General features: G+C 38.6%; 2 protein-coding genes and 1 pseudogene across 2 annotated transcripts; 2 read left to right on the forward strand and 1 right to left on the reverse strand.

Moving 5' to 3' along the window:
• Positions 1–17,696: 17,696 nt before the first annotated feature.
• Positions 17,697–29,353, forward strand: PES1 (Esterase/lipase/thioesterase family protein). Its single transcript, XM_078588883.1, has 13 exons — positions 17,697–18,913; positions 21,185–21,236; positions 22,564–22,619; positions 22,860–23,018; positions 23,111–23,215; positions 24,240–24,346; positions 25,235–25,356; positions 25,521–25,629; positions 26,362–26,495; positions 26,908–27,274; positions 28,115–28,228; positions 28,533–28,618; positions 28,770–29,353. Exons 1-13 carry the CDS (start codon positions 18,532–18,534, stop codon positions 29,062–29,064), a joined length of 2,088 nt encoding a protein of 695 aa, XP_078445009.1. The 5' UTR covers positions 17,697–18,531; the 3' UTR covers positions 29,065–29,353.
• Positions 29,354–44,245: 14,892 nt separating this feature from the next.
• On the reverse strand, positions 44,246–53,419 carry LOC144714409 (protein TRANSPORT INHIBITOR RESPONSE 1-like). The gene is made up of 3 exons (XM_078589144.1): positions 52,870–53,419; positions 45,204–45,696; positions 44,246–45,131 (listed from the first exon to the last, which is right to left on the reverse strand). The coding sequence occupies exons 1-3, from the start codon at positions 53,325–53,327 to the stop codon at positions 44,349–44,351; spliced, it is 1,734 nt and encodes a 577-aa protein (XP_078445270.1). The 5' UTR covers positions 53,328–53,419; the 3' UTR covers positions 44,246–44,348.
• Positions 53,420–63,463: 10,044 nt separating this feature from the next.
• LOC144714648 (serine/threonine protein phosphatase 2A 57 kDa regulatory subunit B' theta isoform pseudogene) lies at positions 63,464–68,076 on the forward strand (annotated as a pseudogene).
• The last annotated feature ends 4,013 nt before the right edge of the window (positions 68,077–72,089 follow it).

Raw genomic sequence — 72,089 nt, forward strand, 5'->3', positions numbered from 1 at the left:
TGATGAACCCAAAATGAGGCATCAAATTTGATGGAGGACCATCTGGAAGACCAGGCCCGAGTTCGTGAGCCGCCGCGCCGTCGAGCCTGAGCCAACGCGAGGAGCCCGAATTTCAAGTATCATGCTAGATGACAGGTCTCCGGGGTTTGTTTTATTCTATGCACGTTGTTTTTATTGATTTTATAGAGGCCCCCTGTGTTTTGGGCTCCCTAAGTTTTATTCATGTTTTTAGGTTTTATTTGCGCCATTAGGGGAATGTCCATGTCACTTTGGACGTTTCTCCTACTTTGGCTCATTGGGGCAATCCTCCCTACCCTATATAATGGAAGGTATGCCCAAAGAGATTCTGGGAATTCCAAATAAGAAATTGAAAATTTGAGTTGTTCTTCTCTCTTTGGGGATCCCACCCTTCTCCTCCATGGCTACCTACCTTGTTGCCTTGTAGAGCAACCATGAGGAAGACGGTTGCCGAACGATTCGCCACCGTCACCGCCACCAAAGTAGTTCCCATCATTGAAAGAACAGCCGCTGCCACTTGCCGCTCTCTTCCCTCCTCGTATAACACTGGTGCAGCCGCCGTCGACGTGATCGAGGTGCGGACGTGCACTCCACGTGCGTGGGCGCTTCGAATGCTACGTGCCTGCATGCACCATGAGTGTGCCCATGCGCTCAGCACTCCTACATGCCTCTCCGCGTGCTCCATGCACTCCACGCGCTCCGCATGTGCAGGACCCAGATGGTGCACTTCGCGCGACCTATTGCTACTGCCTATAGCTACCCATCGGGCCTCTGCATCTCCAACCGACAAGAACCCACGTCTCTCACGAGCATCCGTGCCCTAGCCCACAGGTCACACCGTCCCTTCCCTACATTCAGTATTATTACTTTCTTGAGTGCCGTCCTTTCTTGCTCCTTTGCAGGGAAATTTTGAGTCGTAGGTTTAGCCATCGAATCAAGAGATACAAAATTTTCATTCCTGGTGTTGGATATATGTCGCTCTTGACGACGGTCTTGGACACTTGTGGATAGTGATTATCCTCCACGCGTCGGCCTTCGAGCTGATCATTCGGGTAATTGGGAGCATGCCCGCTTCCCTAGACCCCACATGTCTCATATCTGGTCGTTTCGCTCTAGGTTAGCAGTGTTGCTACAAACTTCATCACTGAATTTACCTCGTTTGCATCATCCTGCATCGCTGCATCTTTTATTATTCCCCCTCTCCTTCTGGTGTAACACGAGCCGTTCGATCCCGACCCCGTCGTGTTACATCAAAATTCTACATATTTTAATTTCATTTGGGCATCATTTTACTCAAATTATCTTGATTTTGATATGAATTCTCATTTCATGGATTAAAAGGGTTATTTGCTTAAAATAACCCATTTTAATGTACTTTTTTCATAACTTATAAATATATTCACTGTGATTGGAAATATGTTTAAACCTATATTAATTATGATCAGCTTAACTCTTTTCTCTAGTATGTTATTTTATACTTTGTAGGGTTTAAGTCTGATAAAAAAATAAAAAAATAAAAAATAGAAAGAGAGAAGAAGGATAAAAAAATTGTTTGCGGTGAAGCATTGGGGTTGAGCTAAGTGACCACGCAATCAAGCCAGCTTCAAGTGGTTGAGCATAGGGTATTTAAGCCTACCCATAGGCAGAAAAGTGCTGACGTCAAGAAACAGCGCCATACACAAGCACCACTCGGTCGACACGACGCACGGAGCCCACAAGATGAACCACATAGAGCCCAAACACATGAGGCCCAACAGGTAGACAGTGATGCCCGCACACACACAGGGAAGTCAATAAATAATTTATTGAAGATAAAAAATGGAACTTATATAGATCCCAAATTTCTAATATTGGATTAACTATTGTCTTTTTTGAAAACTATAGGTGGGACGGACAGAAAAAGATGATAGAAGGATTGTGAGCCTAACGGGACACTGTCTTATGAAAAATAGAAAGGCACTATGACCGGGCTTCAAGCTAACCCAGCTCAAAGCCTGCATCATAACAGGCTTCTTTTAATTATTTGAAAATAATCTCAGTGATAACACCCTAATTTTGGTCTTTATTTCATGTTATTAGCATGATTCATGCATTTAAAAGGCTTAAAATTGGGTTGTTATCATATATTTACACGAAAATAATGCTTCCAAGTAATTTCTGATTTTTTCCTAATTTTCTGTTAATTATATGAATTTGTAAGGATTTATTGAAGCTAGAAATAATTATTTTTGGATGAAAATGGCACATTAAAAAGTTTATTTCGACATTTATCAACATGGGAATTAATCAGGGAATTTTCTAGAATTTTCTAGAATTTTTTACGAATTTTTAGGAATTTTCTGGGATTTATTTCAAGAAGAAATGCATTTATTCTATTAAAAAAGGGCATATTTATAAGAGAAAAAAAATGTATTTATGCAATTTCTAGACTTTTCGGGGCCTTTTTGCAACGTTTCGTTGCAAAAGACCCTGAAAACAGCTCTCGGTCGCCACGGCAGGCGTAAAGATCCTATTTAAAATCATTCAGGGTTTTATTGCAATTCCATTATTAATTGCTTTAATATTTTAGAGAAAATCGGAGGAGAGAGAAGGCGAAAACGATATATGTATAAATACATTTGAGCGGCGTTTATTTGCAAAAGAATGATTTGTAAGGGGTTTCGCGCAAAAAAAGTCAGAAAGAAGCTTGGCAGGGGCGACGTGGCGCATCGGTGGCCGTCGGATGTGGATCGAATGGATTTTTAAGAAAGAGAGGGTGCGGACGGTAAGATCACCGCCCGTGCGGCACATGCGAAGCGCTCGCACGGGGGGTGACGTGGCGACTTCTCAGTGGGTCTCCCTGCGACCAGACGCACGCAAAGGCGCACAGCAACACGTATGCATTTTTCGCACTTTCGATTTTTCTTATGTTTTCTTTTTTTTCGCAGGGGGTACGTGGCGCCACGAGAGAGCATCCGCCAAAAGAATTTAAAACGTCGCAGCCAATGGGCTGTCGACACGTCATGGCGTGTATTATTAAATAAATCAAACTTTAATCCAATGGATTAAATTGGTTTAAAATTGATTTATTAATAACTTTTGATCCTGAAGTCCGATTGAGATGATTTTTTATGGATTTGCTCGTCTTGATCCCTTCTTTCTATCTGTATGATTGGATCACTCAGATCTAGCCTACATTGATAGATAAAAATTAATTACTAAATGGGGGTAAAATGGTGATTTTTACCATGTGACCTAGGTATAAAAGCTGAATTTCGAGAGGAGGGGCTCATTCTGGAGGGTGCTTCATCACAGCTGCAAGACAGAGAGGAGTCCCAGCCTGGATCAACAATTTTGGTATTTTTTTCTTTCATTGTATTCAAACTTTTGTGCATTTTGAATGAAATAGGTTAAGTTGTTTGTTTCTTCATCTCCATTCTAGTCTGAACTTCTAAATCGCTTGGCTTGAGCGGCATGTACAAGCCCTGATTAGGATTGAGAGGAGAAATTGAGGAATTTTACCTGGGCATTCAATTGCATTACAAAATAAAATTATAAAAAAAAAAATTAGTTTTAATTCTTAGAATTCTCAATTTCCCCCATTTTAGTTCTGAATTATCAATCTGCAAAAATCAACCCAACTCATTTTAAGAACCCTCTTTCAACCTCTCTAAATGATTTCTTGGATCCTTTAATTAGGATCAAAGAAGGAAATTTAGAGCCCTTAATTCTTCTAGTCTTCCCATCTCTTCTATCCCCCTCTCTAAATTCTCACCTAATTAGGGTGACTTGATCCTCATTGAAGATCAAATTCACTCTATTTAGGATCTAAAACACCAAAAATAAAATCAAATTGAAATTCCTACTTGCCTCCCTTGGACGACACTCATACTTATCACTATACGTCTTAAGTGGAGTTCTTATAAATTTTATTGCATAAGCCAAAATCCACAACGACAAGGGCTAAAAATTGCATAGTTTTTACCCCTATTTTCGGCTCATCACTCAGTCATTCAATATTCTTAAGAAATATTGGAAGATGAAATCTTCTCGTGGTTATTAATTTATTTTTCTATTGTAGGCTTCTAATTGGCTGTAGCCACTAACATGGACAACTTGCCCACAAGAGTCGGCAAATCAAGAAGAAGGCAGCTGGCATGATTTTTTGACAAGGACAAGTGATGTGTCCAGTGGGTGGACTACTTAATTAAAACTGTTGCAATTTAATTGCAACCGTTGGTCCAACTCTTAAGGATATTAGATGGCAAGAGGCAGATTTATTGGTCCTTACTAGGCTTTATAAGCAATCTACGCCACCCAATGTCATCTCTTGATCTAGATCCAAGGCAGAGATGGAAGACCCTTCCAGTAGTGGGACAAGGCAAGGGAGAGGCCTGACACCTCCCTTATGGCTTCAAATGCCCAGGACAGCATTTGAGAGGGTGTAGGCCAGTGAAAATCTGCGCCAACACGGAGTAGAAGAGAATGAAAAATTGCAAAATTGATGTTTGGGGGCAGCAATCGGCACCCTCACCCCTTCAAATCAAAGCATATCTGGTATTTCTCCTAACTTAATATGGTTGAACAACAGTTTATGATCATCCTTGATCTAATAATTTTCAGTCCAAAGATATATAGGATTTCATCAGAACTTAATATTGCAGCCTCATTAAAGCCTTTTCACAAATGCCTACTGGGCGTCAATTGTTTCCCCAAATTTTCCACTGTTTTGTTTCAATTTTATTTTATACAAAAATATTTTAAAATAATTATTAAACATATTTACTTATATAAGCCTTATTTCTATTATTATAAGATATACATTGACACAAAATAATATAAAAACATTCTTACAATCCTCCTATCTTATTTCTTTTATTAATCATCATAATCCTTCTATCTTCTCTCAACCTATCTCTCTATCTAGTTAATTAAACTATTTTATATATTAAAACATATCCTATCTATCTAGTTACTTAATTCTTATAAATTTTGACAATGCCTATTTTCTCATCTATCTATCTTAAGCTTGTATCATATATAAATCTTTCTTACCTCATTACTCTGTATAAAACTAAACAAACACTCATTAATACATCTATTTCCTAACTTTCTCATTATCTACTATTAACTAAAATAATTACCTACATATGTTATATTAAGAATAGTATATTATTGCTCTCTCTCTAGCTTATTAATCTTATATAACTCTTCCGCAACCCATCTTAACACATCCTCTCATTACAATACTAAAAAGTAATTTCCTTCTTCCACTTATTCACTATCTCCAATATCTATAAAATATATTAAACCTACTAATGATATAAATATCATTTATTATAACAATAATACATCTCTCTTTTCTAGTTCTCCCTAACACTATTTCACTATTACTTACAATTACATATCACCTTAAGTTCTATCTTCCTCTAATTACTTTCTTCCACTCACTACTTATCTTCTATCTCATTACCATCATATCACTACTATTAATTAAACACAGCTTTTATTTTATACTTAATTCCTCTTATTGATTACATATTCATCTGCTCTTCCCTTACCCTAACTCAAGTATTAGCCTACCCTCTAAAGTCTAGTCCCAATGGAGATAACCTCAGTCCTATACATATTTTGATGAATTTTCTTTTCTTAAAAATTTATTTTATTAGGGAAGATTGAATTTACAGTGACAGAAAAATTACATCGGAATTTGCCTTCATCACTCAGATGCAGCAACCTTTGGTACTATAGGAGATCGACTATATGAAGATGATGTATCTAAATCCCTGGTCAGGTTAGTAGACATGTTAGAGAATTTTTTCTCTAATGATTTTGTCATCCATCAATAATTATCATAATACCAATTAGGATTTCAGGATAGACCATACCCTAAATCATTCGAGAGTCTCACAAGGATGAGGGATTATGCATACACATTACACCAATGATGGTAAAGGTTCCATTAGAGATTTGGTATACTCTTTTATATATTCTAGGAAAAAAGGTGTTGCTTGGCAGCCTACACGCTAATGACTTAACTAGTTGATTAAATGAAAAAGGTCCTTCATTAATAAGTGATATAGTAAATTAATCTTTATGTGATATAATTAATTAATAATTTTGGCCTGATAAAGATTACTGGGCCATTGAAGTAATTGACTATACTGATAGATGGTCCTCGAGGTCACGTGCACAAGGTTTTAGATGTAGTGGATGTACTCAAAGTTTGGGGACTTTTATTAATTGTTCCTAGAGATGTGGAAATTTTAGAAATTTTCCCAAGGACTTTTATGAAAAATGTTCCCATATAGTATAAAAAGAGGGGGGCACCCTCATTTGATACCATGGGAGTCAGTTTGAGCCCACCCCTCTTAATTATCATATTCTTCCTTGAGTGTTTTGTCCAATGGAGACTAGAGGTTTCCAAAACCAGAGTTTGTAAAAAGAATAGGAGATACAACACTCTGAAGATCGCATGGATATTTATAGAGGATGAACATATTAATGGCATAAAGATTCTCACTTGAAGAACTAACAAATCATATATCTAATTCATGCAAGGGTATTGTTTTGGTTTTTCTACGTAATTGGTTTTTTATCTTTTTTATTTAATATTCCTCTACACAATTGAGGTTGGTCTTTACCAATAAAACCCCCAATTCCCTAAAAAACATGATGCCATAATAAACTAATTACTTTATGTTAATGCATAGGAGCATGTGGCATGATGAAAAAAATTTATATTAAAATTGCAATGAATAAAATTTGAAAGCCTACGAAAGTGATAAGTTGAGAAATTCCTCATCTGCTTGAGGCTCCTTGGACGAGTTAAGAATCAAACCTTAAAAAAGTCATTTGAGTTAGCACTGATGCATTGGGAAATCATGGTAGAAACTGTTCTCTGATATTCTACTACATTGGAGAAGGACTTCATGGCATCGTCTTCCTTGAGTTATCTCCCCTTATACTGGTTGGGTTCTTGGGCTTTGATTTAGTACCAAAAAACACTTTTTCAAGTAGCATAAGATGTAAAAAACTTAATAACTGATCTATAAAATAACATATAATCAAATTACCTTGTGGGGAGCTGATTCTGACCTTGACTTTATTTTTGGGAGAGTTTCTTCTTAAAACCATTCATAAGTCTAAACTATGCACATAACCACACGATCGATGTGATAAAGGATTTCCTCCTATTCATCTCCAAATCTTTTTGAGGATCTAGTTGATCCTCTCACCATCAAGTCTCACTAATGGAGTGAGTGTAATTAGAAGATGGGAAGAAATGTGAGTGTTTGGATCTGGTTGGCATGCACACCTGAAATGAGTGGTCCCTCTATTTATACTTATTTAGATAATTTTTTTAAAATCCTTACAACTTCATGTATATCTGCCAATATTCATTGTGTGATCCTCTGGGCCTATGTATCAGTCTAATTCATAACATAAATGACACACTAATATTTGTTGGCCAACCTAATTAACTATGTTGACATGTAGATTATAATAATGAATCAGTTTAACCCAATTGCTTGGTTAAAAATCCCAGCCGGTGGGGTCCTAAACTACACTTGGTCTCTAATTGAGAAGATTGAATGTATTAATTAAACTTTCTCATGAAACCTTTTCCATCATCGGTTACTATATATGCATAACACATTTGAATGTCTTATGGTATAGTCAACCGTCAAAACCTAATATGCCATTCCAGTTAGGACTAATGCATAAAGGGGGTCATTAGAGAACCCATAATTGAATATCTCTAGTACTAGGGGCAGGGATTCAATGTGTCTTATTCCTTGAAGCAATCTCAAATTGATCACTCAATCACTTTCGTGTACATCTTGGTATATTCGAGCTAATAAACATTTGAATCATCTGATTAGAGACTACTATGTCCTAGCCAAAACATAAATGTCCATGCACTATATGTCTCAATCAACATACCACTTATACGACTAGGGCATGAGTCAACATGATTGATGTTTAGGTATGATACGATTTAGGGATTCACATGGATCAATTGGGTGAACTCTTTCCCTAAAGTGAACCCACTGTATGTCCTTAGTGTCTCCATAATAATGATATTATCTTATTGTATTAAATAGAATCAGTAGTGATATTATTTTAGGATAATTTGATGTCCATCAAATAAGAATATTTAGAATATTTGTTTAAAATGAGTGATCACTGCATTGATATCATCATAATTCATTAAGTCACTGCATTTATTCACATACTTCATTATAAACATCACATCAGAATAATAATGAATAAATATTTGTTTGAATAAAATTAAAATAGCATATAAGTGTGATTGTCCTGACGACCACATAACAGCCATTAATATTTAGACATGACAAATCCCATCTTGACCGCTCAATAATTTTTGACCTTCTTAATATACCTGAGCTAACAATATTTAAAATTCCAAAATTAGGAACGACTAGGTCATAGTTAAAGTGCAACTGTTCATCTACAATACCTCTCTGGTGTCTCAATTCTAAGGACCAATTACACAACCATGATGCGAATCAACTTGATTGACAGTTTAGTACAATACCATTTAGGGATTGATATAGATCCATTTAGTGAACTTTTTTCTACTAAAGAGGACCCACTTTGTCCTTAGTATCTCCACACTAATGGCTGTGGGATCGGCCATACCCATTATATGGGTGGGACAAGATAGTGTTTTTCATCCATATATTTTGAGGTCCTTCTCAACTACCATTCAAATAGGGATATTTAGAGCACATGCTTAAAGATTAATGATATCTACATATTATGATCTGATCCTAAGTCACTAAATTGGATTATGTATTCGTTAACTTCATTATAAGCATCACACATGCATGATAGTGAATATATTGACAAGTTATGGAACATGTGATTGGCTTGGCAGCCACATATATTTCCATCACTTGAAGTGTCTGCTTTGTCCTTGGCATTCACTTTGACTCCCACCAGTAGGCTTCACAAAATCCCTTGTTCCTCATTTCCCAATCCAGCATTCATCTCAAATTTCCTTCTATCCTTGTCACCATCATGACTCTTCTAATTATGCATTCTCATTCTTAGTGAAAACATCACTAGATGTCATATATGTCGAGTTTATCCAATTCACCTCTGGGAGGATGATGGAGGACCATCCAGTCGAGCCCATCCAGACTGGTCACCAGCCACTTTGCAAAGCCCGAGCCAACGTGAACAACCCACATTTCCACTACCAGGTTTGAGAAGCTGCATTCGCGTCGTCTTGGTACGTGTCGTGTCCCTTTGTGTTCTTTTCTTTTGACGGCTCGCTCCTCGTGTAAGGGTCCATCTCTGGATGTTTAAGTTCCTTCTCGCCGTCTCTGGATTGTAGGGAGGCCCCTCCTGTGTGAGTACAGGCCTCCCCTTGTATGTGTTTGTTGTTTAGTGCTCTAATTGTACCTTCCAAGGGGGGGGGGAAAGAGAGTCCATGTTGACTTCTCTTTTCCCCCTAAAAGACCCTTTTAAGGGAAGCCCAATAAGCTTCCTCTTAAAAGGGCTCATTAGCCACCCCTAACTGCCACTTCCCTACTATAGGTAAATGGGGCAGGGGTGGACATGGGAGTTATGCTATGTTTGCTGGAAGAACCAGATCTGAAGTTGTTGAATGCAGTTGTTTTTTGACAAAAATAGAGAGTTTATTCAGTGTACCCTAGGCTTCCCGTTCTCCCGTCATTGGGAGTATTTGGGCATCACCGTGTTCAGTGTGTGGAACCTTCGTCGACCTACGAAGATCTCAGGTACTCTGCTCTTCACCTGGGGACCGCCACGATCGTTGTTGGCCGGTCGTCTTTCCCATCGTTCGATGAAGTTCGTGTATCTCACGGTCGACGCTCGGAACTACCCGGTTAATGAAGCCAAAGTTTCACTGCCACTAATCGGGACCCCACCCTAGCATTTTCGGCCGGCCATCTCCTCTTGGATTGACGATCATCGGTCCATATTCTTCTCCGCCTGCATCTGACTCAAATCTGTCCTGAGAGACATCACAGATTTTTGTGGACGCGATTCCATCCCTCTCGATCACATGGGCCAAGTTACACCCCAAACCAAGGATATTCTTAGAGCCTGATGCATGCTGTGGAACCCTACCTTTGTACATAGCGAGATGGCCTATGCAATCTACGATCTTTCCTGATCAAGATAGTGAAGGGTAACGGAATTCACAAGTGCAAGCCGACCCCGCTTAGTTTTAATTTCTGTGACGCTATTGTCCGTCAACGCACTAGTAACTACAACAAATCCATTCAGTTGCCGTGCGGGAATTCTCGTCCTCAATACTCTCACCTGGAAGATTGCTAAATTGATCGTATTAATCCGGAGATGTCCGGCTGGATCTTGGTAGGGGACCACCATGGGCGACTCCAGTCCAAGCTGCCTCGTGTTGCACCAACGCCCAGGCTATCTGCCTACAAGTCAGAGCCCTCCCCCCTTGTTTTTGCAGTAATATTACATCCCTCAGTGCTATCTTATTCGTCTACTCTACTGCCTCGAGATTTTGATACATGACATACATTTAGCCACCGTCTTTGAGTTAGGAACTTTCTTCGTCGGTGTCGGATTACGTTTTTTCATGGGGACGGAGGAGGACACTTACAGACAGTGATTGTCCCCTACTCCGTAGGCCGTTCAAATTGAACACGTAGATCATTAAGAGCTTGATCGTGCCTAGATCATTCTCCGTGCTGTTAACTGATCTCGTCTCATATCATCCGGTCCCTTGCGTGTTTCTTAGTTAAATTTGAAAATATATGCATCATATTATATCATCACATCACATTGCACATTAATGCCCCTATGGTGTAACACGAGCCGCTCGATCTCGGCACGTCATGTTACATCATACTCTTATGGAGTCAAGCTACGAATCTTCATGAGACAATTTTTGACTCAAAATTATTTGCTTCTTGACTAAGAATATTTCAACTCAAATAAGAGACTATTCCCAATTCAAATCATTGACTCCCTCAATTAACACAAAAAGTCAAAGGTTGATTCCTAGTTGTTAGTCTTTATCCAATATAAAGTAATATATTTACATTTATATTTTGATGAATATAAATGTAAGTAGTTGAAATTTCACCATTGTAATTAAGGCCATTAAGCTCTTTTAAAAATCAAACACCTCTGCATAGCAGTCTCTCACAAGCTTACAAAAGAACCTCTTTTGTAAGGCCAATAATATTTAGGAAGAGATTTTCATGTATATTTGAGGTCTTTGTGATCATGATGTTTTCAAGCTGAGATCAAAATATGGAGCAAACGTTTTCTACACTTCAAAGTGAATTCATGGATATCAAGATTAGATCCATCTCACCTCTTAGATGAACTAAACTCTCATTTGAAGTTGGAGGTGGGAAATCCACTACAATCGAGCAAATGATATGTATCATGTGATCAAATGACTAGGATTTTCATCATATAATCTTGATAAGACATTATACATATAAATATATGTTAATAATGGCAATCTTGATAACATTGAACAAAAGGTTATCATAATCTTAAGATCTGAAATCAAAACTAGGCAAGCTATTCATTAATTTTATTATGAAATGCGTTTGACATTTTCTAAAAAAAATTATCGAATTATTTTTTCTCAAAAAAATTGATGAAAATTATTTCTAAAATATTTCATAGAAACTTTTAATGAAAATTTTCAAGGAAATATTTAATAAAAACATTTTTAGTATAGATTTTTTGTTCATAAATTTATAAAGAAGCTTATTATGAATTTAATAATGAAAATATAGGTTTAACATGGGATTAAAAAATTTCCTTGAGAGTTTAAAGGAGTTTAAAGGAGATAATTATTCACATTGCATGTTATTTAATGTCATGTATTGGTTTTATGATATGTTTGTTTTTTAAGTTTATTTTAATTGTATTTTATGGGTTTTTGAATAATCTCACTTGCCCTTAGATTCAATAAAATATCATCTTTTATTTTCATTAGATTTGATAAACATTTTCCAAGGCTTTCATTCCATAAAAATCCAAGGCTTTATGTGTGAATGACTTGGGTAAATTCCTGATGGCGCACGCCATCAAGGTTCATCAACGACGTCGTCCGCGCCGCCCGCCATCGTCATCGACAGCCGGGTGAGAGTGCTTGATTATCGTAGTTTGATTTCATCATTTTTTCCTTTGTTGTGTTTTTGTGTTTTTCCGCTCTCGTCGTCCTGTTTTCGTTACCCTGCGATGAGTCCTTTGCCCATGTTTTCACCATCATGGGAAGGGGTCCTTAGTCATTTGGACCCCCTCCCTTATCCCCTTGGTCTTTTCTTTATTTATTTTAATTTCCCCCTTTATTTTGTAATGAGGGGGGCCATTATATAAGGGCCCCCTAATGGACCCTATTCCCCCCCCCTTGTTGACCCACTTAAGGGCCCATCTCCTCCCCCCTATATAAAGGAAGAGGGGGGTGCCCTAAGAGGCAGAAAAGGAAGAAGAATTATATCGTATTGTTGTTCTCTCTGGTCTCCCTCCCTCGTTCAGAGAAGAATACAGAGGAGGGAGGAGTTGAAGGAGAACGAGGAGGACTGGAGAAAGGGATCAACCTGCTTGCAAGCCTCTCCCGCCTCCTAATCGCTGCGTGAGTGTTTGATTTCTGTTGGGGATTCCAGCTCCGGTAATTCGAGGACATTCGGTGGTTCAGGAAGGAACTCCCGACTCGCCCAATTGAGTTTCCGTTGCAGCTGTACAGCCGGACGACCATCGGCACTGCTGAACGATCCCCTTGTCCAATCTCACGGCAGGCGTTCTGCCCAGCTACTTCCGTGAGAGGATCAAAGGACTTACTCCACAGTGACTGCTTAATTCGTGGCTCACGACCTGGCAGAACGCCCCAAGTGGACAGGCAATTGGTCGTTTGTAAAGGGAATTTGGATTCCTCGCCAGGTGGCCTAGGCTCACTGACCTTGGCCGCTGGCGCAGGTAAATTGTGAGAAGAAGACTCAGATGCCAAGGTGCTCGTCAATTGGAAGCTAGGCTCCTCGCAGGCCAATCAAGCACGCGGACCCCGATCACTGGCGCTGATAACTTGCGAGAGCAAGGGATGCAAGTGCCAGCTGTTGTTCAATCCGTGGGACTGTTGGGCGACCTCATCCCAACCCCACGGTCTGCGCCATTCACCTCTCCTACTGACACAGGTGGCATGACACTCCCGGGGCCTCCGAATCAGTGTCGCCCGTCCCTTGGACAGCGGTGTACGAACTCCTGGCCATTGAAGCTCGTCACTCGTGACACTTCCCCGCCAGGTGCTCGACCTACGTCACCACTGAGTTGAGACACCCCTAACTGACTCACACTACGCCGGTTAGCCCACTGCTATTGAGGCGAACCTCCCGGAGTACAGTGAGTCTGATCGACCGACCATACTACCCTGACAGTCGTTCTGCGACCGGTCGGGTATCTTGCTTAGAAGGTGGATCCGCCCATTGCCGCCTGCTCGCCAAAGTTTCCATCTTCGTCGACAGTGTGCAACCTCTAGGTTACGCCCACTAAGACCTTTGGCTGGGTGGAGCCATGACCACTGCCTCGCTCGTCTCCTCGACTCCTTCAACCTTTACCTATAGCTCCAGCATCATCCTTCGCTCGTCGAGCTTCTGTTCGCTCTCCGACGCCTCTCCGCCCCAACCGCTTTGACCATTGCCAACCGTTAACAAACTCTGCACCACAAGCCACGCCGACGAGGTACGCCATCTTCTCCTGTCGCTCGTTTAGTTATCTCTTGCAGTAAATTTTTGTCTTGACTCCATCGCGCTCGGGCTAGGTAGGTGAGACAGGTTTTGTGAGAAACTATGACATATTTGAGTGTCTTACCGGTACAGACGAGACAGTCTGTTGCGTGCGAGCCCTACGGATTGACTCAGTTCGGCCGTAGATGCCTTCGTCGCTCCGACGAGGTTCAAGAGGCCACCGTTGCCGACACCCGATGACCCTGTCCAAGCTTGGAGCTCGGCGCCTCCCTCAAGTCGGAGCCTGCACGTACAACGTAGGACATTCATTCATTACATTGTAGTCACATCAACCCGTTAGGGTTTACCCGTCAAACGATGACACTGTCAATGTTTGATACCACTACCCTTTATCGGTACCGAGCCATCATACTCAGTGCCGACCGGATGACGTCCTCGAGGATGTCTGACATCAATTTCAGAAAGTCTTAAGTGTATAATGTGATGAATAATTTGAATGAATGCACTTCTGATTTGGTCATAGGATTTAGGAGGATCACGTGGACTTCTTTGTGGATCAAGAATTTAGGATAATCCCATGGATAATTTGGGTCCCTGGTTTTCTGAAGAATGACGTAATGGATGCCTGGCTTTACAGATTATCCCATCCATAGATTATCAAAATGAACTTAAAATGAAAATCCCAAGGACATCATGGAAATGCACCTCATCTGCCATGGGACCAATCTAAATGTATGCAATTGCTCGAAAACCTAGGAGAATAAGATAAAATAAAGATGATGGCCAGATGAATACTTGTTTCTATTAAATTTTGGGTTCTACGAATCTCACTTTATTGTTTTTTCTCAGATATCTCCCATCAATCTTATCAGTACCTAGCGGCGCCTGTCTCAAGAGAAAGCCTCTCCATTAGTCTGTTATTTATTCTCTTCAATTTGAATGATATACAAATAAGATATGGTTTATCTTCTTGAGAGAGTGAAGCCTTTGAATGATAGAATTAAGTGAAGCTTCACCTAACAAACAAATAATTTGAAGAGCTTAATATGAATCAGAGTCAATAATTTTTTACCTCTTTCAACTTTAGATCATTCATTGTTCGTCGTTATGCTCTACATATTTTAAAATTATTGAAGATTTATAATATATGCAAATGTTGTAATATATGCACTATCCAATCATATTATCCACATTTTTGCCTCAAATTGGGGTTTCTCAAAATTCATTCCTCTTGGACTCTCTATCTCAAAACCTCTTATACTTCTCTAGTCTTACCAATTTTCATCCTCTTAAATGCAAATGTTAATCAAATATGGCTCATCTTTATATGATGAGCCGGAACACCACTTATAATAATAATTGAATGCATAATTAGTAGTTATAAATATTTTTATTAATTTATTAACTATATTTACAAAAATATAATAAGCTAGATAATATTACTTTTGTCATACGGACTCCTAGATGTATATAAAAATCTAGAAAGTATAAAATATTTTATCATTAGATATCATCACATCACATCACATCCATCCCTTTTTTATAATTATTGGACATGAATCAACTAAATTCATCGTGCCTTATGGACTGAACCTCACCCAATAGAAATTTAATGTGAATATTATGTAAAATTGGATCATTATCCCAACTTTTACCAAAAAACTTACACCTATTATCAACACATAAGAATTGAAAATCCTAGAGACAATTAAGGTCCCAAACGAGAACTCATGATTAATCAAAATTGATTGATTCAAAGAAGAAAAAAATCACTCTACCAATAATGCACTTTAAATAAATAAGTTAAATCCATCCTTCATAGAAATATTAATAATGGTAGAAAAGGTGAACATCATCATTGAACTACAACCGAAGTGCAACAACCCGTGAAGAAGCTTGTGTGGGTAATGCCAATGCAGAAAATGTAACAAAAGTTTGGCCTTAGAGGACTTGTGTATATTACTGATTAGGCTTAGGTCTCAAGGAAAATTATACTATCAGGTCTAGTAGACGAATAAGGAAAATAGTATGGAATTTGGATTTGGGGGGGGGGGGAAGAGAAAGTTGATGGAAAGAATACAAAACTGAGATGATAACAATTAATGGGGAGAAGAATATGGAAAGCATTTTAAAAGCTGTTGCCTTCTTATCCTTCCCTCATCATAATAGACATACATATTGAATAAAGCATTGACCAATATTACCTTGAACATCATATTTAAAAATTATTTATGATACCATGGAGCACAAATGCCTAGATTCCGTATAAAACAGATTCAATATAAGTTAAAACTAAACTCATCCCCTTATTAGGCATCACTTTCTACTTGCATCAACCATTACATATTTTCAATCTTCGTAGTCATATCTGATAAATTAAAATAAATACTAACATGACCCTTGATACAAAAAAGAGTATGGGTCACTGAAGGACCAATTTTTTTACCCCAATCTAAGCTCCAAAGTGTAGCATGGGTTCTGTATAGCTATGTGCACAAATATTCTAATACAGGATACAAAAGACATACAAGGCATTACACATCAAATAACTATTAAGCATTAGAAAATGTACCAAGCAAACAACAGAGTACAAAAGATATGCAAGGTGTTACACATCAAATAACTATTAATCATCAGAGAATTTACCTACTAAACAACGGAATACAAAAAATATACAGGGAGTTATACATCAAATAACTAGTAATCATCAGAGAATTGACATAGAGATAACATAATACAAAAAGTATACAAGTTATACATCAAATAACTACTAATTTTTAGAGAATTGACTTAGGTCACAACATAATAAAAAATCTACAAGGAGTTATACATCAAATACCTATAATGCATCATAGAATGTACCTAGTGAATAACAAAATACTATTTGTCATCAGAGGATTGACATAGTAAACAGCAAGATACCACACACATAAAAGGGGTTATATATCGAATAACTATTAATCAACAGAGAATTTACTTTGTACATAATATAATACAGAAAATATACAATGCGTAATACATCAAATAACTATTAATCATCAGATAATTTACTTAGTTAACAACAAACCACAAAAAATATATAAGGATTATACATCAAATGACTATCAGTGATCATAGAATGGACCTAGAGAATAACATAATACAACCAATATTTAAGGCGTTACACATTGAATTACTATTAATCATCAGAGAGTTGACCTAGTAAACAACAGGAAACCACAAACATAAAAGGGGGTATGCATCAAATAACTATTAATCAACAGAGAATTAAAATAGTAAACAACATAATACAAAAAATATACAAAGAGTTATTCATCATAAATCTATTATTCATCATAGAATGTACCTACTGAATAACAGAATACAAAAAATATCCAAGGTATTACACATCAAATAAGTAGTAATCATCAGAGAATTGACCTAGTAGACAACAGGGAATCACAAACATTATACATCAAATAACTATTAATCAACAGAGAATTTACTTAGTGAATAACATAATACAAAAAATATAATGCATAATACATCAAATAACTGTTAATAATCAGATAATTAACTTAGTGGCCAACATAATACAAAAAAAATATATAATGCGTAATACATCAAATAAATGTTAATCATCAGATAATTTACTTAGTCAACAACAGACAACAAAAAAATATGCAATGCTTTATACATCAAATAACTGTTAATCATCAGAGAATTGACCAAACAAACAAACCAGAAAAAAAAACTGGTCAAATCGGTGCCAAAATAAAAGGCATAGAGCCCTTCACATGGCCATGAGCTGACCAGTCGAGTAGCCGTTCATTTCTTTAACACAATAATTATGGATCCCCTTGGGCCACATGAAATAAGTGAAAATTGCTGTTGAAAGGTTAACCAGAGCAATTTTATACAACTACTAAATGAAGAATCCTTGGAAAAAGAGCTGTTCTTCTCCATCTCACTACCCATCACATGTTTTCTTGGAATTCCAATTCTCTCTCCCTGACAATGGTGGCCAGTAGCGGCGTTGTCTTCTTCTGTTCTCTCTCCTTCCAGTTTGCTGGTGCCTGTTTCTCCACGGTAGAAGAAACTCCTCCAGAGAGACATAAATTAGCTCTCTAAAGTGGGATATTCGTGGCTTTCTCTCAGCCTGCAAGCAACCGAGAAGAGCAAATCTCTTCTAGCTGGGTTTCGAGCAGAGTCGGAGAAGAGCAAATCGCAGCTTTCTCTGAGTTTGCAAGCGACCCAGAAGAGCAAAATCTCTTCTTGCTGGGTTTTGAGCAGAGTCAGTGGAGAGCAAATCGCGGTTTTCTTTGAGTTTGATTGCAACCCTGAAGAACAAATCCTAATCTTGCTGGGTTTCGAGCAGAATCAGAGGAGAGCAAATCGCAGTTTTCTCTGAGATTGCAAGCAACCCAGAAGAGCAGAATCTCTTCTTGCTGGGTTTCGAGCAGAATCAGAGGAGAGCAAATCGCGGTTTTCTCTGAGATTGAAAGCAACCCAGAAGAGCAGAATCTCTTATTGCTGTGTTTCGAGCAGACCCAGAAGAGCAAATCCTCTTTTTGCTGGGTTTCGAGCCGACCCAGAAGCGCAGAACCTCTTCTTGCTGGATTTTCTTACAACCCAGAAGAGCAAATCCTCTTTTTACTGGGTTTCGAGCAGACCCAGAAGACCAAACTCTCTTCTTGCTGGAATTGCTTGCAACCCAGAAGAGCAAATCCTCTTTTTACTGGGTTTCGAGCAGACCCAGAAGACCAAACTCTCTTCTGGCCGGATTTCGAGCTGACCCAGAAGCAGAATTGGGCTTCCAACAATGGCGGCCACCGTCTCATTGCCCTTCGGAGGAGCCGCCTCGACATTCCCAAGTAGAAAAGCAAGGAAATTCACGGCGAAGATGGCCATGGAGAGGTTTTCTACGCAGTCCTTGTCTTCTACAGAGGTGGGGATAGTCGTAAACGGCGTGGAGAAGAGAGTGGAGGGCGACGGAGTTGTGAAGGGGGCTGTTTCCGGAGAAGAAAGAAGAAGAGAGAATCTCAGAGCGTTGTACGAGGATGGGTTTGGGCAGGCGAGCGTGAAGGATTATTTGGAATGGGCTCGGGATATTATCAAGCCAGACGGCGGAGGGCCTCGCTGGTTCTGTCCTTTGGAGTGCGGTGCACCTCTCGAAGGCTCTCCGTTGCTCCTCTTCTTGCCTGGTATCTCTCTCTCTCTCTCTCTCTCTCTCTCTCTCTCTCTCTCTCTCTCTCTCTCTCTCTCTCTCTCTCTTTAGCTCTCTCTGTCTCTGTCTCTCTGTCTCTCTCTCTCTCTTTCTCTCTAGCTCTCTCTGTCTCTCTCCATTTTTCTCTATCTTTCTCCCAAACTCTCTCTCGATGTCTCTCTTCTCTCTCTCTAGATGTCTCTCCTCTTCTTTCTCTTTCTCTCTCTCTCCCTCCAGCTCTCTCTACCTATCTCACAAACTCTCTCTCTCTAGATGTCTCTCCTCTTATCTCTCTTTCTCTCTCTGTCTCCAGCTCTCCTTCTCTATCTATATCTCTACCTATCTCACCAACTCTCTCTCTCTCTAGATGTCTCTCCTCTTCTCTCTCTTTCTCTCTCTATCTCTCTATTCATCTCACAAACTCTCTCTCTCTCTCTAGATGTCTCTCCTCTTAGTTCTCTTTCTCTCTCTGTCTCCAGCTCTCTCTCTCTATCTATCTCTCTACCTATCTCACAAACTCTCTCTCTCTAGATGTCTCTCCTCTTATCTCTCTTTCTCTCTCTGTCTCCAGCTCTCCTTCTCTATCTATATCTCTACCTATCTCACCAACTCTCTCTCTCTAGATGTCTCTCCTCTTCTCTCTCTTTCTCTCTCTATCTCTCTATTCATCTCACAAACTCTCTCTCTCTCTCTAGATGTCTCTCCTCTTAGTTCTCTTTCTCTCTCTGTCTCCAGCTCTCTCTCTCTATCTATCTCTCTACCTATCTCACAAACTCTCTCTCTCTAGATGTCTCTCCTCTTATCTCTCTTTCTCTCTCTGTCTCCAGCTCTCCTTCTCTATCTATATCTCTACCTATCTCACCAACTCTCTCTCTCTAGATGTCTCTCCTCTTCTCTCTCTTTCTCTCTCTATCTCTCTATTCATCTCACAAACTCTCTCTCTCTCTCTAGATGTCTCTCCTCTTAGTTCTCTTTCTCTCTCTGTCTCCAGCTCTCTCTCTCTATCTATCTCTCTACCTATCTCACACACTCTCTCTCTATATGTCTCTCTCCTCTTCTCTCTCTTTCTCTCTCTGTCTCCAGCTCTCCTTCTCTATCTATATCTCTACCTATCTCACCAACTCTCTCTCTCTAGATGTCTCTCCTCTTCTCTCTCTTTCTCTCTCTATCTCTCTATTCATCTCACAAACTCTCTCTCTCTAGATGTCTCTCCTCTTAGTTCTCTTTCTCTCTCTGTCTCCAGCTCTCTCTCTATCTATCTCTCTACCTATCTCACAAACTCTCTCTCTCTAGATGTCTCTCCTCTTATCTCTCTTTCTCTCTCTGTCTCCAGCTCTCCTTCTCTATCTATCTCTCTACCTATCTCACAAACTTTCTCTCGATGTCTCTCCTCTTCTCCCTCTCTTTCTAGCTCTCTTTCGCACAAACTCTCTCTCGATGTCTCCCTTCTCTCTCTTTCTCTAGCTACCTCCAGCTCTCTCTCAATGTCTCTCTTCTCTCTCTTTTTCTCCTCTTCTCCTTCTCTTCTTTTTCTGCTCTTTTCTGTCTCTCTTTTTCAGAAATTCTCTCCTCTCTCTTTCTCTCCTCTTCTCTTCTTTTTTTACTCCTCTCTCTCTCTCTGTCTTCTCTCCTCTCTTTCTCATAGACTCTCTAGATGTCTTTCTACTCTTATCTCTCTTCCTTTCTCAGAAACTCTCTCGATGTCTCTCTTCTCTCTCTTTCTCTCATCTTCTCTTTCTACTCTTCTCTCTCTCTCTTTCTCAGAAACTATCTCTCGATGTCTCTCTTCTCTCTCTTTCTCTCCTCTTCTCTTTCTACTCTTCTCTCTCTCTCTTTCTCAGAAACTATCTCTTGATGTCTCTCTTCTCTCTCTTTCTCTCCTCTTCTCTTTCTACTCTTCTCTCTCTTTCTCAGAAACTCTCTCGCTTTCTCTCCTCATCTCCCTCTCCTCTTCTCTTTCTACTCTTCTCTCTCTCTCTTTCTCACAAACTCTCTCTCAATGTCTCTCTTCTCCCTCTTTCTCTTCTCTTCTCTCTATATCTTCATTTTCATCTCTGTCTCGCTCTTTCCCTCTTCCTCTCTCTCTCTCTCTCTCTCTCTCTCTCTCTCTCTCTCTCTCTCTTGCTTGTGCTATCTTTATTTGCAGAAGTGCCCATGTCTCCCCCAGCGACTTCAACTCTCTCTCTCTCACAATCTCTGTATAGGGAAAAATTATGAGAAATGAGATGAGATACAATGACTAAATATGTTCTTTTGTGTCCCTGTGCAGGCGCTGATGGGGTTGGTCTAGGACTGATTCTCCACCACAGATCTCTTGGAAAGTAAGGCCCCCTTATATTAGAACATTAAGAAATCTTACGTCTTTTTCATGTTCTTGGCTATTAGGGGATTTTTTTTTTATAATTTTAGCCTTTTCTTCAATTATGTCCGAGCAAGAAAATTTACGCTGCGAGCTGTGTATGATCATTCGACGCAGATTGAATTTCCATGAAAAAATTGGCCTAGATCCTTCAACAATTAAAAGCAAGATCAATTCCAACGATTAAAATCATGTTTTTGTAATCATCCCAGAATCCATGCAAATATAAATATTTTTACGTCGTCTTTTTCTTGATAAGGATTTTGAGGTTCGATTGCGTTTCCATGAAAAGATTTCCAAGATCTTCTGACTTTTAAAATGAAGTTCAAAATTCAAGCCCTTTTCTCTCTGTTTCTCTGAAGAATGGTTTTTATTCTCATCCCTGAAGCAAAGCAATGCTATGTAGATATGAATATTTTAAAGTATGTTCCTAAGTTGTCTTTTTGTAACAGGGTTTTCGAGGTCAAACCATATTTCCATGAAATATTTTTCCCAAATCTTTAGAGCATTCAAAAAAGTTCGAGTTTGTCAGGGCTCCGCCGGATCACAGAGTCGTAACCCCGATATGGACAATATTACAACAGATCTGCTAATTCAAGAATCCACGCATTCAAAGAAATCACTGATTTCACTCAACAATAGAGAATACCAGTTCAAGAGTCGAAAGAATAAAAGTGAAGAGAGGTAGATGTCAATGGCCGATTTGATCTTGACCACTGCTTGGAAACGCGATGACGACTGCCGAATCGGAAGACGCCGGGCGCTGGAGGATCTCCAAAGTGAACTTCAAGATTCCAAATTCCCGAAGCCCTCCTGCTGCTCTCCTTTATTTATACTCTTCACAGCTTCCTATGCATAACTGATTTTCCCGCCTTATTTTTCAAATTCTCCCCACGTGTGGGTTACTCCGCTCGTGCTACATCTTGGACCATCGCTTTTCTCTTTTTTGCTTGATAGGTCCTTAGAAGACGCCTATCTGAGCTTCAAGCCCATTTTTCTCTCTTTGTTTCATCAATGAATGGTTTTGTTATCATGCCAGAATCAAAGGAAATACCACGCACATATGAATAATTTAAAGTATTTTCTTAGTTTGCCTTTTTCCTTGGATTGGGTTTTTGGGGTCACATTGTATTTCCCCATGACCCAGATCTCTTAACACATCAAATTAAGTTCAAATTTAAGGCCCATTTTATCCCTTTATTTGTTCAATGAATGTTTTTATAATAATCATGTCATGCACGTGTGAGTATTTTAAAATATTTTCTTGATTTGTCGTTTTCTTTGAACAGGGTTTTCGAGGTCAGATGCCTACACCTCCCAGTTTATGACCGCACACCATATGAAGGTTTTACCTCCCTACCACATTATCCCCCCATTTACCCATTTACTTTATCTCTGCTTCTTTATTTCTAAAATCATTTTGGACGGGTATTTATTTCGTTTATCCTCTTTCCTCAAATTATTTTTTCGTATATGTTAGATGATTATCAGGTATCTTTCTTCTCGTTATGGTTAATTGCAATTTTTTCTTTCTATTACATCCAGATATTGATTTTTGGTTATGGTTTTGGCTTTCTTTACGTAGGTCTATTGAAATTTGTGGAAGACACTGTTAGGATGGAGCATGCCAGCTCACCAAGCAGGCCGATTTTCATCGTTGGTGATTCTTTTGGAGGGTGCTTAGCTCTTTCTGTTGCTGCTCGTAATCTGACCATTGATCTTTCTTTGGTACTATGCAATCCTGGTGAGAATAGGATCTTGAATTTTATTTTTTGGAAAATTATCTTTGATTTCTGTCGATGAACCTGACATTTGATCTATATCTTTTATTTCTAGCAACTTCTTTTGGCAGGTCCCAATTGCAACCCGTGATCCCAGTCCTGGAAAGCATTCCTAATGAGTTGCATTTCGCTGTTCCTTACCTTCTTAGCTTCATAATGGGTGCGCTGTGTTCATATTTTACTTATTTATCATTTTTTTTGTATTGATTTGATTACATGTTTTTCAAACCTATCATGTTACAAATACATACTTTCTGCGATCATATTATGATATCCTTATATTCCAGTAATGATGCATTGCAAGAAGGGTGAGCAGATCATGACAGATTACGCATTGTCATCCTTAAGTCTCGTCATTGTCATCCATGGGTGGCTTGGAAAAATGAAGAATCTTGGAAACCAGATCGACAATTTCGATGACAATGTTATCGTCCACCAGCGAGCAATGACCAATTCATCATTTCCATCATTATCCCCAAATCTCACCATCATCCACGTTTGCGCATGGACAAATGTTTAAGAAAAAGGCAAACGCATGGGAATGGATGATGATAGAGATGATTCATGATCAACAAATAAATGGCAATGATGCCGATGATTTCTCATTCATCATCACTATTGGCTCTTCTTCATAAAAAATTATCTCTGTTGACGGCCAACAAGATTTTGGGAATGATGCCAAATTCATCATCATTGTAATCCCCAAATCTCATCATTGTCATTGTCATCATCATCCATGTTTGGCCATGAACGTATGCTGATGACAATGATGACTCATGATCAACCGATGGATGATGAGGTGGATGGTATGCCACCATCATTGTTGATGCCAAACAGGGATTAGGGGACGATGCTGACTTCATCATCATCATCACCCATGTTTGGGCATGGAAAGATGATGATGACAGAGATGATTCATGATCAACCAATAGATGTTGATGATACAGACACTTCATCATCGTCATGGTCTCCCTGCCAGCGTCATGGTTGACTTGAAATCCTAGTCTCCAGAAAGGCTCTTATGTAGTTTTTTCTATGCAGTGACATCCCATAAGGTTGGGATATCCCTTCCTTGCATAAAAATTCTCTTGGTCTTCAAAGTGGACGTTGACTGAAATTTCTAACATGAAGACATAATTTTTTTCTATGATTTAATCTCTTTTCCATTCTTATTTCATGTCCAGGTGACCCTGTGAAGCTGGCAATGGCTAATCTACCAAGAGGGCTATCTCCGTCGGAGACAGTGGACCAGTTGTCTAACTCCCTCGTATCCATGTTGCCTGGTCTCTCTGTAAGCCGTTTTGTCCTGGGCTTTGTGCGTTGGTTGAATTCATGATCTATAGCAATTATTTACTTTAATTATTTAAGTAAAATGTTTTGTCCGGAAATATAAAATTTTGGTGTGCTTAACCCCTGCAGAACCAAATCAATCTATAATCCCCTCCAATTTTCAGATCAAAATATTTGTACTCCGATCTTGAATTACCCTGTTATGTAACACTTTACCTGCTTATGAAATTCAGAGCTACTGTTTGTTGTTCTCATTCTTTAATTCATCTATCTGGTGATTATAATTGAAGGATTTCACTTTTATCTCCTTTAACTTTTCATCAGTGAATCATACGAACGAAAAATACATCTAATAAACTCCTTTCTACTAGTTAGAATGTCATAATGGCCTTGTTATTAAAGCTTCTCACTTCTGTCGATCTTATATTTTATGTTTCGAATATTTTTATTTAATTTTCTACAGAAATAAAATGTGATGATCTGGGATAAACATGACAACGTTTGTTGTCCATTCTTTTTAAGACAACTTAAAAGCATTAAAAAGAGGAAAACTTGGTGTTGTGCAGTAAATTTTAAATTATTGCTTTCTTGTAACTTGGAATGTTATTTCTTTCAGTGTGGCTGTGAAATATAACTTAAAAGCTCAAAATAAATATCTAGGTGTCATGTTATCTATTCATTGTTTAGGTGAGACTATGATCCTGTCGCGTTCTTTTCTGGCTTAAATTACACCATGAAAATTTCTTAGAATTCTCCTTTTCCGTGACCCATGAATCATGGATGATTCATGATGCCATAAAACCCCAGTTGTCAAAATATTTTTCTATGATATTTTCCAAGGAGGGTGTGTCTATTTTTATTTTTTGTCTGAAAGAATAATGTTTTGCAGGATCTGTCTGACATTCTCCCGAAAGAAACTTTATCATGGAAGCTGAAACTTCTTCAAGATGGAGCAGCTTACACAAATTCTCGGTTACATGCTGTCAGAGCTGATGTTTTACTTCTCTGCAGGTTTTCTTCTTTTTCTTCCGAATCGTATTCAGTGAATCTGGCATTATTTTTCATGACTTTGTATGCTTTCTGAGACTAGAAAAGGATTTTGCATAATTTCCTAAAGATGTTGTTTGAATAATATTAATCAGAACTAACTTTTTTATTTTTATGCATTGACCTAGTGGCAAGGATTACATGTTGCCGAGTGCTGAGGAAGCAGCACGTCTTCGCTCTTCATTAAAATCCTGTAAAGTTCGCTACTTCAAGGACAATGGTCATACCCTACTATTGGTGAGAATCATTTTCTCTTACAGGATCCAAATTTTACGTCCATTGGTCTGTGAGATTTTCCAAAACATGCTGCGCATCCGATTTTTTTCATTCATTGGTATGTTTACATCGATTTAAGATGATCTTTTATAAGAAATTCACAAGTACGAATCATTACGAGCCTGGCCTCTTTGCAAATAGGGATCATACTTGGCCTCTTTTCAAGAATTGTAGAAAATTGAGTGTGAAGCAATAATTGACACAAGCAAATCAAACCTCAAGAATTATCCACAACAGTGACATGTGAGAATTTTTCTAAAAATAGACATATTCTCAGAAGTGTAAGGTCAAGAAGATTGTGGTCTTCTCAAGAGCACGATGTAGCAAGAATACATAGTGGGAATGAGATCAACCACCTCCCAATGCTGCTGAAGGCGAGCTGGATGAGGACTCCTCTACATTGCTGGCAATCTCCAACGTCCATCAACTGCTACAATATTGAAATGATCAATCAATTCCTTACAGCTCCTGCTTTATTTATAGAGAGAGGTTCCGCCCGGCCTTACTTGAAGGTGACTCATGCAGCTTCAGGTTGCATGTGCGGGATGTCGTCGTCTCTCTGTCTCAAGATAGGTTCTTGGAGGGACCTTTTCAGTCCTCTATGGAAATAAGTTTCGGTTGCATACGAGATTTGATAATCACATGATATGAAAACTCAAATTTTATTCTCATTCTGCTTCTTCGTTTGAACAGGAAGATGGCATAAACTTGCTTACTATTATAAAAGGTACAAATATGTACCGACGATCTCGGAAGCACGATAGTGTCTCTGACTTTCTACCGCCTTCAATGTCAGAATTCAAGGCCGCATTTGATAATGAGAAGTGGTGAGCCTTAAGTTTTGTTATTTTTTCATAAACTTTTATAAGTAAACCAATTATTTATCATTATCGTTATTTACCTGTCTGATCATGACGGATGATTATCTATCAAACAGTTCTATGATGATTGATCGTTCACTGCTCAATAGAAAATTTGAATATATCTTTCTTCAATATTAGAGAAAATTTAGATGAATCAGGATAGCTAGATCGTGATCTGATCAATTTTTTTGATTGATCATCCAACTGAAGATCACTATCTGCTCATCTGTTGATCTGATCTACAGACTAAACTTCCAATCGATTGGGGACCCCTATGGCTGGGTTTCTTCTCCTGCCCTGTTATCATCTATTCCTCTCTCTCTTTCTTCTGCACCCTACAAAATTGTGAACAATGTCTCTTTTTTTTTGTTATTAGGTTCAATGTGGCCACAAGTCCGGTGTTTTTTTCAACCCTGGAGAATGGAGATATTGTGAGAGGAATTTCTGGGGTACCAGACGAAGGGCCTGTCCTCCTAGTTGGATACCATATGCTCATGGGTCTTGAGCTCTCTCCGTTATATGAGGAGTTCTTGAGGGAGAAAAAGGTCGCCGTGCGTGGAATGGCTCATCCTCTTCTTTTTTCTTCAAAAATGGAGTCTTCCCTCCCTGAATTTTCCCGTAATGACCTGATGAAGGTCTTTGGTGCATTACGTGTGTCGCCTCTGAGTATGTACAGGCTCTTTTCTGAGAAGTCTTTTGTCCTTCTTTATCCTGGAGGTGCGCGTGAAGCTCTTCATCGCAAGGTGGGCTGCTTCTTCATTTCCTCTTCATATTCAAAATCATTTTTATCTTTTCTTACCTTTTCATACTATTAATTGCAATTCACATGCCACAAACTGAGATAGGACACATGGTTTTTTTGTAATGACGTTCATTTCTTTTCACCAATTTACTGTTTCGGGCTGCTTTCCCATATGAAGTATGAATGAAGGGTTACAAATTTTTTATTTTGGTTGGAGAAAAATACATATGCAGCATGAAATTATTAAATTGAATTTAAACATTTTTTGTCTCAGACTTTCCCTTATCCTTAATTGCTAATACCTGTGGCAAACAATGATAAATTGCAGAATTAATTTTCAAATGCTGACCATCTGTTTTGGTGAAGGTGATGCCATTACTGAATTATTTAGAGCTCAGCTATCCCAATTTAGAAATGAAGGGTTACGGTTTTTGTGTTTCAGAAAAAAAGACTCAGTTGTTTATTTACTATTTTTTTCTTAAATTTTCCCCTAACTTTGTTGTTACCAAAATTTAAGATTAATTCAATCATTTTGTTTTTCAAATGTCTTTAACTGCTCGGTTAAGCTGTTAGCAAAAGATTATTTAGTGACTTGGACTTGTGAATTCTGCCTTCATCAGTTGCATCAACTTTCTTAAATAATCTTGTATTCAAATTTTTCCCTATATAATCCCATCATCAGTCAATAGGTTAGGGTGGTTTCTGAAGAACTGAATTGGGACTAATATTTCTCAGTTGTCTCCATTGGGAATAAGCATCATTTTCATGAAATGAGTTCTCACCTTGAATTCTCTCTTCTGACATCTTTTATTTTCATCTTCTGGTGCGCCATGAACACCAGGGAGAAGAATATAAGCTATTTTGGCCAGATCAGCCGGAATTTGTTAGAATGGCCGCTCGATTTGGGGTCACCATTGTTCCTTTTGGGGTTATTGGAGAAGATGACGTTACAGAGGTAATCATGAATCCTAACTCAACTAGGAAGCGAGATCCAAGAAGAATGTTTTTTTTTATTGGCGGCTTCTCAGTTTTTTTAAGTGGTGTGAAAAAAGAAAGAAAACTAAAAGATATGAGAGCCCAAAAAGTAATTTCAGATTATCTTGATCTTTATCTACTCTGATATGATCTATCATATGTTAATCATGATGATGAACTAGGCCTCACTGAGCATGTGCCTTATTCATCTAAATAGTTATCTTTTGATATTATTGTTTTTTCTACTTTTAAACCAATGTTTAATAGAAACCAATTCCTTGCAGTTGGTCATCGACTATGACGATCTACAGAACATCCCTATTGTGAAAGGATGGATAGAAGAAGTGAATGATGGAGGTACCAGAGTTAGGTAATTTTTTCCTATTACTTTTACATTATATTTTTACTTGAAGTCAACAAAAGTTTGGTTCTATTTCATTTTAAAACGTTTAGGGTCATATTCCCTTGCAAACTTGAAAATTGAGAGTTTTTAGGTAATGAGTCTGGTTTGAAAAATGTAGGGATGATACGGATGGTGAGCTCAATCAGGACCTTCATTTTCCTGGCCTTCTACCAAAGATACCAGGCCGATTCTACTATCTGTTTGGAAAGCCCATTAAGATGGCAGGGAAGGAAGCCATTTTGAAGGACAGGGAAAATGCAAAAAAATTATACTTGCAAACGAAGGCCGAGGTTGAAAATATCATTGCCTACTTGAAGAGGAAGAGGGAGGAGGATCCATACCGAAGCATTCTTCAGAGGGCGTTCTATCAGGCGGCGAATGGCCCACGTGAGATCCCCACATTTGAAAACTGACCAATCAGAGGATGCCATTTACATTGAAGAATTATTCTTTCTCCCAGGGTTGACTTTCCTGGAAGAAGATCACCATTTTCCTATCTGATCAAAGTTTATTCTTGATGAATAATACGATCACGCTCATGTATGTTTGCCCATTCGTATAGAATTTGGACTCCAAATTTTTCCCCGCTTAGGAAACATAACTTTGTAAATTACTGTATTTATCTGGCTGAGTGATAAATTACTGGCCAACTTTGTTTACTTTCAGATCGTCAATGATAATTAAATACATTGTTTTCTGCTCTATCTATTCCTCTTGGTAAAAAACTATATATCTGCATGTTTGATTCATGAGATAAAAAATTTTAGGAGTTTTTATACCAATGGTAAGATATCTGATGGTGGAATTTCTCTTTGAATGTCTCCCCGGAATAACTCATATGGGGTGCCTTTTTCAGTTTTATTACACATTCTATATTTGATAATATTGGAACTTAGCTTCCAACGAGTAGTGGGCTGTAATGGAGTGGTTTCCAGATGTGTAATCTCTTTACCATTCTTGACATTATTTTCATAACATATCGTGGGAATTGGTGTTAATTTTTTGTTGCTGAAATTAACCAATGAAGATTTAACGAGTTCATCAAACCTGGACTGAAGAAGCTATTCCAAATGAAAAAGAGAATTTTCCGTAAAACAATTATTTATGGTGTTTTCATTACATGATTGAATCTTGATATTAGGGCTTGCCCTCACCATGATTGAGACCAAAATATCATTCCGAATGATTGATTGCTCTGATCAATATTTGATCAAATCATTAATCAGAGTTATTAAGTCCTCTGTCATCAAGAACCAGATCTGATCCTCATCACTGGGGTTGTTTAATCCTCGTCATCAATCGCAAGGGTTACCTAATCCTTCCTAGTCATATTTCTCTCTTTTAATTTCATTGTATTCATGCCTCTCGTTTATTCTCCTTTGTTTGGATGACATTATCATTGACATTAGGTTATGAAAATCAAGTCCATCTTTCTTATACATATAAAACCTTTACTCTAAAAATTGAAACCTTCGAACATTGAAAAATACTTTGTGCAAGAGCAAGTTCTAGCAGAACGTTATCTTTAGATAAAAACAAGTTATGAAATAAAGAAAGCACGAGTTCATGACCGGGCACAACTTTGAGATTGGGAGAAAGAAATCCATATGAATTTGATAGGAAGACAGTTAGATTAATATGAATGTTACGAAGTCATTTCAGATGAAGAAGAAGAAGAAGAAAGTCAAATAAATCCGGAAGGAACTGCCCAACCAATAACAGGATGATTGCCATACCAAAACTACAAGCAGTACTACACCTTTTATCGTGAAATATCGATTGCAAGTTGAATCCTGTGAATCACATGAAAGTAGGATACTCAAAGTTCGAGTGTCAAAGATTTTCATAAAATATTCTTGGTGTAAAAAAATGATGTCTCTCTCTAGAGAATATTCTTTGATGCCTAATAAACCTTTCACGTCGAGCATATTTCTCTACATCTCTATAACTATTTACTGGCTAACATCTATGATTCTAATATCCAACATATAAATTAGTTAATTAATTTTGGATAGATTTGACCCGACCTACTTGATACTGAACATCTCTGCGGTGTTTATCAGCATGCATCTTCATATATGCTTGTGACTTAGCCAGATGTGTTTAAAGTTTGTCCAATGTAATATCATGTTCCTGAAGCGTTTGGTCTAGTGAATCAATCGGTGATGGTTGAGACCCATAACGGATTAAGGTTGGTGGATCACGTCTCTAAATGACTTTAAAAGGTGAGATATTGATAGCAGTGTGGTGCGACGTGTTATAACTGTATTCCGCCCAAGGAAGCCGTGGATCACGTCTCTAAACCAAGGAAGTCATTTGACCCAAAGCTTTAGACACTCGGACGAGAAACATTGGAGGTAACACTCGAGGCTTCTATTAGTGACTTCTGTTAAGCAGTCAGTTTCTGGATGATATGACGAACTCAGCTTGATAGTGATGCCTTGCTGTTTATGAAGTTCACGCTAAAAAATAACTAGTGAATACACTGCCTCTGTCAGAGAGTATGGAGTTTGGAATTCCATGCAATCTGACTATTTCTTAATGTATTGACCTGCAACTGATTGAGCTGACTAAGGATGCTTGAGTGCAATCAAGTGACTACATTTTGACAGTATGTCTATGACCACCATAATTGAATTGTAACCAAGAGACATAGGTAATCCTTCAATAAAATCGAGTGAGACGTCTTCCCAAATTAAGTTGGGAGTCGGACGAGGTTGGAGTAGACCTACTGGACTCAAGTTGGAAGACTTGTTCTGTTGGCAAACCTGGCACTTGGAGATATATGATTTGATCTGTGTCTTCATTCCTTGCCAATACATTTATTGATTGATCCTCTTATAAGTTTTGAGAAAACCACCATGACCACCTATTTTGGTATCATGAAATTCATGTAAAATAAGTTGAATAAGAACGATTTGGGAAGTACAAGTTTCTTTTTATAGAAAAGGAGTTGGCCTTGAACGGAATAATGTTCATGATTTTCTTCATTGGAGTGGAGAGCTTCCTTGATTTTGGACAATTTTGGGTCTGCTGTGATCACGTCAATGAGGACTGCCTTATCAAGTCGATGGACTGTGGAAATGGAGAGATTCGAAATTCTCAACTGAGTCATAAATCTAGAGAGAGAATCAGCCACAGTATGTCTTTCGTTTCTTGTATTTAATCTCAAAGTCAAACCCAAGCAATTTGGCAACCCACTTATAATACTGTTGAGGAATTTCATTCTGATCATTCAGAAATTTTAGACTGAAGGGTCGGTTTAGATATAAAATTTCTGGAACAATGAGTAATGTTTCCACCTGTGAACTGATAATCCACAGCCATCATTTCCGTTCATAAGTAGATTTCAATTGAGCTTGAGGCGACAACACTTGACTGAAATATGCGATCGGATGATTATCTTGAGTTAGCACCGTTCCAGTGCCCACATCTGAAGCCTCGGTCTCCACAATGAAAGGCGTAGTGAAGTCCGGTAATCACAATATAGGAGTAATGGATAAAGCTTGCTTTAAATTAGTTGATTCCTCGCTCCATTCAAACGAATTCTTCTTCAGCAACCAATTTAAATGTTGAGCCTTGGAAGCATAATGAGCCACAAATCTCATGTAGTAATTTGTCGGTCCCAGAAATTCCCTTAGTTGCTTTATGGTAGTTGATAAGCCAAAAATAGGGGTGAAAATTATGGATTTTTAGCCCTTGTCGTTGTGAATTCTAGCTTATGCAATAAAATTTATAAAACTCTACTTAACATGTATAGTGATAACTGTGAGTGTCGTCCAAGGGAAGCAAGTAGGAAGTTCAATGTGATTATCTTTTTGGTGTTTTAATCCTAATTAGAGTGAATTTGATCTTCAACGAGGATCAAGTCACCCTAATTAGATGAGAATTGAGAAAGGGGGGTAGAAGAGGTGAGAAGAATGGAAGAAATGTGGGCTCTAGATTGAATTAATTGATCCAATTGGATGGATCAAGGAATTCAATTAGAGAGGTTGGTGGGAATTTTTAATTTGGGTTTGGTTGATTTTTGCAAGTTGATAATTCAGAACTAAAATGGGGTAATTGAGTATCCTAAGAATTAAAACTAAATTTTTTAGAGTTTTCTTTTGGAATGCAATTGAATGCCCAGGTGAATCCCTCAATTTTTCCTCTCAATCCTAATCAGGGCTTGTACATGCCGCTCAAGCCAAGCGATTTAGAAGTTCAGATCAGAATAGAGATGAAGAAACAAACAACTTAACCTATTTCATTCAAAATGCATAAAAGTTTAAATACAATGAAAGGAAAAAGTACCAAAACTGTTGATCCAGGTTGGGGCTCCTCTCTGTCTTGCAGCTGTGATAGAGGACCATCAAGAATGAGCTCCCCCTCTCGAAATTTAGCTTTTATACTTAGGTTATATGATAAAAATCACCATTTTACCCCCGTTTAGTGCTTAATATTTATCTATCAATGTAGGCTGGATCTGAATGATCCAACCGTACAGATAGAAAGAGGGAATCAAGACGAACAAATCTATAAAACAATCATCTCAATCGAACTTCAGGATCAAAAGTTATTAATAAATCAATTTTAAACCAATTTAATCCATTGGATTTAAAATTGATTTATTTATTAGTTTCGTTTTTAAACACGCAATGACGTGTCGCTATCTCATTGGCTGGCGCATTTTGAATCCTCCTTTTCGCAGAAAAGTCCTTAAAAGCCTGGAATTGTTTTTGGACGCCGCCCAAAAGTAATTGCCTATATGCCCCTGGCGCACTCTCTCTCCTCCGATTTCTCCTAAAAACATTAAAAATATATATTAAAAATTGCAATAAAACCCTGTAAAGTTTTAAATTGGATCTTTACGCCTGCAGTGGCGACCGAGAGCTGTTTTCAGGGTCTTTTGCAACGAAAGTTCGCAAAAAGGCCCTTGAAAGTTTGAAATAATAAAAATACTCCTTTTTCTATTATAAATATACTTTTTTCCTTGAAATAAATACATTTCCTCTTCAAATAAATCTCAGAAAAATCCTAAAAATTCTTTAAAAATTCTAGAAAATTCTAGAAAATTCACTGATTCATTCCCATGCTGATAAATGTCGAAATAAAATATTAAATATGCCATTTTCATTCAAAAATAATTATTGTGATAATGTCCATAAAAAATATATTCCAACTCAAAAAAATATTTTCATTGAGAATGTGAAATCATAAAAATCCCTAAAAATAAAAAAAATGAAAAATGTTAATTATAAATAAAATTTATAATTTTGGGCTTGATAGCAAACATATGTAATCATGATAATGTAAATATACATGCCATACAGTAATATTAACTTATTATTTAGCATGCTAATATTCATGAGTAAGTGTCGTCTTCAGAATGATGATTAGGGAACTAATACCTTTTCCAATTGTAATAAGGGAATGCAAAGTGATACTTAATGATATAGTCAATAATATATTCATATAATAATGAGTGTATATAATGTAAATAAACATGTAATACAGTGATATTATCTCATTATTTAGTATGTTAATATATATGAGTAAGGGTCATCTTGACGAGGAATGATGAGTAGGGAACTAATACATTTTCAAATGGTAATTAGGGGATGCAAAGTGATGCTTTATGGTATAGTCAATTATATATGCATTATAATAATGAATGTATATATTTTTTTTAAAATAGAATAAATCCATTCCGTAGTTTTTAAAACATGTTTCAGACTCTCCATGAGTATGAAATGATGTTGATTCATCAGTTCCTATGAATATGCAACATTTTTATTATGTCTTAAAATTCTAAAATATATCATATTTTCAGTGTTTACGAATGACCTTTTAGGTCAAGTTTATGAGACTTTAATGGTTTCTTTGATGTTCAAAAATAAGGCCAAAGTAGTAAGGATAAAAATAGTGGACATAAACTCACGTCTGAAGTCACAGCAAAAGTTGCACATCAATTGTTGTATCAAACAAAGGTGCACATCAGCCATAACAGCTGTGTAGCTGGCATCAAGCCCATCCAAGAGTCCACAGGCAAGCAGGCAGCCATGATCACCGAAGAGTAGGGAAGTTTGATGGTGCCAAGAGTCCATGAGCATGGGAGGAGAGGTTCATTTCATTAATTTAGTTTTGATTTGATTTGGGAAATTATATTGCCTTACCACATTTTTGACATAGGATTAACCCCTTAGAACTTTAATCTGAAGCAACAGCTGGGCCTGGGATAATTTGAAGAAAAGTGATCGACAGCCCAAGGGCTATATTGTTAATAAGACCGAAAGAAAGAATGTAAAGGCTTTGGGCTTACCTGGCCTGCATCCAGTATACTAGCAGGTAGATTTTAAAATAATATATTTTAATCTAGACCATCCAAGCTTCTTCGTGTAGATAGAATAGACAAATCTAAAGCTGACGTGGATGAATAAAAAAAGTGACATTTGGGAAAACCATTAATTATGAGGGAGTCCTATGCTGAAAATCAGAGTGGTTGAACCCTCTTGAAGAATTGAATGGCTGAAGTAGGTTTGTCAGCCTTCTACCTTATTAATTTGACATTGCATTTTTCTCCGGATGCTAATTTCCAGCAATGTATGAGCAAAGCAAATGGCAAAGATCTGCATCAGAAAAAAGAAGGCAGTAATGGATGTTGGTCGTCTTCCTGCATCAACCTCTCCCTATAAGAGGCATACTTTCTCTATGATTAGTTAGTTCAGAAAAAATATTTCAAATATAAATTTTCTTGAATTTGTTCCTGGTTTCACACTTTCAATCTTGAATCATGGACGAACAAGGAGAGAGACATGGATTCACCTCAAAGAAAGAGATGAAGCCAGAGAGAGCTGGAGGTTTAGTTAACCCTCTCAATTTGTCAAATTCTGGTGAATTCAACCCTACTATCATAAGTATTTTATTCTTATTAATTTTTTAATTAACCTTATGTCATTCCATTTCCTCTTGCAGTACATTGATCACATCCTTGATGTTAAAGGAACAAAAAATATACATGAGTTCTTACCACTGCTTGAACTTGCTAAAAAGAGTAATTACCAATTGTTTGTTTTGAGTAATTACATGAGTTCTCACTTTCTCTATCTCTATATTATTAGCTATCTCTCACTCCCTCTTTCCTTTTTCATATTTTTCTCTTTTTTCCTACATTTGGTGTCTCCGTAAAATATGATCAAAAAAATGGCTGAAATCTTTCATTTCTTTTAAAAGTGCAACTACAAGGAATTGAACAGTATTCACATAATTTATTAATGAACATTATGAAAGCATAATACTTCATATTGGTTGATGGATATAGAACTAAAATTTCAAATGGAACCTTTACTTCATATTTGACCACAAAAATAGGTTGACAAAAACTGTTAAACAACATGGTGTTGAGTGATTGATCACATGTCAATTTTTTCTAAACTAAGGGAATCATTTTTTGATATATTTCCAACAAAATAAAATGTTATGTTCCACAAATGATTTAATAAATATTTTTAAGAATTTATAAATGCATTTATCAGTTATATTCGAATTTCATCATATTACCAAACTAATTTACTAAAACTTTCTCTAAGAATTAAAATCCATATTGTTGTAGTATAATAAAGTGAAAATTAATACAGGGAGTGTTGTAAGGCCCCAAATTAGGTGACCTTTCTGCATAGAGGTCAGTATGCAAACTACGTAGGGTTTGTCCACATACTTGGACTGGGGATAAGGAGCCGAGTTCATTGCAGAGACACAACACGCATGGCAGGTGGTGACGCCCGTCCCTGGTCATTGAAGCCAACGCCCACATAGTGCTTGTGATCACCGGCATACATGTGTGGAGATCAAAGCACGCGGCATGCACAGGCTGTTGTGACTGCCAAGGTTGCATGTGCGTCGGTTGCGTAGGCTTCATGAAGGCCGACGATGCCTACACCGCAATCTGCAGGTACTCCCCACGTGGGTTGGGGCCATATCTTTCCAAGAGATTAAGGCATGGCACATGGAGCACCACGACGGGTGAGGGACGTTAGGAGTGTCCTTGTGGGTAGTGTTGCAGGCGTAGGTGCTAAAGCTTGGGGTGCTAATCACAAGCGGCGCCAATGTGGACCAAAGTAATAGTGATGCCAATGTGGACTAGAGGTGCATGGACCATCAAGGCTGCGCCCAAGCACAAGGATGTTGTGGGTGGATGTTGGGGCATGTGGTACAACCAACTGACAAATGCATCGAAAGCCATGTCCCATGGGGATGTAGCGCCCCACCGAAGGCCACACTTGTAGTGACAGTGGCTGAAGGTGTGCGCGGGGGTGGTGCAAGCCGCAATGCACTGGAACACCATGTCTTTGCATTTCTGTATTGGCCCTGCACCCCATGTAATTGCTACGACCTCCTATGTTATTGATAACGTCAAATTTGATCAATAAAATTATGTTTTTATACTTATTTTTTACCACATATTTTTAGATTTGCACTAACATTATTCACCATTTATAGATAAAATGAGAACTTTATGATTCATTTTCCTTAGCTCTATTTTTATAGATATATTATTGAATATTGAGACTAACTTGACTTGACTCCTTAGAGTCAAGTGGATTTCTGACATCTTCTTGGAGTTTTATTTGAAAAAACAAGACTTTGGTAAACGCATTGGTAGATTTGGGATAAAAATGGCAGGAATGGAGAAACCTAAGCCATCTAATAGATACTAAGAAGAGGCCTAATACAAAAGAAGTCTACTTTAGATGCCCATTCAAACCCCCTTAAGGACAGGGTCAACTAAAGGCAAGAATTGTGGAACTAGCCCACATTTTGAATTTGAAAGCATGTTTCTACACTGGAAATAAAAAATCCTAGCCCATCAAACCCTTGCAAGTAAATCTAGTGGCTTGAAGAATTAGGGAACTTCTATTTATTCTCTTATTCCTCTCTTTGTATCTCACCTTGGATTTCTGCTCCCGAGTTGTTGGAGGCCTAGTGCATCAGAATTATTTGATCCATTATTTTTCTATAAGAATGTGCGAGATAGAATTTTAGGGTGATCAAGATTCTTGGAGAAATATCACCACTTAGCCCTTGGGGAAAGTGACAACAATGTTTATGTGATCTCTTAAATGTTTTATTTGAATTTTCTCAGTTTTCTCTGGGAAAAAATTCTAGATGATAGCCTAGACTTCAAGCTTTCCAATCCATCAAATGACACTAAAAAATCCTCTTGCAGAAAAATTTATAGTATTTTCATCCACTACTCATTTCCGCTGCAATTTCACGACGGGAAGTGCAACATTAGGTTCTATTGTCCTTAAATATTATTTATTTCCCTAAAGAATAAAAAAAATTAAAAAATCATATTAAATTACAATAACTTATTAAAAAATCATATTAAATTAAATTACTATAACTTATTACAACATAAATATTTATTTCATTTATTTAAAAATATTTTTTATCAGTTTTCCATCATTTATTTGATTTTATTTTTAAAAAATAGTTAAAATCCATAAAATATTAAATCACCTAAAAAATTAATTTTAAATATATTTGAATCATAATTTACTCTCATTACCTTCTTCTTGTGGATTTGACCCTTTCCCTTTTCTATGGAAAATTTTATAAATATCGCTGCAAAAATCAGAGCCTTAAAATGACTTATTTAACACAAATTCTGGTTTATCAGCTATTCTACCCATGATAATACAACGTCCTGATATTTTACTAAAGGCCTAGCCCTACCTCGCTCCTTAACCCCCAAGCAATCTAAAGAGACTTCCACTACACAAGTGAAGGCTGATCAACATTCCTTCCCAAGCATTGAGCTAGGCACGCGTTCAATCTGAGCATTATTCTTAGCTCCAGATTTTATTACATGACAATTTTTTAAGATCCAATCGAACAAATTCAACTCAAATGGATGCAGTTACTAGAGCATCCATGGAAGTAGATCTTAAAAATGAATTCAAAATTTGAATGCCAAACTTGCAGAAAAAATCTAGTAATTCCAGATTCAAAATAACAAGGAAGAATAAAAAAGACAATGTCAGAACAAACTAAAGAACAGAAAGAGCTCTAGGATCGACTCTACTATTCACTCCTCGATGCTGAAAACAGATCAGTCTTCAGCAGCTCCACACGGCGGTGGCTCTCCGTCCATTCGAAAAGTTCAAGTGAGTAAAAACTTCATGATGATCTAATGGAAAAGTGAAAAAACTTCATGATAGAGGTATTCACACTCTTATTCAAAGGGTTCCAACGTGTTGCATCAGTTCATATGTGTGGAGTTTGCCTTGCACCTCTTCTTGCTTTGGTAAGTCTTCCTCAGAGGCTTATCATTACTTTTGGGGCGAACACAATTAGTCCCTAATTGAGAAGCTGGGAAACAAGTGTTCAAGAATGTCTATGTCCTCCCACATAGCCTTGTAATTTTTCTAGATTCTTCCACTTGACTACCACTAACATGCCATTTATGTTGAATCGGTGAGAAATTATGCAATCAAGATATACTTGCCATTCCAAATTTTCAAACAAGTTAGACGAACCATATAACATTGATTGGTGATCATTGATAGCCTTTTTAAGATGGGAAATATGAAAAACTTGGTGTAGTCTGCATGTATAAGGAAGATCAAGTTTATATGTAACTGGTCCTATTTTTTGTAAAATGGTATAGGTACCAAAATATCATGGTGAAAGTTTTTCACGTGTCTTCCTGGAATTAGATCTCGTTCAATAAGGTCAAACTCACAAATACGCCAAATCACCGTCACTTAATTCTTCACCAGTACTGTATTTTCAGATTTATTGTTCATGTTTTGTTGTGCCTTGGTCAAATATGATTTTAGCACCGATAGAATTTGATATCTCTCTTTATGAAGAATATCTAGAGAATCAAAGGGAGCGTCCCTACCATACCTCATAAGATGAGGAGTGTCCCTACCATAAACAACCTTTAAAAAGTTCATCCTTATAAGCTGAGTGAAAAGGACGTATTATAAATGTAATCTGCCCATGGGAACCATTTAATCCACTGTTTGGGTTGTTCTGATGAGAAGCACCTCAATTAAAATTCAAGACTTCTATTTGCAAAGGATGTATTATAAATGTAATCTGTCCATCAGTTTCAGGGTGATAAGAAGAGCAGAGTTTTCACACAAGTGCCATGGATTTTGTGTAATTCTTTCCAAAACAAACTAGTGAACACATTGTTCCTGTTTGAAACAATAGACCTTGTTATTCCATCTAAACTTACAATCTCTTTGATGAACAGTAGAGAAATATCATGAGATGAACAAGGGTGTTTGATTGGAATGAAGTGGGTATACTTGCTTAGTCTATCAACTACGACCAGAATGTAGTTCAACCCTTGATAATTTGGTAGACCCTCAATAAAGTCAAAGGATATGTCTTCCCATATTTTATCAGGGGTAGGTAATGGTGTAAGCACCCTGGCACACTTCAAAGTGGACGCCTTATGCATTTGGCAAATGTGGCAAGAAGATACATAAGTTTTATTCCCTCTTTCATTCCTTTGTAATGGATATCTTTTTGTATGTCTTTAAGAATACACCATGACCACCTATTTTTGCATCATGAAATTCAAATGGTAACTTATCAATCAACGGAGAGTTAGTAGGGATGATCACCTTTTCTTCTAAAATAAAAGATTACGGTGGAAAGAGTAATTAAGATACTTCCCAGTATTTGCTCTGAACTCTTAATTTCAGATAATATTGGGTCGTGATAAACTTCCACTTTAAATTGATTCTTATCCATCCAGTGTCTTATGGACATACTTTTAATGGGCATTTGACCGATCGAATGAGATAACGCATCTGACACAGTGTGGATCTGGCATGCTTTGTACTTTATTTCAAATTTGTACCCCAACAGTTTTGAGATCCATTTGTGATATGGTTGAGGTATTCAATGTTATTCATTGAGAAACCTTAGAGAAGCTTCATCTGTTAGGATAAAAAAATTATGAATAGCAGATACTGCTTTCACTTGTTAATTGTCCATACTACTGTCATCAATTCTCTTTCATAAGCAGATTTGGTATGCGCTCTAGCAGATAACGCTTTACTGAAATACACGATAAGGTTTAAATCTTGTATTAATACTGCCCTTACTCCATAACCTGATTCATCTGTCTCCACAGTGAAAGGCATGGAAAAATCTTGTAGGCCGAGTATGGGTGTAGTCGCCTGTGCCTTTTTTCAGGGATAAAAATACCAAATCAGCTTTGGTGACCACTAGAAAGCATTATTTTTAAGTACTGAGGTTAAAGGGTGAGCTTTAGTGGAATAGTGTTGTAAAAATTGTCTGTAATGATTATTCAATCCCAGAAATCCTTTTAGCTGTTTGAGTGCAGTAGGTGTTAGCCAATTCTGTTGGGCTTTAATTTTACCAGCATTGGTAGAGACCCCATCCGCACATACCCAATGGCCCAAGAATTCAGTCTTGTCCTTGTGGAAATCACATTTTTATAGAGTTTACCCATGATTGGTTGTCTCGTAGTAGTTCTAGATCAAGTTTTAGATGTAATTTGTGCTCACCTAAATTTTTGTTGTAGATTAAGATCTCGTCAAAAAATACTAAACTTTCCACAAATAAGGTCTGAAAATTGAATTCATTAATCCTTGGAATGTATCTAGGCTCATTGAGAGGCCAAAAGGCATTTATAGAAATTTATAGTGGCCAAGATGAGTTTTGAAAGCTGTCTTTTGGATGTGATCTTAAAACATTCTAACATGATAGTAACCTGACTTTAGGTCTAATTTGGTAAAAATAGCGGCCACATGTGGTTCCTCCAATAATTCTTGCCCAATTGGTATAGGAAACCAATTGGGTATAATAATTCTGTTTAAATCATGATAGTCATTGTGTATTCTCCAGCCACCATCTTTCTTTTTAATCCATAAATCTGGGCTTGAAAAGGGACTTGTAGAGTGTCATAAAATTGGTGTCTAACATATTTTTGAATTAGTAGTTCAAATTCGTTCTTATGTAAGAATGAATATCTGTATGGTCTCACATGTATGGGTCTAGATCTAGGGATGAGATGTATTTAGTGATGTATGTCTCTTTTTGGTGGTAAAACCTTTCCTGAAAACACCAAAGGATATAGACAGTTATAATTGGAAATAATTGAATAAATTCTAAGAGAGAGTACTAGTGTTTGGTTAGGATTGCAGAGATCATGCAGCCTCAAAATTGTCTTTTGCTCCTGACAATGTCTTGTTGTTCGAGAAGGTTGGATGTATACCTCAAAAAATCATGATTGGCCATTGGGTGAAGACGAAAAAACCTTTCCACACACTTTAGCCAAGCTTCAGGTTGACAACCACAAAAAACAGGAAGGTCTCCACGTTTAAATCTACAATCAAAATCTATTCTCCTCTCTAGTAAATGTACTGGAACTTCTGAGACCGAGCTGTTTTGTCCCACCACTGTTGCCTTGTTCTTTAAATAAGCGTTCATGTTCGCCATTTCTTGCATAATATGGTTTCATGCATAAGTAAATGAGTTTTGATTTGTGTGCACCTTATTATCCAATGCTTCCAGTCTCTAATCTAGATCGGCCATTAAATCGGAGGAATCTAATGGCTCTGAAACCAAATTGTCAAGATCCAACTGAACAAGTTCAACTAGAATGGAAGCAGTTAGTAGAGACTCTGTGGCATTATATCTTAACAATGAATTCAATATTCAAATACCAAACTTGTTGAAAAAGTCTACTGACTACGGATTCAAGATAAAACGGAAGAATTGAACAAACTTAAGAACAGATGAAAGTTAGGTTTAATTAATAGATGTTTAGTCAGAAAATCAAAACCTTGTGATTTTTCAACAAACTATTTTCCCCATTGTAAGATCTCCTTAGAAATCAATGTAAGTTTGGTTTTCAAATTCTAATGCCCACATCGTAGGTCAACTCTGATAAGCTGAAATTTTCAAAATTTTAGCTCCCTAATCATAAAAAATGGGAGGGTGGAATAGAACACTCTCTTTTCAGGACGGTTGGCATGCACACAAGTGCATGCATTGGCCCAAGTCTATGGGTTTGTGGTGTAGTGTCATCAGGGGACATATGAATGGCCTAAGTCACGAGATCTGTGTTGTTGAATTGTGCGACCCAGTAGGAGCCAAAGTGGTTGCTGTCTTAGAAGTAAAATAGAATATCCCTCTTTATATTTTTTTATTATTATTTTCTCATTTTTGCATTAAAAGGATGAAAAGTATCACAATAAAATTTTGAGATTCAAATAAAACCAGATATTATTATTCTACCCTCACATGTGTGAGTACATTTAGGAAACTATAAATCCGCATAATTAAATAAGTAATGGGCAAAAATAGAATAAATCCTTACCTATCCACCTTCATAACCGTATATTATCTCATAAAGAAACAAATCTAAGTTCAATTTGAGGCTTCAATATGTTCCCCTTTTAACTATTGTATTGGATGATATTTTTCTATTTCGAACCATAACTTTCTGTGAATCTTTAGGATGTTGGCTTCCTAGATGCCAAACAAATTTATATCCACGTTAATACAAAGCAAAGTCGAGTTGAAGATGAAGGCAGTCCGCTTGAGATCACATACAATTTCAACTATCAGTTGGACATTTATTATTTTTACATTGTATCGGCCAAATATCAGTTATCAATTCCTGCTGCACACATATTAAGACACTACATAAAATCTTGTATGGATTATTACTTAAATTCGAGATTGATGGGTTTTCCTTAATGTTGGGGTGTAAATTTAGGAGAAATACTTAACATATGAGGATAATGTCTTCATAGTATATAGTCTAATATCATAAAGATCCAAGATAAAATTACTGTTTTCTATAATTGTCCCATTAGACTATGGAAAATTTTATGTGCATCACATTTATTAAATTAACTGATAAAGGGCCTAACATATCTCTCACATGTTATGAATAAGCAATCTTATATGAATAAAATGCCTTATATCTTCAAATATCATATCATTATTGTTGTTATATAATCTGTCTTAAAATTCAAGATTAATGTATCAAACTTTATTATTACTTCGACTGTCAGCTTAAAAGAATATTTAAATTTTTGGTACTTATATTCTATATTATTCAAGTGTATATAATCACGTATATTTACCAAAATCAAATATAATTATATTTAGTGACGATGAGAGGAAAAAATGATACGCCACTCCTAATATGTTGAATTTATGAGCTCTTGTAGGTATGACAATTTTAGATTAAATATATGATATTTATATTCATAATTAAACATGATCTTGATAGAAGGATTTCATACTTAAAATTAGTACAAATGCAGATCTAATACTACGCGTATTTCTTAATTGTTAATGTTTCCATTTGTTTAATTATTACAGATAGAAATGAATGCATATGAAACCAGTAGTCCTTAAGGATAATGATCTAATATGAGACATGTTATCTTATAATGAACATACATGATGATAATATTTCAAGGGACTGTAAACAGACTGGTTGTCAATAACTATCAAACCATATTATATTAATCAGATAGCTATATATATGCAATAATGTCATAGATTCCAATTACTATCATAGAGAGAAGACAGATGAGATGAAGAGGAAAGCTAAAAGGAAAATTAAACTAAAAGGCAGATATAATAGAATATGATGTGGAACATATGGCATGCTGGAGAATAATACCTCTCTATCACCATCTTCCTTTTAAAGAATCCATACAAAGTCAGGAGCATCCTGCCGAGGCCCGGCGAGCGTCCTATATACATACAGCTTCTCCACCAGCGCATCATTCGGCCAGACTTCCGGTGACCCTGTCTTCGTCTCTTCAATCGCCTCCACACTGAGATGGGGCATCATCCTTGCAAGCTCCTTGCAACCCCCTATCGTCACCAAGCACGACGACATCCAAAGAGATCTCATCGTCTCGAGCTTCTTCGCATTCCCCAACAAAGCCTTGTCTCCGAAAGGGCAGTCCCGGATCTCCAGCTTCCTCAGCCTCGGACACCCGCTGAGAACATAATTCAGTCCCTCGTCCCCGTCCCCGGCAAACGCTACTGACAGCATCTCGAGCTGCCGAGCGAAGCTTCCAATGGCAGCAAAGACCCGGTTCGTAAGCAGCCCAGACATCGAAAGCCGCCTCAACCCGCAGCAGGACTCGACAACGGCCGCAAAACCCGTGTCTAAAGGCTGCCCGGTCTTGTAATCCGGCACTCTTGGCTCCATTATGCAGAGCCTGAACTTGACCAGGTTAGGCCTGGACTGGGCCACCATTTCAAGAGCCGCGTTCGTCATCTGTCTGCAGAAATAGAGCACCGAGTTTAGCCGAGGGCAGCCCGCCGCCACCGCCACCAGCCCTCTCTCCGTCACTGCAGCGGGCGGCGGTGCTACTTGCCCGTACGGGTCCGAGGGAAACACTCGAAGGTCTTCGAGATATCGGCAGTTAGCCGCCACGGCCTCCAGCCCGTCATCTTCTATCAGATCCATCACCTGAAGAAAATCAAATCATTTTATAATCAGAACAGGTCCAATTTAATGATGGTAGGATGTATACTTACTTACCCAGAGCTGTCGAAGATTGGACGAACGAGAGACGAGTTTGATGAGATCTAGGCTCTGGAGGGAGGCGTAGCTGAGGTTGAGGCTTGTTAGACGATGGCAGATCGGGAGGATGGCTTGGAGATACGGGGGGACACGGTCCCAGATTCCGGAGAGTGATCTTAGGTTTTTGCAGGAGGCAAACGCGGATTCGAGGTTCGAGGAGGTTGAAAGAGCGGGGTTTAAGAGAAAGCGACCGGTGCCGAGGTCGGTGATTCGAGGGGCGAGACGGAGGAGCGTAGCGAGACGATCGGGGGAAATGGCCTGGTTAAGACGCAACGTCTCGAAGTTGGGGTTTTGACGAAGGAGTCGTTCCAGGGTGGAGAGGTTGACGTGGCCATCTAGACAAGCAATGTTGAGAGAAACCAAGGAAGTCAGGTTTTCCGGAAAGTGGCTAAGCCAGTGCCCACTCCAGTCCTCCACATTGTTCTCCTGCAAATTCAGCTCACGCAGGTTCCTGCATACAAGAAGAAGAAGAATAAAAGAGATGACACCACAAGCAGGAGACGAATTATGTAAATCAAGTAATTGGCCCCTGTTAGATTCCTGAAATCGTAGTGTTACAAATACACCCTTGTAAGGTCATTAGAGGGACTTTTGATGAAAAATCAACTTGTGATTTCTTGGCACGAGTAGCTCTATCCGGCTTTCGTGAGGGCAAGAACTCCCGATTTGGAGGTTCTTGAGAGTTTGTTCACCAATCATTCTCTCTTCTTCTCTCTTACCTCCATCTCTCCTATTCTCCTCTCTACCCCTCTTCCCATTTCTTGATTTTGTTAGATCTCCATGGGGATCGTACCAAGAAGAAGAAGAATAAAAGGGATGACACCACAAACAGAAGACAAATTATGTAAATCAAAAAATTGGCCCATTACATAGATTTTATGAATTTCCGTAAATCCACTCGTTTCATGTTCCTGGACCGAAGGATAACATTTCAGGTTGCAAGATTCACAGGGATTTCAGAAACAGAGAAGCCAGAGTCAAAGCCCAAATGAAATCTCCTTCTTTGCAAGCATAAAAAGAGGATACAGGAGATCCCAGACGCAAGATTTAGCGTATAACCCACAGGTTACACTCCAAAAAGTTTTTTTTTTAAATAACTGTCTGAATCAGAGAGAAAGAGTGGGATAATCAGAGATTATCCATGCGAGACTCAGCTTTTATAACACAGCTTATTAAGCCCAACAGTTAAAAAAAAACTGTCTGAATAATAGAGAAAGTGTGGGATAATCAAAGATCATCAATGCAAGATTCAGCTCATGACCCACATTTACAGTGCATGGTTTTGTTAAAAAAAATAAACTGCCTGAAACCGAGTCTATAAATGTAAGTTTCAGTTTACAAAACCCACATATTACTACAGCCCAAAAGTTTTTTTCCCAAAAAAAAAAAAACAATCTGAATCAAAGAGAAAGTGCGGGAAAACCTGAGATTATCAATGCAAGATTCAGCTTACAAAACCCACAGATTACTACAGTCCCAGAGTTTTTTTTCCCAAAAAAAAAACAGTCTGAATCAGAGAGAAACTGCGGGAAAACTCGAGATTATCAATGCAAGATTCAGCTTACAAAACCCACACATTATGATAGACGCTATTCAAAGACATACAGAAGAAGGAGGTTCAGACCTGGTCAACGGACAGTTGACCAGCGGGATCTATAAATAAAGGGGTACACCCAGGTATGAGGGGACATTGTTTTCTTGTGCAAGAAGTTGTTACAGCCGATCTAGGGAGGAGCTGCGAGCGCGCTGCCCCGCCATGCAACTTGGAGGGAGGAGTCCAGCATTCGAGGAAGACCGCCAAGATCTTGAAGGAGCTCACCAGGGAGGGGAGCCGTCGAGATCAACTCCAGTCTATTCCTTAATTCTGTCAATAGCATTGTCAAGATCTACATTCTCAATTTGGATATCTATAATTCATTGCATTGGATTCATCTTTGATACGAAGGTTGTATCAACTGGTATTAGAGCCAGACGAACTGATCGGTCAGAGATTCAAGATTAATTCAAGAAAATCGATATGTCTGATCAAGAAGACATCAGAGGCAAAGCCAGAGCCGATGAGATTCCTGTTCCAGCGGAAATTCTTATGGGAATTATGCAACAACTGGAGGCTATGAACTCTAAACTTGAAGTCAACACGTCTTCCACCGCAAGAGCAGGGACGAGAGAGCCAACAAAGTATGGCCGCGTACAAATGAACCAAGATCCAGCCACGGAACAAAAGGTAACCTTCCGTAAAGGGGATCTACCTTATTTTAATGGTTCTAACGCACAAATTTGGTTGAACTGTGTCGAGAGGTTCTTTAAAGTCAATAGATTAACAGACGAAGAGAAGTTACAATTGGTCTCTCTCCGCATGGAAAGTCCAGCTCTAGGCTGGTTCATTTACACCGAAGAAAATTTCGGTTTTGACCACTGGCTGGTGTTTTGCCAGCATTTCGAAAAGAGGTATCATTTCTCCAACAGATCTTTATGCAATCAGTTGATGAGTCTTAAACAGACAGGTACCGTATCTGAGTATCGATCGGAATTTGAGGATCTCTCCGCATTCTTAGCTCATGTTCCGCCGGATATTCAAGAAACTGCGTATTTCAGAGGGCTGAAGCCAGCAATCAGAGTTGAATTAAACAAATAAATATCGACCAGAAGGAATTCAAGAGATGGACTATTCTATAGAAGCTGAAAGCAACTTAGCAATCCTGAAGGAAGAGGAGGGGGTAAATCACACTGCTACCGTATCCTACAAGCCTCTCAACTTCAACCCACCCAGAGCAAACTACTCAAACAAGGGAGAGGGGCAACATTCGATCCAGGTATCCAGGATAAATCAGAATCCTCTCAAAAGTGATACTTCCCACAGAAGCAACAAAAAGAAAATTACGAAGTCATCTAATGAAGAATTCTTGCAGCACAAAGAAAGAGGACTCTGCTACAACTGTAATGAACAATACACACCAGGCCATCATTGTCAAAAGAAACTCAGTATATACATGCTGGAGGAAGAGGAAGAAGAGGTGGATCAACCCCTCACAGAAGAGGACTTATTGCAATTAGATGAAGGGCCCCCTATAGGAGGAGAGATTATGTCCTTGCAAAAGTTTAATACTCATACGGGTCCGGGGCACGGTTCTTTCAGGATATGGGGAGAACTATATAATCAAAAGGTGACGATCCTCATTGATGGTGGGGCCACTAACAACTTCATATGACCCACTGTGATTCAGAGACTAAAAATCCAAGTTCATCCTTATCATAAGATTAGTATTGCAATGGGCGACGGACATTGCAGGCAGACGAATGGAATATGTCTCAACTTGCCAATTGCATTCCAAGGTCTGGTTTTCAAACAGAACTTTATTCCATTTCCACTAGGAAGTTGTGACTTAATACTTGGGGTACCTTGGCTAAAAACACTGGGGTGGTTTCATTGTAACTATCACCACCTGATGCTCAAGCTTACTTGGAAGGGCCAGATTCATACTATGTTATCCGATCCTGAGCTAAATTCACTCAGATACTCTCAATTCGAGGTTGATCAAGCTAACCAAGACTGGGAGAATTCTATTCATCAAATCACGGAGATTCGAGAGCAAACTATCAATCATAATCTAGAGGTATCTTCTGTTGCCCTAGATTATTTTTTGCATTGGTTAAAAAGCACTTTTCCACATGTTTTTGAACAACCAAAAGATCTCCCACCCGTCAGAGAATGTGATCATCAGATATACTTGAAACCTGGGGTACAACCGATTAATAAGAGGCCCTATAGGTATTCTTATACCCACAAAAACATTTTAGAAGAGTTGATACAAGAGTTACTAGACATGAAAGTTATTCGACATTCCCAGAGTTGTTTTGCAAGTCCAGCTTTATTAGTAAAAAAGAAAGATGGAGGATTTAGACTCTGTGTTGACTACAGGTCCTTAAATCAAATGACTGTCCTTAATCGGTTCCCAATACCAGTGGTAGATGAATTGTTAGAAGAGCTCCATGGTATGTCTATTTTTTCCAAAATAGACCTGAAGTCTGGGTATTATCAGATACGTATGCACCCAAATGACATTGAAAAAACGGCTTTTAAAACACATCACGGTCATTTTGAATTTGTAGTGCTGCCATTTGGTTTATCAAACGCACCAGCAACCTTCCAATAGCTCATGAATGCAGTGTTTGCTAAACACCTGCGCAAGTTTATACTGGTCTTTTTTGATGATATACAATAAGGACTATCAACAGCATGAAAAACACCTCACTGTGGTATTTAAATTACTGGCCGAGAATCATCTTGTTATCAACCCAAAAAAATGCAAATTCGGATGTAAACATGTTGAATTTCTGGGACACAGAGTTTCGGCTGAGGGGGTTTCCACAGATCCTGCCAATATTGAAGCCATTCAACTATGGAAGGTACCAACAACTATTAAGGAACTGAGGGGTTCTTAGGCCTTACAGGTTACTACAGAAGATTTGTCGCTAACTACGCTGCTATTTCACATCCATTAACAACTCTATTGAAGAAAAACTCTTTTAAGTGGAATGAGGAAGCGCAGACAGCATTCATCAAGCTAAAAGAAGCCATGGCCAAAACACCAGTGCTACGGTTACCCAATGTCTCTATACCCTTCAGTATTGAGACAGATGCGTCAGATTTTGCGGTGGGGGCTGTATTATTACAAGAAAATCACCTTGTTGCTTTCTTCAGCAAGGCTTTTTCTAATCAAGCTAAACTCAAGTCAGCATATGAAAGGGAGCTAATGGCGGTGGTGTGGGCCGTTAAAAAATGGAAACATTATTTAATGTTCAATCAATTCAACATATATACTGATCAGATCAGTTTACGCTTTTTAACAGATCAGAAGGAGGTACCAATACAATATCATCGTTGGGTATCTAAGTTGCTAGGGTACAACTTCACCATACAGTACAAGTCTGGGAAAAAGAACATAGTAGCGGATGCATCATCAAGAGCACCCCAAATCATTTCGGAAGAATGCAATTCCATATCTATGACACTTTGGTTGGATAAAATCAAGCTTTTCCAGGAGGTCAAGGACAATCCCAAATTGAGTAAAATCATTCAGGACATAGAAGCACGAAAAGACACACTCCCTGGTTATTCAATTATTCAAGGCATCCTTATGTATAAGGGAAAAATAGTCCTACCAACAGGCTCTACATTAATTCAGAAGGTCTTGCAGGAGTTTCATGATTCTAATATAGGGGGCTATGGGGGATTTCAGAGAACATTGAAAAGAATTTCCCAACAAGTTACATGGATGGGCATGAGAAAACAAATCAAGGCTTATGTGAATGGTTGTCAGGTCTGTCAACAACAAAAAGCATCCACACTATCACCAGCAGGATTGTTACAACCTTTACCAATCCCGAATCAGAGTTGGGAGGATATTACTCTGGACTTTGTGGAAGGTTTACCTAAATCAAAAGGAGCAGATTCAATACTGGTGGTCATGGATCGCCTGAGTAAATACAGCCACTATATAGCTGTGCGACATCCTTTTCAGGCATCAACCATTGCAGAAATATTTGCTAAGGAGATCGTGCGGTTGCATGGCATCCCACGTTCTATTATTTCAGATAAGGGGAAGTCTCTTTACAAGCCTCTTCTGGAAAGAAATACATCGTCTTCGGGGTACCCACCTTAAATTTAGCTCGTCATATCATCCTGAGACTGATGGTCAGTCTGAAGTAACGAACTGAGGCCTGGAATGCCATTTGAGATGTTTTGCATCAGAAAATCCAAGGAAATGGAAGAACTGGTTGCACTGGGCCGAGTATAATTATAATATATCATTTCATACATCCATACAAATGTCTCCCTTCAAAGCAGTATATGGACGAGAACCACCTTCCTTAACACGTTATGGGTCAACCCCGTCGCCTTTTGATTCCATTGACCAGCTACATACGGAAAGGGATCAGGTTCTCATTAGCCTAAAGCAACATTTAGCCAAAGCACAGTCTCGTATGAAATCTCAAGCTGATAAGCATCAAAGAGATGAAGAATTCGCAGAAGGAGATATGGTCTATTTAAAACTAAGACCTTATAGGATGAAGTCATTGGCAAAAAGGGTCTGCGAAAAACTTAGTCCAAAGTTCTTCGGGCCTTATAAGATTTCTCAAAAAATCGGACCAGTAGCATATAAATTAGAATTACCTGAAACTGCTTCGTTACATCCCGTATTTCATGCCTCTCTACTCAAAAGAGCAGTGGGACCTCATCAATCTAACATTCAACCATTGCCAGAAGAATTAACAGATGAATATGTGTGGCAGGTTTACCCGGAGGACATCCTTAAAATTCGTCAGACCCCATATGGCGCAGAAGTTCTCGTCAAGTGGTCAAATTTATCTCGAGAAGAAGCTTCTTGGGAGCAAGTGCACAGAATGCGAAAGATATTTCCCAACTTCCAGCTTGAGGACAAGCTGAATCTTTATGGGGAGGGTATTGATAGACGCTATTCAAAGACATACAGAAGAAGGAGGTTCAGACCTGGTCAACGGACAGTTGACCAGCGTAAGTGACCCCCCCCCCCAGCGGGATCTATAAATAAAGGGGTACACCCAGGTATGAGGGGACATTGTTTTCTTGTGCAAGAAGTTGTTACAGCCGATCTAGGGAGGAGCTGCGAGCGCGCTGCCCCGCCATGCAACTTGGAGGGAGGAGTCCAGCATTCGAGGAAGACCGCCAAGATCTTGAAGGAGCTCACCAGGGAGGGGAGCCGTCGAGATCAACTCCAGTCTATTCCTTAATTCTGTCAATAGCATTGTCAAGATCTACATTCTCAATTTGGATATCTATAATTCATTGCATTGGATTCATCTTTGATACGAAGGTTGTATCACATTACTACAGTCCAAAAGGTTTTTTCCCTGAGAAAAAAGAAAACAAAAACAATCTGAAGCAGAGAAAAAATGCGGGAAAAATTCCGAGATATCGATGCAAGATTCAGCTTACAAAACCCACAGATTACTAGAGTCCCCAAGAGTTTTTTTCCCAAAAGGAGAAAAAAAAACCAATCTGAATCGGAGAGAAAGTGTGGGAAAAAATCCGAGATTATCGACGCAAGATTCAGCTTACAAAACCCACAGATTACTACAGTCATCAAGAGTTTTTTTTCCCAAAAGAAGAAAAAAAAACAATCTGAATCAGAGAGAAAGTGCGGGAAAATTTTCGAGATTATCGATGCAAGATTCAGCTTACAAAACCCACAGATTACTACAGTCATCAAGAGTATTTTTTTCCCAAAAGAAGAAAAAAAAACAATCTGAATCAGAGAGAAAGTGCGGGAAAAAACCAGAGATTATCACTGCAAGATTAAGTTTACAAAACCCAAAGATTACTTACTACAGTCGAAGATTTTCTTTCCCAATAAAAAGAAAAAAAAACAATCTGAGTCAGAGAGAAAGTGCGGGAAAACCCGAGATTATCACTGCAAGATTCAGCTTACAAAACCCACAGATTACTACAGTCCAAGAGTTTTTCTTTCTCCCCCAAAGGAAAAAAAACCAGTCTGAATCAGATACTACCGATAATCATCTGAGAGAGATGCCAAATCGGGACAAGGAAATCAAAACGATCAAACCAACAGAGAGAGACGTAAACCTGCAGTTGGCGGCGATGTAGGCGAGGCCGACAGTGGAAAACCCCTCGCAAGTATCCAAAATTAGGGTTCTGAAGTTGCGGAAAGCGCGAGAAATCATCTCCAAGCAGTCATCCGAGACGACCATGCGCTTCATCCGGAGGTGTTCCAGCAGGGGGCAGTTCTGGGCGAGCGCGGCGACCCAATCGATCGCGGAGGCGCCCCAATCGTCGGGAACGAGGTTGAAATCGGCGAAATGGGGCTTGCCCTTGATGGAAACCGATCGAAGCCCTAGAAATCGACGAAGAGCGCGGGATGGGAGAACGGAGTAGCAATTGGCGACGGAGAGGGAGGGGCGGGAGAGGCGATCGAGGCGGTGCCAGGCGCGGCAGACGAGGGAGATGGCGTTGCGGTCGGCGTCGGCGGAGAGGAAGGAGAAGACGAAGTCCCAGACCTCGTCGGGGAAGGCCGGCGTCGCCATTGAAGCTCGATCGAGCTCGGGAGAGCGCCAGGAGAGGGAGAGACTGTAGAGAGAGAGAGAGCGTGGTAGAGAGTGGAAGAGAGAGAGAGAGAGAAGAGGTATATATAATGATGTGAAGAGAGAGAGATGTGGTGATGTAGAGGGGAAGAAAGTGATAGAGAGAGAGAGAGAGCGTGGTAGAGAGAGAGAGATGTAGCGATATATAGGGAAGAAGAGAGTGATAGAGAGAGAGAGGGAGAGAGAGAGACGTAGCGATATAAAGGGGAAGAAGAGAGTGATAGAGAGAGAGAGGGAGAGAGAGAGATGTAGCGATATAAAGGGGAAGAAGAGAGTGATAGAGAGAGAGAGGGAGAGAGAGGGAGAGAGAGAGATGTAGCGATATAAAGGGGAAGAAGAGAGTGATAGAGAGAGAGAGAGGGAGAGAGAGAGATGTAGCGATATATAGGGGAGAAGAGAGTGATAGAGAGAGAGAGGGAGAGAGAGATGTAGCGATATATAGGGAAGAAGAGAGTGATAGAGAGAGAGGGAGAGAGAGATGTAGCGATATAAAGGGGAAGAAGAGAGTGAAGGAGAGAGAGAGAGCGTGGTAGAGAGAGAGAGAGGAGAGAGAGATGTAGTGATGTAACGGGGAAGAAGAGAGTGATAGAGAGAGAGATAGCGTGGTAGAGGGAGAGAGAGATGTAGCGGTGTAACGGGGAAGAAGAGAGGGATAGAGAGAGAGAGCGTGGTAGAGAGAGGGAGAGGGAGTGGTAGAGAGAGACAAGAGAGTGGTAGAGAGAGAGAAGTGATAGATAGAGTGATGTAAAGAGAGAGAGTGGTAGAGAGAGAGAAGTGATAGATAGAGTGATGTAAAGAGAGAGAGTGGTAGAGAGAGAGAGAGAAGTGATAGGCTATTAGGCATAGTGATGTAAAGAGAGAGAGAGTGTGTGTGTGTGGTGGAGAGAGAGAGTAGTAGAGAGAGAAGTGATACATATAGAGGGAAGAGAGAGAGGGAAGGAGAGAGAGAGAGAGAGAGAGAGCGTGGTAGAGAGAGAGTGGTAGTAGAGAGAGAGAAGTGATAGATATAGTGATTTAAAGAGAGAGAGAGAGAGAGATGTAGTGATGTAGAGGGGAAGAGAAAGAGAGTGGAGAGAGAGTGGAGAGAGTGAGAAAGAGCACGGTAGAGAGAGAGGAGAGGTAGAGAGAGAAGTGATAGATATAGTGATGTAAAGAGAGAGAGACTAGACAGAGAGCGTGGTAGAGAGAGAAGTGATAGATATGGTAATGTAAAGAGAGAGAGACTAGACAAAGAGCGTGGTAGAGAGAGAGAGTGATAGATATGGTGATGTAGACAGGAAGAGAGAGAGAGAGGGTGAATGAGAGACTAGAGAGAGTGGTAGCAAAGAGAGAGTGGTAGTGTAGAGAGAGTGGTAGAGAGAGAAGTGATAGATATAGTGATGTAAAGAAAGATAGAGATGTGGTAAAGTAGAGGGGAAGACAGGTAGAGAGAGAGGAGTGATAGATGTAGTGATGTAAAGAAAGAGAGAGAGAGAGAGAGATGTGGTGATGTAGAGGGGGAGAGACAGATATAGTGATGTACAGGGGATGAGAGAGAGACTAGAGAGAGAAGTGATAGATATAGTGATGTAAAGAGAGAGAGAGATGTAGTGATATGGAGGGAAGAGAGAAAGAGAGAAGTGATGGATATAGTAATGGAGAAAGAGAGATGTAGGGATATAGAGGGGAAGAGAGCGAGATAGGAAAGAGAGAGTGAGAGATATAATGAAGCAGAGAGAGATATAATGATATAGAGGGGAAGAGAGCGAGATAGAAGAGAGAGAGAGAGTGAGAGGTACAATCAACAGAGAGAGATATAATGATATAGAGGGGAAGAGAGCGAGATAGAAGAGAGAGAGAGAGAGTGAGAGATATAATGAACAGAGAGATATATAGTGATATAGAGGGGAAGAGAGAGAGAGAGAGAGGTGATAGATATAGTGATGGAGAAAGAGAGATGTAGTGATATAGAGGGAAGAGATTGAGATAGAAGAGAGAGAGTGATAGATATAATGAAACAGAGAGATATATAGTGATATACAGGGGAAGAGAGAGAGAGGTGATAGATATAGTGATATAGAGATGAAGAGAAGTGAGAGAGATAGTGATATAGAGGGGATGAGAGAGAGAATAGAGAGACTAGAGAGAAGAAATAGATGTAGTGATGTAAAGAGAGGGAGAATTGTAATGATATAGAGGGGAAAAGAGTGAGATAGAAGAGAGAGTGCGAAGGAGAGAGAAAATAAAGATCGATATAGAAAGATAATAGAGAGTGATGGAGATAGAGAGAGAAATTATAGACATAGTGATTTAGAGAGATAGAGATAGAGCGATAGTGCTGGAGGTAGAGAGAGAGGGAGTAAGACAGAGAGAGGTAGAAGTGATAGAGGGACAGAGATAGAGCAAGAGTGCGAGAGAGAGAGAGTGATATAGAGATAGAGAGAGAGAGTGGTAGAGAGAGAAAAATTGACTTACTAATGTACTGATAAATAGAGAGAGAGTTGTAGAGAGAGTGATATAGAAAGACAAAGAGAGAGATAGAGAGAAAGAGAGAGTGAGTGAGAGATAGAGAGAGAATGAGATAGTTAAAGAGAGAGAGAAAAAGAGATAGAGAGTGATGGAGGTAGAGAGAGAGAGAGAAAAAAAAAAAAAAAGAGATAGAGAGAGTGATGGAGGTAGAGAGATATATAGAGTTAAAGAGAGAGAGAGAGAGAGAAAGAGATAGAGAGAGTGATGGAGGTAGAGAGATATATAGAGTTAAAGATATATATATAGAGAGAGAGATAGAGATAGAGAGAGTGGTAGAGGTAGAGAGAGGTAATAGAGAGAGAGTTAAGGAGAGAGAAATAGAGAGAATAGGAGAGAGATAGAAGAGAAATAGAGAGAGTGATAGAGGTAGAGAGAGGTAATAGAGAGAGAGTTAAGGAGAGAGATAGAAGAGAAATAGAGAGAGTGAGAGAGGTAGAGAGAGGTAATAGAGAGAGAGTTAAGGAGAGAGAAATAGAGAGAATAGGAGAGAGATAGAAGAGAAATAGAGAGAGTGATAGAGATAGAGGGGGAAATAGAGAGAGACAGTGACAGAGACATATAGAGAGAGTGATAGAGATAGATTTAACATGGAGCAATAGATAAAAAGTGAGTGATAGAAATAGAACGAGAGATAGAGAATGAGTGATAGAAATAAAGCAAGAGTGACATAGATAGAGAGAGATAGAAACAGAAACTAACCGATGGTAGAGAGAGAGTGTGTTAGAGATGGAGCAATAGATAGAAAGTGAGTGATAGAAATAGAACGAGAGATAGAGAGTGAGCGATAGAAATGGAGATTGAGTCAGAAATAGATAAGAGAGAAAGAGAGGTGATAGAGATAATGACAGAGTGATCGAAAGAGAGAGAGAGAGAGAGAGAGAGAGAGAGAGAAAGTGAGAGAGAATGAGAGAGAGAGAGAGAGAAAGAGAGGTGATAGAGATAATGACAGAGTGATTGAAAGAGAGAGAGAGAGAGTGTGTGATAGAGGTAGAGTGAGAGAGAGAGAGAGACAGAGAGAAAGAGAGGTGATAGAGATAATGACAGAGTGATCGAGAGAGAGAGAGAGTGATAGAGGTAGAGTGAGAAAGAGAGAGAGAGAGAGAGAGAGAGAGAGAAAGAGAGGTGATAGAGATAATGACAGAGTGATCGAAAGAGAGAGAGAGGTAGAGAGTGAGAGAGAGTGATAGAGGTAGAGTGAGAAAGAGAGACAGAGAGAGTGATAGAGATAGTGAGAGAGTGATAGAAATAGAGAGAGAGTGATAGAGAGAAATACAGAGAGAGAGAGAGAGTTATAAAGATAGGAGACAGAGATATAGGCAGAAATACAGAGAGAGTGTGATATGGATAGAAGGAGACAGAGAAACAGAGAGAGCGAGATAGAGAGAGATGACGAGATAGAAAGAGACAGAGAAATAGAGAGAGAGAGAGAGAGAGAGATGGAGATAGAGAGAGAGAGAGAGATAGAAAGAGGCAGAGATATAGACAGAGAAATAGAGAGAGAGAGAGAGAGAGAGAGAAAGAGACAGATATAGACAGAGAAATTGAGAGAGAGAGATGGAAATAGAGAGAGAGAGCGAGAGAGGGATAGAAAGAGACAGAGATATAGACAGAGAAATTGAGAGAGAGATGGAGATAGAGAGAGAGAGATAGAAAGAGACAGAGATATAGACAGAGAAATTGAGAGAGATGGAGATAGAGAGAGAGCGCGAGATAGAGAGAGAGAGATATAGACAGAGGAATAGAGAGAGAGAGAGAGAGATGGAGATAGAGAGAGAGAGAACGAGATAGAAAGAGACAGAGAAATTGAGAGAGAGAGATGGAGATAGAGAGAAAGAGAGTGAGAAAGAAAGAGAGATGAGGAGATAGAAAGAGACAGAGAAGGACTGAGAAATAGAGAGAGAGATAGAGATAGAGAGAGTGCGAGATAGAGAAAGAGATGGAGATAGAGAGAGACCGAGGTAGAGAGGAGGAGATAGAAAGAGAGAGATATAGACAGAAAAATAGAGAGAGATGGAGATAGAGGGAGAGATCAGGAGATAGAAAGAGACAGAGATAGATTGGGAAATAGAGAGGGATAGAGATAGAGAGAGAGTGCGAGATAGAGAGAGATGAGGAGATAGAAGAGACAGAGATAAGACTGAGAAATAGAGAGATGTGGGATAGAGATAGAGATGGAGAGAGAAATAGAGAGAGATGAGGAGATGGAAAGAGACAGAGATAGATCGAGAAATATAGAGAGAGGATAGAGATAGAGAGAGAGAAAGAGAGAGATGAGGCGCAGAAGGAGAGAGAGGGCTCTGGGGACTTCAAGAAAGCCTTCGTAGTCGCACTTTTGAAAGAACGGGAAGATCTCAGCCGTTCGTTTTCATCAGATCATCGGCACGATTCTACAGTTCTACGTTTCCATTAAAAAAATAATATTAAATTTGATATAATCTTCTCCCATACAGAAGAAAATTTCATTAAATATTAATTTTAATCAATTCCTCGTCTAACAAATTCTTCTAGCATTATTTTATCGTAGCACTCGATTAAATTATAAATTATCAAAAAAATCTAGGCTCGTCTCCTTGTTCATTCTAGCTTTTTTACCCGACTTAGTTGAATAAATTTCACATAAATTAATCGTAGAATTTGTTTTAATATTCTCCTGGGTAAAAGAAAGTTTCACCAAGGTTAAGAAATATTAAATTCGACTCATAAAAAGTAGGTATCCTGAGAACTTTTAATTAATTCCTCGTCCAATAAAATATTCTGGTAATATTTTGTTCCCAAACTCGATTAAAATATAACTTTTCAAAAAAAAATTAAATAAATTATTCTTAGAATTTGTTTTAATATTCTCCTGGGTAAAAGAAAGTTTCACCGAGGTTAAGAAATATTAAATTCGATTCATAAAAAGTAGGTATCCTGAGAACTTTTAATTAATTCCTCGTCCATAAAATATTCCGGTGATATTTTCTTCGCAAACTCGATTAAACTATAACTTTACAAAAAAAATTAAATAAATTATTATTAGAATTTGTTTTAATATTCTCCTGGGTAAAAGAAAGTTTCACCAAGGTTAAGAAATATTAAATTCGACTCATAAAAAGTAGGTATCCTGAGAACTTTTAATTAATTCCTCGTCCATAAAATATTCCGGTGATATTTTCTTCGCGAACTCGATTAAACTATAACTTTACAAAAAAAATTAAATAAATTATTATTAGAATTTGTTTTAATATTCTCCTGGGTAAAAGAAAGTTTCACCGAGGTTAAGAAATATTAAATTCGATTCATAAAAAGTAGGTATCCTGAGAACTTTTAATTAATTCCTCGTCCAATAAAATATTCTGGTTATATTTTGTTCCAAAAGTCGCTTACACTATAACTTTTCAAAAAAAATTTATGTTTGTCTCTTTCTTCATGCTTAAAGTTTTTAATGCAAAAAATATTACTTATGACGTCATCATATGTTTTGTGGGCCGACCCCAGTTTTGACGCCAGAAAAGGTGACGTCAGCGGAGAGCAGTGGAGACAGAAAAGGTGAAAAAGATGAGAGAGAAGTTAAGGCCAGAGTTCTAGAGAGAGATAGAAAGAGGAGAGAAAGATGAGAGAGAAGTCAAGGGCTCAATTCTGGAAAGAGAGAGGTAGAAAGATGAGAGAGATACAAGGGCTCAATTTCTGGAAAGAGAGAGAGGTAGAAAGAAGAGAGAAATATGAGAGAGATACAAGGGCTCAATTTCTGGAAAGAGAGAGAGGTAGAAAGAAGAGAGAGAAAAATGAGAGAGAAACCAAGGGCTCAAGTTCTGGAGAGAGAGGTAGAAAGAAGAGAGGGAAAGATGAGAGAGAAGTCAAGGGCCAGAGTTCTAGAGAGAGATACAAAGAGGAGAGAAAGATGAGAGACAAGCCAAGGGCTCAATTTCTGTCGTAGAGAGAGAGAGAGGTAGAAAGAAAAGAGAGAAAGATGACAGAGAAGCCAAGGGCTCAATTTCTGTCGTAGAGAGAGAGAGAGGTAGAAAGAAAAGAGAGAAAGATGAGAGAGAAGCCAAGGGCTCAATTTCTGGAGAGAGAGATGTAGAAAAAAGAGAGAGAAAGATGAGAGAGAAGCCAATGGTTCAATTTCTGGAGAGAGAGAGGTAGAAATAAGAGAGAGAAAGATGAGAGAGAAGCCAAGGGCTCAATTTCTGGAGAGAGGGAGACGTAGAAAAAAGAGAGAGAAGTCAAGGGCCAGAGTTCTAGAGAGATAGAAAAAGGAGAAAGAAAGATGGGAGAGAAACCAAGGGCTAAATTTCTAGAGAGAAAAAGAAAGAGGAGAGGGAAAGATGATAGAGAAGTCAAGGGCCAGAGTTCTAGAGAGATAAAAAAGGAGAAAGAAAGATGAAAGAGAAACCAAGGGCTCAATTTCTAGAGAGAAAAAGAAAGAGGAGAGAAAAATAAGAGAGAGAAGTCAAGGACTAGAGTTCCAGAGAGATACAAAAAGGAGAGAGAAACGAAGGGCTCAAGTTCTAGAGAGAGAAATAAATAGAGAGAGAAATATGAGAGAGAAACCAAAGGCTCACGTTCTAAAGAGACTGAAAGAGGAAAGAGAAAGGTGAGAGAGAAGTCAAGGGCTAGAATTCTAGAGAGAGACGTACAAAAACGAGAAAGTGAGTCCAGGGCTAGAGTTCTAGAGAGATAGAGGAGAGACAAAGGTGAAAGTGAATCAATGGCTAGAGTTATAGGGATCTAGAGAGAGAGAGAGGAGAGGGAATGAGAGAGAGAGATGAAGGGCCAGAGTTCTACAGAGAGAGACAGGAGAAGAGTGGAAGACGAGGAAGAAGCCAAAGGGCCAGAGTTCTACGGAGAGAGACATAATGAGGAGAGAGAAAGATGAGAGAGGTGTCAAGGGCTCGAGTTCTAGAGAGAGAGATATATATATATAAATATATATAAAGAAGAGAGTGAAAGATGAGAAAAATGCCAAGGGCTCGAGTTTTAGAGAGAGAAGCCAAGGCCGAAAGTTCTAGAGAGAGATAGAAAGACGAGAGAGAAATTATTAGCTTGAGCCATAGATAGAGAACGAGGAGAGAGAGAGAGAGAAGCCTTGAGCCGTGTCCATAGAAAGAGGGATTAAGAAAAGCCATAAGCTGGAGGGATAGAGAGAGAAACGCGAGAAGTTTTCAGCTAGAACCAATAAGAGAGAAGCCAAGGGCTAGAGCTCTAGAGAGAGAGAGAAAGAGGACAGAGAAAGATGAGAGAGAAGCCAAGGGCTAGAGCTCTAGAGAAGAAAGAGAAACAGGACAGAGAAAGATGAGAGAGAAGACAAGGGCTAAAGCTCTAGAGAGAGAGAAAGAGGACAGAGAAAGATGAGAGAGAAACCAAGGGCTAGAGCTCTAGATAAGAAAGAAAGAAGACAGAGAAATATGAGACAGAATCCACGGCTAGAGTTCTAGAGAGATAGATGGAAAGAGGTCAGAGAAAGATTAGAGATAAGCAAGGGCTAGAGCTCTAGAGATAGAGAGAAAGAGGACAGGGAAAGGTGAGAGAGAAGCCAAGGGCTAGAGTTCTTGAGAGAGAAAGATGGGAAGAGGACAGAGAACAATCAGAGATAAGCCAAGGGCTAGAGCTCTCTAGAGAGAGAGAAAAAGAGGACAGGGAAAGGTGAGAGAGAAGCCAAGGGCTAGAGTTCTAGAGAGAGAGATGAAAAGAGGACAGAAAAATCAGAGATAAGCCAAGGGCTAGAGTTCAACAGAGAGAGAGAGATAGAAACAGGTCAAATAAAGATGAGAGATAAGCCAAAGGCTAGAGTTCTAGAGAGCGAGAGATGGAAAGAGGTCAGAGAAAGATTAGAGATAAGCCAAGGGCTAGAGTTCTAGAGAGAGAAAGATGGAAACAGGTCAAATAAAGATGAGAGATAAGCCAAAGGCTAGAGTTCTAGAGAGCGAGAGATGGAAAGAGGTCAGAGAAAGATTAGAGATAAGCCAAGGGCTAGAGTTCTAGAGAGAGAAAGATGGAAACAGGTCAAATAAAGATGAGAGATAAGCCAAAGGCTAGAGTTCTAGAGAGCGAGAGATGGAAAGAGGTCAGAGAAAGATAAGAGAGAGATAGAAAGATGAGAGAGAAATAATTAGCCTGAGCCATAGATAGAGCAAGAGGGTAGAGAGAGAGAGAAGCCTTGAGCTGTGTCTGTAGAAAGATTGTTCAAGAAGCCAGCTGAAGCCATAGAGAGAGAGAGAGAAAGCAGCAGTCTACAGCCGTTAGAGAGAGAGAAAAGATAAGAAATGATTTAGAAGTATGAGAGAGTGTGAGAGAAAAAAAAAGAGGAGAGAGAAGCCACGAGCTAGACCCGAGAGAGCAGAGAGAGAATATGTGAGCCAGACCCATGTAAAAAGAGAAAGAGGACAGAGAATCCAATGGCGAGAAAATTTATAGAGAGAAAAGGAAGAGGACAGAGAATCCAATGGCGAGAAAATTTAGAGAGAGAAAAAGAAGAGGACAGAGATGCAGTGTACTGAATCCACAGAGTGAGAGGGGGAAGAGAGAGAGAGAGGAGAGAGAAGTCATAAGTTAGATAACACAGAGAAGAGCAGAGAGAAGCCATAAGGTAGAACCCTAGAGAGAGATGATGTCAAACAGAGAAAACCCAATAGGTAGAGAGAGAAACTGATCTAGACATATACAAAGAAAAAATGGACAGCATGAAGCAAGAGAGAGGTAAAAAAGAGGTTGAATCTAGGAGCGAGAGAAAGCAAGAAAGAGAATAGAAAATAGTGATAAAGTCAAGTCTAGAGAGAGACAACAAAGAGAAGCCAAGATCTATTAGAAGCCTTAGTTTTAGAGAGAGAGAGAGGAGAGAAAGATTGTGTAGACCCAGGCTACAGGACGAAATGGAAGAGAGAGAAAAGACAAAATCCAAGGATCACAAGAGAGAGAGAAAGATATGAGAGAGAACAAGAGGGTCGAGAGGTAGTCACAGAGAGAGAAGGTAGAGAGAGAATAGAGATAAGCCAAGAGCTAGATCCACGGTGGGTAAAACTTTTGGGAGAGAGAGAGATAAAGAAGAGAGAGATACAGTTTAGAGTAAATGTAGAAGAGGGTGAAGGCTTATGGCTGTGACTCATATCAGGAGAGAGAAAGAGAGAGAGAGAGGAAGATTCAGGCAAGAGAGGGAATGATACAATCAACAGAAACTAGAAAGGACAGATAGAAAGAGACAAATAGAATCTTAAAACGGATTGTTTTATGTTTTTTAGTGAGTGGTACTCTTTTTTTATACCAAATTTTAAAAGAGAATGGTATGTGGGTTGTACAAAAATAGAAAGGGAATACTACGAAACAGCATGAACTCACGTTTTTGTCATCCAGGTAGCATAAACTTTCAGACATGTTCAAAAAATAGCACGCACCAATAAGAAGACGCCAAGTGGCCTCTTCTTTTTTTTTTGTCAGCGATGGTCAACTGCTTACGTGGTAGCCAGGTGGCTTCCACCGTGGTAGCCAGGTGGACTCCACGGTGGCATCCACATCTCCGGCCGCCGACGCCGCCCATCTCTGTCCGCCGCCACCACCCGTCTCTGGCCGCCGACGCCTCCCGTCTCCGGCCACCGATGCCCCTCGTCTCCGGCCGCCGACGCCGCCCATCTCTGGCCGCTGGCAGCGATCCTCCCCCGAGCAAGCAGAATTCCAAGATGGCCATCTCCTACGAAGCCCTCCCGGCATTCAAGGACACGCCGAGCTCGGAGAGGCCGAATCTGTTCATCCGGAAAGTGAATCTCTGCTGCGCGATCGTCGACTTCGCCGATCCGACCAAGAACGCCAAGGAGAAGGAGATCAAGCGGCAGACTCTGCTCGAGCTCGGCGGACCCCCGCGAGAGAGACTATCTCAAGACGATCCTCCACCAGGTCTACGGCAAGTTCATGGTTCACCGACCCTTCATATGCAAGGCCATCGAGAACATCTTCTACCAGTTCATCTTCTAGACAGAGAAGCACAACGGCATCGCTGAGCTGCTGGAGATCCTCGGCAGCATCATCAATGGATTCGCTCTCCCGCTCAAGGAAGAACACAAACTGTTCCTCGTCCGGGCTCTGATTCCTCTGCACAAGCCCAAGTGCGTGGCCATGTACCACCAGCAGCTGTCCTACTGCATCACCCAGTTTGTGGAGAAGGACTGCAAGCTTGCGGACACTGTGATTAGGGGTTTGCTCAAGTTCTGGCACGTGACGAACAGCTCCAAGGAGGTGATGTTCTTGGGGGAGCTGGAGGAGGTTCTGGAAGCCACCCAGTCGGGCGGCGGCGGCGGCCGAAGACGGGCGGCGGCGGCGGACGGAGACGGGCGGCATCGGCAGCCGGAGACGGGCGGCATCGGCAGCCGGAGACGGGCGGCGTCGGCGGCCGGAGACGGGCGGCGTCGGCAGCCGGAGATGGGCGGCGGCGGCGGACGGAGATGGGCGGCGTCGACGGGCGGAGATGTGGATGCCACCGTGGAGTCCACCTGGCTACCACGGTGGAAGCCACCTGGCTACCATGTCAGCAGTTGACCATCGCTGACAAAAAAAATAAGAAGACGCCACTTGGCGTCTTCTTATTGGTGCGTGCTATTTTTTGAACATGTCTGAAAGTTTATGCTGCCTGGCTGACAAAAACGCGAGTTCATGCTGTTTCGTAGTATTCCCCCAAATAGAAATGACCAATACTCTTTGTACACTACAAAACTGCACTGGATAGAAGACGTTAAAGCAAATAAATTCATTCGTATTTCTTCTAGAGCAAACCCAGATGAAGTGTAAAATGTGGATATCATAAACATGTATTGTATTAGTCTAAACATGATTATTTGTTTTGCACACTTTGTCACTTGTTTATGTTTTGTGTAGAATTTGTTTGTATTATATCTTAATAAATGTTTGCTTGATGTCGTTTTAGTATTTTATCACCTGAGATACCCACTCATATTATATGGATGTGCAGTTAATCTGAAATAATCATGAGTTAACTTTAATTTCTAATTTTATCTTAATATATGGGGAAAACTAACATCATAATTTTTGAACAAGTGAATGATCCCAAATTGATCAATTCTAGGGAAACTCATGATCCAAATGTATATATTTTCATGTTATGGTGTGGCAGAAACTATCTATTAAAAATCACTAATAGCATTAAAACCCATTCACATTTAATGGCATCAATTTTATGAGCACGATATAAATTATAAAGCAATAAGGCAGATTTTATTGGTATTCAATACACATAAAATGTCTAATAAATAAATGTTAAACCAGATTATTATTTAAATAAAAAAATATATGTATCTTCTTTGTTAGATTTTATAACAAAAGAATGATACACTGTAACCAAGAAATAGTCAAAGTTTTCTGTTGGAACAAATGATGGGTGAAAAACACAAAGAGGGGCTGAATTGGTGTTCGAAAACATTCGCTCTCATATATTCTTTTATAAACTCAGTTTTATAATCTTGGAATAACGCTCACCACTCTTCTCATTATGAATCAATGTTACTTTGGGAATGAACCTACTTGGTTTTGTAATCCAGCCAAAAAGAGTCACGAAGACTCTAAACAATCTTTGTAGCCAAAACCAACGATCATTGAAATTGAAGATTTAAACTGTACCCTTTGCACTCTCATATTACAACACTCTCTCAAAATCATAAGAATGGGGATGTCATGAACTCGTCCCTTTGAGTCATCCCCATGATCACCTTCAAGTGCTCCTTTCTTCCGCAAGATGTTAACATGTCTCCCAAGATTATACATCCCCAATCTTCATCCAATACTCTCCTAGATAAGTCTTCCTGACCTCAGTGCTTCAATCTAAAATGACAGTGCAGTAATCCCTTGCTAAATATCTCCTAGTTCTCTCCTTTGACGTTTCAAAATGTTTCTTTTAAAATATTGTTGTTTAATTCCATAAAAATAACTGCCATCAACTATTTCTTCAGGAGTAGATAAGTTTACTTTCAAAAAAGGTATATAGAAATAACTTCAAGCATTGTAGATATCCCACTAACAGGAATTATCCAAAGAGTTTATTTTCAAATAATAATATGAATCAGTATCGTAGAAAAATTTGCAGGAAAATTTTTGAAAGCAGTATGCACATTATCACAGAACTGAGAATTGATATTGCAATTAAATACTTCAAAATAAAATTAAGGATTTGATATGGTAGGAAACTTTATAGAGAGATAGATTCAAATTATAAAAATTATTAAATCTTATAATTTGGAATCAGCTTTATAAAAAGTTATCTGATACTATAGACAGTTTTTCAGTGAGAGAGATTAAATTTATTAAAGTTGTAGAAATCTCCCGATATGACGTTATTTGACAATCTAGGTAGTTTTGCAGATAGAAGTTAACTTTATTAAACTAAAAAATCTGCATGTAAATGGTACCTCTCAGTTTTATCAAGAGAGTAAATATTATTATTCTCTGATTTCACTAAAAATTTAAGAATAATACTCATAGACAGAGTTCTATGATAATTTTTTATCACATAGATCATGTAATCGGAAATTCTATTTAGATATTTAGTATATTTTTACTTATCAAATACATATTTCTTAGTTAGGTTCAAATAAAACTAGTTGTTATCCTCATCTTCAGTACTCTAACTAAACAGGAGATTGATTTGGGTACTCTATAAAATAAAAATTGTTGTTTTTATGGTCTCGTTTTCTTTTAAATTAATTATAATCGTCTCCAAATCCTATGGACCCTTGTATATACACACAACCTCACTCCTTATGCCTATAGGTATAAATTTTCTCTTTTTTAGCTTATCATATTGCTATATAAGATATCAAGGAAGTGTGTTATAATATACCAAGGAGAAAGGGTGATAGATATCTTTTGGATATTTCATAGTTCTTTTATAGGGCATATGTCCTTATGCATGGTCAATCCATGAGGATCATTATTGCTATATTTACATTTCACTTCAGTGGTTTAATGATATAAATACTTATTTATAAGACCAGACTCATCTACACTTTCCAAAGGTAACCTTCTAAGTATAGTGGTCATTCATAATTATTATTTAAGTATTTTTTAATGAAAATTTATTATAACTTCTGGTAGTGATATATCTTTCCAAAATCAGGATACTAATAATTTCTATGTTCTCATGAGACCAATAATTTCTAGAGAATCCATCTAACAACAAATAAATATTACATTTAGGTAAAATTTTTATTGGGTGGAACTTCACTTCTTCAGGGCAGTATGAATGATTAATCCAGAAGAATGATTGGCACTTCTTTGACTCCTATTTTTAACCTGAAATTCATTCCAAATAAGATGCAACTGGAACAAAAATAAATATATGTATGTTGATGATGAAACAAAATTTAGGGTGATATTTATTCGTTGCTATTTGGGTAAATAAATAAAAAATTATAAACCTTGATTCATACAAGAATATGGTGTGCTAGGTTCCAGTTAGTTTCATCTCTGCCGGGAAATGTATATCAAAATGGATTAAGCATGTGGGCGAGATGGATATGTGTAGAGGGGTAGATGTGGATCAGTACATGAAAGGATAGATGTGGATGGATGGATAATGTAAATGAGAATACTCACCATAGATCCTTAAATCCATCTAGGATCAAGGGTAATTTATGATAGGAGGAGAACCCGGGGCCAGCAGGGGGAGGTGGTATACTCCGTGATCATACATGGAGTATTCTCTTTGCTTTTTCCTCTTTCTATGGCATACAAACTAATACAATAGCCGAGGCTATGGCGATACATGATGGTTTACCCCTCTGCAAGGAACGAAACCTTCACCACGTCGTCATAGAATCGGACTCACAGGTGTTGGTTTACATGCTTCGTACAGGTACATGCTCCCAGTGGTGCCTACATCGCATATGGCAGGACATCATGCGTTGCCGCCCGCACACAACTAGTATATGTCACCAGTTGTGAGAAGGCAATCAGACAGCAGATGCCTCGACCAACCATGCTGTACACACACGACACCCCTCCTCTCTTTTTATTTCTTGGCAGGCCCTCCCTCCCTCAGCTCGGGGATGCTATCGTGTGGAACGCCTCGGCGTGCCGACTCTCCGTATGCATCACATACTACCGAAGGAGGGCCTGCGGGAGTGGCGGATTGCGTGGAACACTCGAGGTGGGCGCACCCAACCTCTCGCCTGATCAGACGAATTTTGACATCACAACGGTGGGGTAGACTACGCACACTTCCACCATCGTAGCTGCCATGCGGCCACCGCACACTCCGCCCCCACTCGGAGGGAGCACGGACGGGTGAGACGTCGGCACACGCGAACTTCTCCGAGCTCCTGCTAAGTATCATTTATGTATCTTTTCCTTTCCTGCACATTGGCGTAGACGAGTGGGATCTGAGTATAATTGGGATATTTATGCTCGCTCCATGCCTATAAACAATGATAAACACTCCACTTTATATATAAAATCCCCCTGGGTGGCGTCCAGGGCACGGGTGGATCAGACTACAAGCACAACCACAGGGTTGGCCGTACCCGGCACCATGTTTTTTGCTTAAAAAAAATGATACGAGGAGAGCCCCACTACTTCTCCTCCACTCAATTACTTTAATTGATGATGAACACCCATAAAAATTGATAGGTTAGAAAACACTTTCTTTTACTTGGCCTTTAAAGTAGGAAAAATTCAAGTATGATTTTGAAATGGTACTTTCCCATACATGTATGGAAAAGAGAATGAAGAAAATGAAAGTCCTCACACCTAGCTCCTCTTTAAAAGCAGATCCATAAGCAGAAGGGGGTTTTATTTTCTTGATATCAATAATTACAGAGTTTGAGGTTGTCATCGGGAGATCCTCTTGGCCCAAAGACTGTCAAGACATATTCTCTCCATTTCCCCTCTATTAATCACTCCTAGATTTGCTTCATTTGGAAGGTTTTTGCATTCTACAAAGGTCTCATTTCATCTATTTATTTTTCCAACAACATCCATATGATATCTCTCCATGGGGACAATAACATATTTTAATATTGATTGATGGGTTTATTCTAAGATATGGATGGATAGAAGAGATGGAGACTAAGCTGGACTCAAAATTTAAGCCAGAAACTCCTTATGGATCATTCAATATTATTATTTGAAGTAAAATAATTCTCGTCCATCAGGTTACATCCCCTCATTGATCCACATGTCAGATTTCTAGCATGTCATAAATTTTTTTGAAATCCAGAAAAAATATGACCTCTTAAATATTTTTAAATTTTAATTTTTTATTTGTATTAATATTTGAAAAAATATAAACTGACTAAGAAAATAATACATCTCTGAATCTAATGTTAAAAAATCTAAAATATATATTATGACTTAAACACATATTTTGTTAACAAATTCAATGTCAAAAGTTCAATAAATATACATTCTGACTTAGAAAGTTGTCTTCTTTGAAAATGTGATCTAAGAAAATTCAACAAAAATCAGAATCTCATTCTAAAAATTGATTTATACTTTTAAGCTGAATAACATGCATATGTAATACTTTTATTATAAATATAAATGGAGAATTCATTATGCTAATCTAATAATAAGTGTGTTAGCAGAAAGCCAGGTGACTCAGGTAGTATTTATAGATAATGTGTGGCTCTTATACCTTAGCCATCATTTCCTATAATTGATGTCTATCTTTAGTGCCAATAATGGGACGTAAAATAAAATAAAGGAAGAGACAACTGAAAGTTAAAGGGGGCCAACCTTTTTTCAGTCAAGGCACCAAATGGGTTGTGGAAATCTGCTGATCGACCTTTCATTTTTTCTAAATGTCAAACAACACAAATGTCACTAAATGTCTGTGAAGATCGACTCAGTGGTACATGACCAACCATTTTTCAAATTTTCTTGCTGATTCATAACACACTTTATTAGTATGTTCATATTGAGATAGTTACATGCTTATCCACATTAAAGCAGTTATATATGTGTGTTATCAAACCTATAATGATTCAATCCATTTTTAATGTTTTGAATTTGTGAATTATTATTAAGTACTTTTAGGGATTTCTATAACAGAATATTCATAAATATTAACATTATATTCAGAATATGTATTTATATTTATTTTTGGGATTTGAAATTAATTTTATATAAGTTATTAATGCGATTTTTTTGTCGTTTGATTCGTCGAACGGCAATCAATCGATGATTAATGATTGGCTGACCAAACCATTATGAGATTCCTAATTACTAACGAGATATTTTTATTATTTTTTACTACAACTGATGATGTGACCCATTAAGAAAGGAGGTATTCTTTTGCAGTAAATGTGATGCGGAGGCCAAGGAAGGATGAATTTTAAAATGCATTATTTTAATATTACTCTCTTCTTTGACTGGTCAACAATAGTTGTGCCTGATGACATATAACAAGACACATAGCGCCACGTGCACACATGGTGTGCAGATGTTTGTCTTTCGTTAACCTTTATTAAAAACGAGTTGACATCGCCTTTATTCAAATTTTGTCTTTTTCCTCGTGGATATGTGGCGTGAGGAGAGCTGTCAATCATGGATGACATAGTCAAATCCAAGCCAATCATTGCATTTAATGAAATGACAAAGACAAAACCTACAAATTACATGCATGGATTGACGGGAATGAGGAGAGAGAAATGTTTGGATTAAATCAACGATTAGGAATTGTTCAACTTTATGGCTAGATAACTAGTGATCTAAAAGATTGATCATGCTAAAATTTTGAGGGTAGATTCATCTTTATGTCCTATATCAATCCGTACAGTTGGATATGTAAATTTAGAACCTATCTTTGTAATAAAACATCTTAAAGCTCACTTCCTCTTAAAGAGGCATACTGAAATAGAGTGAGGTTTTGAAGGTCCTTCAAGGGTATTCTTAGAGTCTTGAGGTCTTAGAGAAAGACAACGCAGAAGCGGGGAGGCTTATCTGCATCAAGAAAACACCTTGATCCCAGCATAACATAGGGATCTAAATCTTATTCCTGTTGTCACTATTCGATGATTAAACACTAACTTGGAAAAATGAACATTAAACCATTTAGAATTTTAAACAGTTGGCGATTGATGTTTGAGGGAATGCGACAGACCAAGGGTCCCTATGACTGTCACCAGGTGCAACATAATTTCGTGGGATCTCGTTTGATGGTCTCTTTGTTATCTTGCTCGGCATACTCATTGGTCAAGTTGGTGATGTGTGGTCTAATTTAACTTTGATGTTGAATAGGAAGTCCTAGGCCTGAATTAAACTAGTCATAACTAAAGTACTTCCTTTTACATTTCATAATTTCCCCAAAATTAAAGACTATTTGAGCATACAAAAAATCCAGTTGACATCTAAGAAACCAATAAAATGAATAAAACCCATGTGCATTAAAAGGATTTTTAATGAGATTTTGCTTCGAAATGTTTTGGATCCGGGTCTCTAAATTAGCAGAATATGTCATTTTCAAAGCAATGAGTACCTAAAAGTAGATCACAATAGTATGAAAAATAAGATGAAATTGTATTTGATGATGCAGATGAAAATTTAGGAGTAAAGACATCAGGCGAGAATATAGAACTTTCAAATCGCCATTTTTGAGTTAAAAAATCTTAGAATATATGAGTTAGAAACTCAACTTTGGAATTTACACTCATGATGTCCTCTTTCTACCCAATAATAATGTTTTTTAATCTCAGCTTGAGATTATGTGGATGAACTATAAATCAATCAAACTCACACTAATCTTAGAAAATCCCTGGAGATTTAGAATGCAAATTTTACTTAAGTTGTGGCTTATGGCATATGTTTAAATTTATAAATTTATCCAACAACATTAATATTTTACATAGGTTAGTTTTTTGGGTAAATTGTCCCGTATATCCCAAGTTTCTAAAAATGTCCGCGAACTATCCCCGGTTTTTAAAAATGTCCGCGATCTATCCTCTATCCGCGATCTATCCCCAGTTTTTTAAATCGTCCGCGATCTATCCCCGTGTTCTAAAAAAACCGCGATCTATCCCGCATTTTCCCGACGATGATGTGGCGTCCGACGCGGCATCCAAGTGGGCTGACCGTGATAGACGTGGCATCCAAGTCGGACGCCACGTCGTCGTCGGGAAAAAACCACACTCTCTCTCTCCCTCCGCGATCTCTCTCTCTCTCGCGCTCTCTCTCTCTCTTGCGCGATCGGTCTCTCTCTCTTCCTCTCTCTTCCGTGATCTCTCT

The sequence above is a fragment of the Wolffia australiana genome, chromosome 17 (genome assembly GCF_029677425.1).
Source record: "Wolffia australiana isolate 7733 chromosome 17, ASM2967742v1".
NCBI classification, from domain to species: domain Eukaryota; kingdom Viridiplantae; phylum Streptophyta; class Magnoliopsida; order Alismatales; family Araceae; genus Wolffia; species Wolffia australiana.

Coding starts and splice junctions, on each gene's coding strand:
- PES1 (XM_078588883.1), top strand. CDS start 18,532: ATGGCGGCCACCGTCTCATTGCCCTTCGGAGGAGCCGCCTCGACATTC. Junction 23,216..24,239: donor CCTTCTTAGCTTCATAATGG/GTGCGCTGTGTT, acceptor TTTCATGTCCAG/GTGACCCTGTGAAGCTGGCA. Junction 27,275..28,114: donor GTGAAGCTCTTCATCGCAAG/GTGGGCTGCTTC, acceptor CATGAACACCAG/GGAGAAGAATATAAGCTATT.
- LOC144714409 (XM_078589144.1), bottom strand. CDS start 53,327: ATGGCGACGCCGGCCTTCCCCGACGAGGTCTGGGACTTCGTCTTCTCC. Junction 45,697..52,869: donor TACATCGCCGCCAACTGCAG/GTTTACGTCTCT, acceptor TCTTGTATGCAG/GAACCTGCGTGAGCTGAATT. Junction 45,132..45,203: donor CCAATCTTCGACAGCTCTGG/GTAAGTAAGTAT, acceptor GATTTTCTTCAG/GTGATGGATCTGATAGAAGA.